The sequence below is a fragment of the Vipera ursinii genome, assembly GCF_947247035.1.
Source record: "Vipera ursinii genome assembly, chromosome: 2".
Classification (NCBI taxonomy): domain Eukaryota; kingdom Metazoa; phylum Chordata; class Lepidosauria; order Squamata; family Viperidae; genus Vipera; species Vipera ursinii.
Genome location: NC_139513.1, coordinates 3,258,567 through 3,317,404, shown reverse-complemented (window position 1 = coordinate 3,317,404; position 58,838 = coordinate 3,258,567). Strand labels below are relative to the sequence as shown.

General features: G+C 40.8%; 1 protein-coding gene and 1 pseudogene across 2 annotated transcripts in view; both read right to left on the bottom strand.

The window, feature by feature from the left end:
• The window catches only part of LOC310633238 (vomeronasal type-2 receptor 26-like), a 17,804-nt pseudogene extending 3,124 nt beyond the window's left edge, over positions 1–14,680 (bottom strand). The window contains exons 1-5 of the transcript in view: positions 14,463–14,680; positions 12,665–12,953; positions 8,316–9,110; positions 5,344–5,556; positions 4,026–4,152 (exon numbers count right to left, since the gene is read on the bottom strand). The product of the transcript in view is annotated as a vomeronasal type-2 receptor 26-like (transcript). The remainder of the gene's footprint in view (positions 1–4,025; positions 4,153–5,343; positions 5,557–8,315; positions 9,111–12,664; positions 12,954–14,462) is intronic.
• Positions 14,681–26,958: 12,278 nt separating this feature from the next.
• LOC310633237 (vomeronasal type-2 receptor 26-like) lies at positions 26,959–54,676 on the bottom strand (the record flags this gene model as incomplete). Its single annotated transcript, XM_083350926.1, has 6 exons — positions 26,959–27,860; positions 29,005–29,131; positions 45,211–45,441; positions 49,169–49,393; positions 50,374–50,613; positions 54,503–54,676. 6 exons carry the CDS (start codon positions 54,674–54,676, stop codon positions 26,959–26,961), a joined length of 1,899 nt encoding a protein of 632 aa, XP_083207052.1.
• Between the last annotated feature and the right edge of the window lie 4,162 nt (positions 54,677–58,838).

Here is a 58,838-nt window from a genome sequence, read left to right as displayed (position 1 = left end):
TCAGAAGAGAAAGAAAGTTTTTCAATATTTAAAACAATTTAAGACTGATGTTATATGCTTGCAAGAAACGCATATTAGGGCTATGGACCAAAAGTTTTTACTGAATTCAAGGTTGGGTACGCAATTTGTTGCCTCTGCAATGAATAAGAAAAATGGAGTGGTTGTTTATGTTAAAAGTGCTATAACAGCGGACTTAATTGAAGCAGATAAGCATGGAAGATACGTAATGATAGATTTGTTGCTAGAAGGCAAAAAAACGCTTTCAGTTGGACTGTATGCTCCTAATCAACAACAACAACAAGCTGATTTTTTTAGCTTACTTCATACAAAGCTTACTCAGTTGGATTACAAATCGTTTATTTTTATGGGGGATTGGAATGGCGTTTTGGACGTACAGATGGATAAGGCTGGTTTTTTTAAGCGTGTTCCATGTCATGCCAGACTGCCTAAGTCTTTTTTTGAAATGAAGGATGATTTGGAATTGTGAGACATTTGGCGTGACACACACCCGCATGAAAAGGATTATACTTTTTTTTCTGATAGACACCAATCTTTTTCTAGGATTGACTTTATTTTGCTGACTAATGATTTTTTTTCTAGGACTAAGAAGGTAAAGATTTGTGCAAGAGCTATTTCTGACCATAGCCCAGTATGGTTAGAGATCAATAAGGACAACAGAGATAGGCGCTCGTGGCGCGTAAATGAGAACTTGTTTAGAAACCAGAAAAATGTGGAAGAGTGTAAACAGCGAATGAAGGATTTTTTTGAAATTAATATGAATAAGGATACTTCTATGGATATGGTTTGGGATGCTAGCAAGGCCTATATGAGAGGAGTGTTGATATATATGAATAACAAACATAGACGTACTTTGGAAGCTAGAAGGAAAGAATTGGAGAATGAAATTAAGGAAAAAGAGAATGCTTTGATTTTGAATCCATTGGATGTGAAGACCAAGGAGGCTATCAAGCTATTAAGGGGACAATTTGATAAATTAATGGCTGATCAAGTGGCAACCAACTTGAGGTTTGCCAGGCATAATACTTTTTGCAATGCTAATAAGCCAGATAGATGGCTAGCTTATAGACTAAGGAAAAAGCAGAGGGCTTCTAACATAGACAAAATTGAACATAAGGGGAAGGTAGTGTTTCAACAGGATTTTATTAAGGAAGCCTTTGTGGGTTTTTATTCTAAACTATATGCTAAGGAGAAGATTAACGAAAAAGACATTGATGAATATTTGGAGAGTGCTAGCATCCCGGTTCTTACGCAAGTACAAAAAGAGGAGATTAATCAATTTATTACAGAAGAAGAAATACTTACAGCAATTAAGGAGTTGAAGGTCGATAAAGCGCCAGGTACAGATGGTCTGACTGCGGCCTACTACAAAAATTTACAATTAGAGATGGTTAAACCGTTAAAGGAATTGTTCCAGACAATCCAGAGAGGGGGAAAGGTGCCTCCATCTTGGAGAACTGCCTTTATCTCTCTGATTCCGAAGGAAGACCAAGATGCTACTCAAGTAAAAAACTACAGACCGATATCACTATTAAATACAGACTACAAGATATTTGCTAAGGTGTTGGCTAATAGATTGATGAGGGTTCCGCAATGGGTGATTCATGGGGATCAAACTGGGTTTATTAGTGGTAGGCAAATGAAAAATAACGTGAGGCATATAGTTGATGTGTTGGAATTTTTGGAAAGGAACAACCAGATCCCTGCAGCGCTAATTTTTTTAGATGCTGAAAAAGCTTTTGATCAATTGAATTGGCAATTTTTGATGAAAGTTTTAGATAAAATGAATTTTGGGGATAAATTTTTGCAACCAATTAGGGCATTATATCAAAAACAAACAGCTCAAATAATAGTTAACAATAGTTTGTCAGAAGTATGTAATATTGAGAAGGGTACAAGGCAAGGGTGCCCGTTATCGCCTTTGTTATTTGTGTTAACATTGGAGATATTATTGGTAAAAATACGAAATTCGGAAAGAATTAAGGGTATACAGATTAGAGATAAGGATTATAGATTGAGAGCATTCGCAGACGATCTGGTTGTTACAGTGACCCAGCCGGAGAGCTCTGTTGTGGACCTGATGGAGATAATAATGCAATATGGGAAGGTTTCTGGATTTAAAGTTAATGTACAAAAAACTAAAATCTTGGCCAAAAACATGACAGCATTGCAAAAGGCCCTTTTAGAAGGGTTAACTGGATTTGAGATTGTTAAAAGGGTCAAATATTTGGGGGTGCTTTTGTCGCCCTCTAATACAAAATTATATAAAAATAACTATGAAAAATTATGGGGAAAAATCCAAAAAGAAATGGAGAGTTGGGAAAAATTGCAATTGTCTTTGTTGGGGCGAATCGCAGCAGTAAAAATGAATGTCCTGCCTAAATTCTTATTTTTATTTCAAATGATACCGGTTCTTAAAAAAGATTCTAATTTGGAGGAATGGCAGAGAGGTATCAATAAATTTGTTTGGGCAGGGAAAAGGCCACGAGTTAAACTTAAGATTATGCAGGATATTCGTGAAAGAGGTGGTCTTAAAATGCCTAATCTTAAATTATATTATGAAGCTGCTGCGTTAGTAGGTATAAGTGATTGGATTAATTTGACACAAGAGAGATTATTAAATCTTGAGGGCCACGACTTGTTGTTTGGTTGGCATGCATATTTGTTGTATGATAAGAAGGTAGATAATGTGTTTAGAGTGCATATTTTAAGACAGGCATTGTTGAGAGTTTGGAAGAAGTATAGACATAAGTTAGACTGTAAGATACCATTGTGGGCAATTCCAAAAAACGCAATAGAAAATATAAATGTGGGTTTTAAACACGACGTGACTACGTATAAAGAGATTTTAAGCTTGGAAAGAAACGTCTGGAGTTTGAAACCATATAGCTTCTTGCGAGATGAGGAGATTGTTCAAACTTGGTTTCAATATATTCAGCTACAGGCCAGGTGGAAAGAAGATCAGAAAATTGGTTTTACAATGACTGATGAAAATCTGATAAAGCAAATTAGAAATCAGGGACCAGCACATATTAAATGGATATATCTTGCATTGATAGAGATTGACTCAGAAACAGAACTTGTTAAGGATTGTATGATAAAATGGGCCCAAAATATTCAAGAAGTTATTACAATGGACACGTGGGAAAAGATATGGGTGAGGAACGTAAAATTTACACAAGCTCAAAATCTAAGAGAGAACTTTTATAAAATGTTTTACAGATGGCATTTAGATCCTAAAAAGCTTGCAAGTATGTATCCGAATTATCAACCAAAATGTTGGAGGTGTGGTGATGAAGATGCAACATATTTTCATGTATGGTGGACTTGTAAAAAGGTTAAGGCCTTCTGGATAAAAATTTGGTGGAATATGCAGAAGATTTTCAAGCAAAGGATAAAGTTTTGTCCGCAACTTTTCTTGTTGGGAATAATCACAGATGCTACGGTTGTGGACACTAAGTTGATGTTGAATTTAATTACGGCAGCAAGACTTTTAATTGGTCAGTATTGGAAGAAAGAGGAACTGCCGACCATAGAAGAATGGACTTTAAAGGTTTCCGACCTGGCAGAGATGGCAAAGATTTCGGCTTATTTGAAAGATCACTCGCAAGAACGTTATATTATGGAATGGAGAAAATGGATTGAGTATATCCAGAACAAATATAGGGTTAAGAAGTTTCATGTAGCATTTGAATAAGTCTTCCTTCTTTTTTTTCTTTCTTTTTTTCTTTTTTTTTTTCTTCTCTCTATATATTTAATATTATTAAGGTTTGTATTATCCTATATAAGCTAGAGAGTGATAGATTTTAGAGTTTATGGTTGTTAGTATATGATTGTTTATGATTGTTTTTTTTTCTATACCTTGTATTTAGCTCTGGGAAGTCGGGGGGGAGGGGGGAGGGGTAGGGAGGGAGGGAGAGGGGAGGGGGAGGGGGGACTGTTAAAGATTAACTGTATGTTAAAACTTTTCAATAAAAAAAAAGACTCTTTCCTTTGGAGTCACCCACCTTCTTGAGTGGAGATGGTCCCCTCTGGACAAGAAACACAGTCACAGCAGCAAACTGGCCCTCCTTCCCAAACCCGCTTGACAAATCCAGGATGACAATTTTCCACACATCTGGACTGAGGCAGAGACTAAGCAGAACAAGAAGGAATGCCAAAGAAAATGCATCAAGACACACCATCCGTGGAAAATGGAGGTTGACATGAACATTAGCCAAATATTGTTTGGACTTCAGCTAGGTTAACATAAACTCTCTAAATAGTTCTAAATAGTGGTAGGAGATACTACCATTGGTGGGTTCTTCCTTCAGTTCTTGCCTTTTGCTTCTGGTAAATCACATGGTACATTTCTATTTAATTAAATCTGGATGGAAGGAATAGACAAAAGGTGTAAACATTAATTGACAACCAGTTGATTCCTTCTCGTGGTTGTGTTAACACACATTCCTCCATTCTTCATATATCCATGAGTTTCACTTTTTGCTATCTATCATATGCAGTTTTAGAAAAAGAGGCATGAATAACTTTTTTCAAAGTCTTGGCTGTTTAACATTCACAGACCCTGGTCCTAACCTTTCAGGGGACTATATCCCTAATTTGACCACATGAATCCTGATTCCAAAACTCATTTTTCACTGGGACCCGCAGGATGTCAGTCCAGACCTGATTGAATTTTATTGGATCCATTCAAACCTGAACTTGGGCACAGGTGAACAAAACTGCCTTTTTCTTTGCTAATTGTGGACAAGTACAGGTAATCCTCGACTTACATTTCATTTGGTGACCATTCAAAGTTACAATGACACTGAAAAAGTGACCTATGACCATTTTTCACCGTTACCACCTTTCCAGCATCCTCATGGTCACATGATCAAAATTCACAGGCTTGGCAACTGGTTCATATTTATAACTCTTGCTGTGTCTCGTGGTCACGTGATCCCCTTTTGCGACCTTCTGACAAGCAAAGTCAATGGGGAAGCCAGATTCACTGAACAATCAGGTTACTAACTTGTCAACTGCAGTGATTCACTTAACAACTGAGGCAAGAAAGGTCATAAAATGAGGCAAAATTCACTTAACAAATGTCTCACTTAACAACAGAAAATTTGGGCTCAATTGTGGTCGTACGTCGAGGACTACCTGTACTAGGTGAAGGTGAAGACCTTGGTCAATATTATTGAAGGCTTTCAAGTTGTCTACAAATACCATCAGGGTTGGGTTCCACATGTTCAAGTCTCAGTGATGGTCATGCACCATGCTGAATAGGTTGAGCTAATTTGAATTGGGTCCTAAGGTTCTGGGGGGAAAAAGAAAATAAGCTACCTTGTTGAGCAACTTCAGCTTTGATGGGGCATCTTGACTGATATCAAGTGTCTGTCTTTCAAAAGTCCCCAGTTGTTCTTTGAGGGGATCCTCATTGGGGAGAATCACTAAGCTCATGATTTTGAAATCTGCTGCTATTTCCCCATTTTGGTCCAAGTACAGTTTCCGCTGGGAAAGATTGCAAAACTCATTCTTCTCCAGGAAGGGGTGGAACTAGAATGAAAACATCGAGAAATTTTAAAACTAAAAACCTAAAAGATCCATATGATCTTTTCACACTTGAATCACTCTTCTAAAATAGTCTAACTTGCAAATATGCTTAGTTGGGAGAACAAGTGTCACCCATAACATTGTAATTGGGGGGGGGGAACAGTTCAGCAAAATTTGTCAGTCATATATTGACAAAATATCTATTGACAAAATAAATAATTGGAAAATTTGTCAGTTATAGGGAACATTGTAGAGCAGCTCAGAAATAAATTGAACAAAGAAACAAGAGAGTGTAAGAGCCATGGTGGCGCAGTGGTTTCAATGCAGTATTGCAGGCTAATTCTGCTGACTGCCTATTGCCAGCAGTTCGAGCCTGACCAGCTCAAGTTTAACTCAGCCTTCCATCATTCTGAGGTCAGTAAAATGAGGACCCAGATTGTTTGGGGCAATATGCTGACTCTGTAAACTGCTTAGAGAGGGCTGTAAAGCACTGTGAAGCGGTAAATAAGTCTAGGTCCTATTGCTATACAAAACCCTTTTTTGAAAAGCAGGCTGATTGTAAAAAGAATGGATTTGTCAGGAAGAAGTTTGGCAAATTAAAGTTCTCCCAAGTAGACTTTGATCTAATTCTACTTTATTGTAAAATTATATTAACAGAATCTTGCAAGTCTGAAAATATGAAGCCCTCGCCAGCTATTTTTACAGCCTGAAAATTTAACGCAGGTCGTCTCTGAGTTTCTCTCTCTCTCCTGTTATAGACCTGCAGGCTCCCATCCTCTTATCTGGGAAGCATCTTCCCTCCCCTATGCCCAGAGGACATTCCCCTCACATATCATTACAAGGTATTTATTTATTGCCCACCTTTATTATTCTTACAAATAACTCAAGGCAACAAACACATTCAATACACATTCATCCTCCTATTTTCCCCCATCAACAACCCTGTGAACTGGGTTGGAACTCAGAGAGGGTAACTGGCCCAAGGTCACTCAGCTGGCTTTCATGACTTGAAGTCATGGTCTTTCAATTTCTAGCCTGGTGCCTTAATCACTAAACCAAACTGGCTCTCATTGTGGGAATTTTGGAAATATAACTTGAGCTCAGCAAAGCATTAACAAACTGCATCCTGCTATGATGATTAGGAACTTAATAAAGTGAGAGATGGATATCATGATAATTACGTGGATAAATACTATCTTAAAAATTATATTCAAATAATGTTCAATGTTTCTCATAAAAGTAGACAGCTATGAATAACCAATTAGTCCTTGGTCATTATTCTTCTATATTTTGATTAATGCAGACAATTGATAAATCAAGATTTTGTGATGCAAAGGTCATATCAACTTGTAGACAAAGCTATGTTGAACTCTTTTAAAAACTACCAAACTGCCAAAAGTATTTATAATTTCCTGGCAGAGAGAAATATAAGTGAAATCCAGTAAAAAAAAATCTTATTTTTAGCAACTAGGACTTGACTCACTGGAGAAGACCCTAATGCTGGGAAAGATTGAGGGCAAGAGAAGAAGGGGACGACAGAGAATGAGGTGGCTGGATGGAGTCACTGAAGCAGTAGGTGTGAGCTTAGATGGACTCCAGAAGATGGTAGAGGACAGGAAGGCCTGGAGGAACATTGTCCATAGGGTCGCGATGGGTCAGACACGACTTCGTAGCTAACAACAACAACAAGGACTTGACAAACTATGGTATCTGTAGATACCATTTATGCATTTTTCTCTGCCAGGAAATCATAAATATTTTTCTGGAAGTTTGGTTGAACGTAGAGTTGAACGGAGCTTTATCGACAAATTGGTATAAATTTTGCATCACCAAATCATGATTTAGATAGGGAGCTTTAATGTAGATCCTTCATTAAGATTTCATTTCTACTTTTTCCTATGTACACTAGTCATTGAGTATAATGAATTAGTAGTAATTGTAATATTTTAGTGATTTGATGCTTATCATATTATTAACTTGATGAAAACGTTATTAATAATGCACTGGAAGAAGGATGAGGAATAAGCTTCATAAGAATATTTGTGAAAATGATCTCAAAATAGTAGTTGGTTGCAAACCAGATCATGGAAACCATGTCAATGCATCCATAAGAATCTCAGAAAGAGAATGTTCAGCTTTGGAGATATTCTAACTCAAGTACCAGTTCCCCTTGTAGACATCACACTTGGAGAAGACATTGTAGAAAATCTGGATCAGCTTTAGGGGAGGGCAATGAAGCCAAGGAAGAGATCAAAGGAGCTGCTCTTAGTCTTGAGGAAAGACAACCAGAAGAACCATCATTGTCTATGGAAGATAAAAATCAGAAAGTCTGGGAGCACCTTTTCCAATTAACAAAATCTTTTTTCGTTGGAGAAGGGAAGATACAACACTTTTCCAATAACTGAAAGAGGTTATACAGAAACTTAAGATGTTTCCTCTGTTATTCCATAGTATCAGATATGGGAAAATGATCTTAGTCACAAGAGAAAAGATCCTGGCTGAACAAGAAGAAAAACATCCTAAAAGGAGGAGCATTTTTAGAAGTTCTGTCTCCTCTTCACTTCTTGCCTTAATGCAAAGAACAAGCAACCATTAGTCAAAGTTTTAACTAAGATTCGTGCAAAGCGGAGGAGTTGGGTGATTAGATTGGCCAAACCTACTGGCCTTTTGTAGCACAAGGAAGTTGAGATGGTTTCCCCCCCTCCTTTGCAATTCTTCTCCAAAAGAACTAAGTTTGATGGATCCTTGTTAGGACTCCATACCTCCCATGGCTGCAGTCCTAGAGACCCCAAATGCTTTTCACTCTCCTTACTTCTCCTCCTGGATCTGGAGGAATATGCAGCATTCAAAGCATGGGCCAAAGTCTTAATAACACTGTGAATATAGTGGTGATTTTTAATCTGGATCCTGTTCCTTTTCTTCTGGATTTCCAGTGGTGCTTTCTGGGTGCATCTTCTCCGGCCTTTGACACAAAAGGTGTTCTTTGAAAAAGAACAGTGAAAAGACCGATCTTCAAACTCAGGGTCTACAAACAACATAGGTACAAACGTACTATCATTGAGCCATTGTTTCAGCAGAAAAGCGAACGTCCAAATACTATGGACATATTTGTAAAGTATGTGCTTTTTCCTGTTATATGTTCCCAAGCCTGTCATGATCCAGACTTTCCCTTCAACGGGTGTTGGCAAACCTTCAAATGTTAAATGGAAAGGAAAAATTCTTTCCCAAATGGAATCATATTCCAAAAAGTGAACCAGAACATTGACTTGTCTCCATTTAGAGAAGGCATTCCTGAAGTAAGCTGCATTGATGGTCATTGAGAATTGTTGTGATATAACAACACAAATTCCATTCCTAACAAGCAAAGGTGTAAAAGTCCTCATGAAAGTCTCTCCATTCTCTGTGTTTGAAGCAAACAGACCAATCAAGGTCCATCTGAAATGGAGGAGCAATTGCACAATTCCTGGATACTGGATCCCTTCTTTTGTGGACATCCGGTAGAAAAAGGGGAACTGACTTTTGTCACTCAGAGCCTCTGCAACAACTCCCCAACTGATCTGAAAAAGCAATCAAGAACACTGTGTTATTCTTGGGATTAAATCAAGTCCAAAATACAAGATTTTAATAAATCCAACATATTACAATTTCATTGTTGATTAGTCATTTAACTACATTAAGATTGTTGTTGTTGTTGTTAGTTGCGAAGTCGTGTCCGACCCATCGCGACCCTATGGACAACGTTCCTCCAGGCCTTCCTGTCCTCCACCATCTTCTGGAGTCCATCTAAGCTCACGCCTACTGCTTCAATGACTCCATCCAGCCACCTCATTCTCTGTCGTCCCCTTCTTCTATTGCCCTCAATCTTTCCCAGCATTAGGCTCTTCTCCAGTGAGTCCTTCCTTCTCATTAGGTGGCCAAAGTATTTGAGTTTTAGCTTCAGGATCTGGCCTTCTAAAGAGCAGTCAGGGTTGATCTCCTCTAGGACTGACCGGTTTGATCGCCTTGCAGTCCAAGGAACTCGCAGGAGTCTTCTCCAGCACCATAGTTCAAAGGCTTCAATTCTTTGGCGCTCAGCCTTTCTTATGGTCCAGCTTTCACTGCCATACATTGCAACTGGGAAGACCATAGCCTTGACTATACGCACTTTTGTTGACAGGGTGATGTCTCTGCTTTTTAGTGTGCTGTCTAGATTTGCCATGGCTTTCCTCCCAAGGAGCAAGCGTCTTTCAATTTCTTGGCTACAGTCCCCATCTGCAGTGATCTTCGAGCCCAGGAAAATAAAATCTGTCACTACCTCCATTTCTTCCCCATCTATTTGCCAGGAATTGAGAGGGCCAGATGCCATGATCTTGGTTTTCTTAATGTTTAGTTTCAACCCAAGTTTTGCACTCTCCTTCTTCACCCGCAACACGAGGCTCTTTAGTTCTTCTTCACTTTCTGCCATTAGAGTGGTATCATCTGCATATCTTAGGTTGTTGATGTTTCTTCCGGCAATCTTAATTCCAACTTTTGATTCATCTAACCCTGCCTTTCTCATGATGTGCTCTGCATATAAGTTAAATAGGCAAGGCGACAGTATACAGCCTTGCCGGACTCCTTTCCCAATTTTGAACCAATCAGTGGTTCCGTGTCCAGTTCTCACTGTTGCTTCTTGGCCCACATATAGGTTTCTCAAGAGACAAATAAGATGGTCTGGTACACCCATCTCTTTAAGAACTTGCCACAGTTTTTTATGATCCACACAATCAAAGGCATTAGCATAGTCAATGAAGCAGAAGTAGATGTTTTTCTGGAACTCTCTAGCTTTCTCCATGATCCAGCGTATGTTAGCAATTTGATCTCTAGTTCCTCTGCCTCTTCGAAATCCTGCCTGTACTTCTGGTAGTTCTCGATCCACATACTGCTGGAGTCTAGCTTGTAGGATTTTAAGCATAACTTTACTAGCGTGAGAAATGAGTGCAATGGTGCGATAGTTTGAACATTCTTTGGCACTGCCTTTCTTTGGAATTGGAATGTAAACTGATCTTTTCCAATCCTGTGGCCACTGTTGAGTTTTCCAAATTTGCTGGCAAATTGAGTGTAGCACTTTTACTGCATCGTCTTTTAAGATTTTGAATAGCTCATCTGGAATACTGTCACCTCCACTAGCTTTGTTGTTGCTCAGCTTTTCTAAGGCCCACTTCACTTCACATTCTAGGATGTCTGGCTCAAGGTCAGTGACCACCTCATTGTGATTATCAGGGACGTTAAGCTCATTCTTGTATAGTTCTTCTGTGTAATTTTGCCACCTCTTCTTAATCTCTTCTGCCTCTGTTAGGTCCCTGCCATTTTGGTCCTTTATCATGCCCATTTTTGCATGAAACGTTCCCTTCATCTCTCCAATTTTCTTGAAAAGATCTCTGGTCCTCCCTATTCTATTGTTTTCTTCTATTTCTTTGCATTGTTCATTTAAGAAGGCATTCTTATCTCTTCTAGCTATTCTCTGGAATTCTGCATTCAATTGGGCATATCTTTCTTTTTCTCCCTTGCCTTTCGCTTCCCTCCTTTCCTCAGCTATTTGCAAAGCTTCCTCAGACAGCCATTTTGCTTTCTTGCATTTCTTTTTCTTTGGGATGGTTTTTGTTGCTACCTGTTGTACAATGTTGCGAACCTCTGTCCATAGTTCTTCAGGTACTCTGTCTATCAGATCTAATTCCTTAAATCTATTTGTCACCTCTACTGTATATTCAACAGGGATATGATTTAATTCATACCTGACTGGCCTAGCGCTTTTCCCTACTTTCTTTAATTTAAGCCTAAACTTTGCAACAAGAAGCTCATGGTCTGAGCCACAGTCAGCTCCTGGTCTTGTTTCTACTGACTGTATAGAGCTTCTCCATCTTTGGCTGCAGAGCATATAATCAATCTGATTTCTGTGTTGACCGTCTGGTGATGTCCATGTGTAAAGCCGTCTCTTGGGTTGTTGGAAAAGAGTGTTTGCTATGACCATCGTATTCTCTTGACAAAATTCTATCAGCCTGTGCCCTGCTTCATTTTGTACTCCAAGGCCAAACTTGCCTGTTATTCCGGTTATCATTTGGCTTCCTACTTTAGCATTCCAATCCCCCATGATGATAAGGACATCATTTCTGGGTGTTAGTTCTATAAGGTGCTGTAGGGCTTCATAGAACCGGTCAATTTCATCCTCTTCAGCACCGGTGGTTGGGGCATAGACTTGGACTACTATGATATTGAATGGTTTGCCTTGGATTCGAACTGAGATCATTCTGTCATTTTGAGGATTGTATCCCAGTATTGCTTTTCCTACTCTTTTATTGACTATGAAGGCTACTCCATTTCTTCTGAGGGATTCTTGCCCCCAGTAGTATACCTGATGGTCATCTGAATTAAATTCACCCATTCCTGTCCATTTTAGTTCGCTGATACCTAAGATGTCAATGTTTAGTCTTGTCATCTCTTGTTTGACCACGTCCAGCTTTCCTTGATTCATGGATCTTACATTCCAGGTTCCTATGGAGAAAAAATCTTTACAGCATCGGACTTTCCTTTCACCACCAGACATATCCACAGCTGAGCGTCCTTTCGGCTTTGGCCCAGTCGCTTCATTCTTTCTGGCGCTACTAGTACTAGCCCTCTGTTCTTCCCCAGTAGCATATTGGACACCTTCCGACCTGAGGGGCTCATCTTCCAGCGTCATATCGTTTTGCCTTTTGGTACTGTCCATAGGGTTTTCATGGCAAAGATACTGGAGTGGGTTGCCATTTCCTTCTCCAGTGGATCACGTTTTGTCAGAACTCTCTGCTATGACCTGTCCGTCTTGGGTGGCCCTGCACGGCATAGCTCATAGCTTCATTGAATTACGCAAGCCCCTTCGCCACGACAAGGCAGTAATCCATGAAGGGGTACATTAAGATAGAGAATATAAAAAAGAAAAAAATAAGTGTTATATAAAAACAGAATAAAATGAACACATTAAAAGTGAAACAGAATAAGAGTAAAAAATGCACATAGTTTTTCTGTACCACCCTACAATTTACCAGAATCATATCCGTAGATGCAGAACTCACCACCATCCCTCTCATTTTACAAATTAGAAATCACACACACAAACCTGTGGGATTTTGTAGGGGCCTACTAATGTTGACATCTGGATTGAGATGTCCCAATCAGCTCCATCAATAAGGGCCAAAATATTGTCCTTTTTTCCACAGCTGTAGTTGGGAACGTTGGCTTCTCCAGTTGAGAGTACATTCAGCAAGGCATCTGAAGTGCCAACTGTGTTCAAATAGTTGTCATGGATGTTGTAGCCAAGTGTCAGATTGTGCAGGAACTGGGGATTCTTGTTGACCACTTGAATGGCGAAAATGAAGCGTAGGATTTTTGAATGATCAATAAAATGCCTACATTTAAAAAATGTCCATTTTGTTATCATGGAGATATTTAATTCTTTTTTAATTTTTGTAACTTTGTATTTTTATTCTTGCCCTGTTCACTGCCCTGAGTCCTTCGGGAGAAGGGCGGTATATAAATATTATTAAATAAATAAATAAATAAATCATTGGTATCATCATCATCATTGAAATAACAAAATACTTTTTTTCAATTTCATCCTCTTTGTCTCCATAAGCCTACAGAGTCTTATGCAACAATGATCCAAAACCAGAGGTGAATGAGTCACCCATCACCATATAATTTTCATGAGTGTTGAAAAGATGGAATGTAAGTAGTTTTTACCAGTGATGAACCAGAAATAAACCATTCTTTGTAACAGTCTTAATTTTCACCTGCCCAATTTACAACCATTCAATGGAATGGAATGGAATGGAATGGAATGGAGTGGAGTGGAGTGGAGTGGAGTGGAGTGGAGTGGAGTGGAGTGGAGTGGAGTGGAGTGGAGTAGAGTGGAGTAGAGTAGAGTAGAATAGAATAGAATAGAATAGAATAGAATAGAATAGAATAGAATAGAATAGAATAGAATAGAATAGAATAGAATAGAATAGAATAGAATAGAATAGAATAGAATAGAATACGGAAAGAACAGAACAGAACAGAACAGAACAGAACAGAATAGAATAGAATAACAGAGTTGGAAGGGACCCTGGAGGTCTTCGTCCAATCTCCTACTTAGGCAGGAAACCCTATACCATTTTGGACAAATGGTTGTCCAATCTCTTTTTTAAAACTTCCATTGTGGGAGCATTCACAACTTCTGGAGGCAAGTTGTTCCACTGATTAATGGTTCTAACTGTCAGGAAATTTTTCCCTAGTTCCAGGTTGCTTCTCTCCTTGGTTAGTTTCCATCCGTTGTTTCTTGGATAGAAGCATAAAAAGAAGAGCAAAAGTGAGCCAGAAAAGCAATTCAAAATTTTTTTTATCTCCTATAAATATTAAGAATTGAATATCAATGAGCACTAATAAATATATGGAAATGGGCTGAACACCTGCAACTCTAATGTGGCAATTTATTTTAAGTCTCTTAGAGGTTGACTGGGACACCAGCAACATCAAAAGCAGAAGCAGAAGATCCATTATTCATAGGGCTGAATCAATTTTAAAAATGCAGCTCAGAAAGAGATTCTAGTGGATAAATCTACTTGTCAAGGCACCTGCTTAGAAAGTGGGAGACCATGACTTTAAGTCTTGCTTTAGCCATGAAAGTCGTCTGGGTGTTTCGGGGCCAGTCACTCTCTCTCAGCCCAACCTATATCCCAGGATTGTTGTTGTAAGGAAAACAGGAGGAGGAAGGTATGTTATACAATATATGTCTGTTGCCTTGAGTTATTTGTAAAAATAGTAAAAGCGGAATATAAATAAATAAATGTATGAACGAATGAACCGAAAATATAGGAGTAAGTGAAATAAGGAGAAAAGAAGGCCGGTGTTAGACTGCAACAGGCTGAATGACTTACGACTCAGATTGAGTAGAAGGAGCCATGCTGAAAAGCCACATTGTATCCTTGATTTTTGTGGCAGTGGCAACCATGCTAATCAGATGGTCTCCTGGCCTATAAAAGCTCCATGGGATTTTTTCATCTTGATGCTCCAAACTCAGCAGGCAGTTCCTTCTAAGCTTCCCAGAAACTCCTTGGGATACCAGCAGCATCAGAAGTAGAAGCAGGAGCTCCATAATTCATAAAGAGGAATCAACCCATTGCTAAGCAAGAAAAGTAGAAAGAGTTAGGAGAATTTAAAGCATTCTCAAAAAAACGAGAATTCCAGCAGCTTTCATGATTCAGAAAGAGACAAACCGAGGTTCACCCAGAAATGAGAGAAAGATATATTCAAAGAGCACAGTCCCTGCCTGTCTCTAAGCTCATGATGTACAGAGCATGATGTGAGCCATTTATCTTTTTCTGATGCAAGATCCCTTCCACATTGCATCTGTCTGGTGTTTATATCAAAAGCAGTCACTGGAGACATAGCAGAAGAGGTCTCAAAGATCAAGATGGTGATTATTAGAGTGAGAACAACTTCTCTGGAGATCCTGAAGTTCTTCCATGGTTCCATGCACAGAATTTCAGCAGGAGAAAAACATATTGGTGAAAAATCACAGGTACACCTGGGGAGGGGGGGAATGTTTTGTAGTGTTGAGGTCCTTCTTGTTAGGACAAGTCCAGAAAGTGATGTTGGAGGAAGGAACTTCAACACCCAGGGAACTGACTTTTACTGTCCTTCAGGATGGCCTGTTGTCTCCAGGACTGCTAGAGAAGGTCACCCAGAGCTATGTAGTTCAGTGCTATTCTAGGTTGAGGTCATTTGACTCTAGTGCTGCCTGTCTTCTAACCAATGAAGCAACCAGAACTTTTGATTCCTGGCTAATGTTCAGAATAGGGCCTGTTTGTGATTTTTTTTTTCTGTTAGAGCTCCAAATATGAATTGCAAATTGGAGCTGGTTTTAAAATTGCTCGTGCCTCAGGTGAAATTTCATTTTCCCCTCTGTTCTAGCCACATCATTTTTTTGATGAGAATGAAGTGCATGGGGGTTGTCACACATCTTTATGTGCCAGGTTCAATTGAAATTTCACCTAACTGCTACCCAACTTCAGGGAGATGGAATTTTATTTCTCTATTTTGCACTGATGGTTTAGATTTTCTGCTCACTATCCTAAGAAAATAAATATTCTCTCCCTATTATATTCTGGAGAACTGACAGAAAAGAGTACAAATAAACACACACTCACACATGAATTTGCAAGAAGAAATGAGCAGGAGGCACACCACAGAACTTGTCTAGATGGCCTCTAGACCCACCTAGTCTTGCCAGGGTTCAACTGAAGCTTTTTGTTCCCCATCCAGACACTACAGCCTTCAGACACCTGGACTAGTACTTTGGTCTTTATCATATGACATATTTTGTCTTACTCACAGAGAAAGAAAAGCAAAGTTGGTGCTCCCTCATGATGGAGCAGAAACAGCTGTACCACCAGCTTTGTTAGGAGGAAAACTTTTCAAATATGAGCAGCTTCTGAAGAGAAGGCCACTGCAGGCTACTTTTCATCTACTATTTTCTGAAGGGCCACTCAGAAAACTTTCAAGTATCTCTTTGAGGCCACTCTAGGAAACATAGGAATCACAGTTCCATAGGGCTTCCCAGGCCTGTGTCAGATACATGACACTGAAAGATATTCAGATTCCTACTACTGAGTGAGAGAGTTCTGGTAGAAGGTGGAAAGTAATCAGAATTTGCCCTGATGTGCCCACAATCAGAACTTATGACATCTGTCTCTTCTCTCTCACAAAGCTTTGACTGTCATGGAGAAAATGTCTGTTCTCTTTATTGCGTGTGACTACCTTCGAATTGATGAGTTAAGGAAGGTCTTGCTGGACCTGTGCACAGAAAACATTTGTTTCTGTTCTGGGACCCTGCAACTTTTGAGAAGAGAGCACATTAATTCCTTCCTAACTAACTTTGAAGATATCTGCCAAGCTTACAGCATCACAATACCTGATATTCTCCTCTCTTGAAGAATTCCTTAAGCCAGATATTGGCAGTGTGCAGAGGAAAAGGAACTACACACAGTTTAAAAGACATACTTAAAGAGAAGGACTAGAGATGACATGATAGCAGTCTCCCAATATTTGAGAGGCTGCCACAGAGAAGAGGGGATTGACCTATTATCCAAAGCACCAGAGGGCAAGACAAGAAGTAACAGATGGAAGCTTAACAAATATTCTGAATAAACAGACAAACTTTATTCCAAATATAGCTCCAACTATGAGTAAAGGGGTAGAAGGGGGGACTTTCCATTTCTTCCTTCCTTCCTTCTCCTTGAGATTGTTTCTTGAAGGAAGAGAAGGAAGAGCAAGGAATGGACCAACAATTTTCTTTCCTTCCCTGTATGGGCTTCAACTGCCATCCTTTCCCTATCACTGGATATGGCAAAGACAGTTGATTTCTAAGCAGCTGTCAACCATCCCACTCAGTGCACACAGCAAATAAAGATTCCTGGGAAATTTTTTTGTTGCCAAGAGCACAATTTACTGAGCTGACATGGATGCAGAAGCAACGAAGCCAATTTTAACATTTTCGTGCGCAAATAGCATAGTTAAATATTCTCCTTTTCCCTGGCCCTCCCATTGTCACTTTATTCCATCCAATCAATTATGTTCAGTTTGTTTGGGGAACAGACTCTGTTGGGCTTTCCCAGTAGGTAACCTTGGAACACTGGTATGTCTCACCACCCAGTTGGTGCTCTTACATTCCCTTATCCCCTCCCTAGCATTCCAACCTATTCCCTCCCCCATTGCTTCTTGTCTGGCTGTGAGCAGGCTTTGCAAAACAAGCCATGACAACAGCTTCCAGAGAAGTTGGGCTCTTCCTGCAGCTCTTTAGATAAGCCTGGATAGTGAAACCTCAGGGTTGCCTTCCCGCCATTTTCTATCATAGATTATTTTCACATTCACATGGGACAATGCTGAAAGTTTCCTATTTGGGGACCAGAGGATCATATGGCTTTTTCAAGTAAGACATCTCAGGCTGTTTTCTTTTTCTTTTTTCTGGTTGAAATCTTCACCAGAGATGTTGAGCCATCTGAGTGCTGTTTTGCATTACTGTTGGGATATGTCCAGAAATGGTGTTGGGAGGTTCATGGAACTGTGAGGTTCCACAAGGTCTAAATATCACCTAACAGCTGCAGAAATAACTGTGGTAGGTAATCTAGAATATCCCAATTCAGTGGTCATCTGAATGCTCTTGACCAAGGTCATGGAATTTTGAGGTCCCACAAATTTTATGAACTAAAACTTGACTAGGTCATACAAAGTGTTGCAATTGGGGGTCATCTGCATGTTCTTGATACCCAGCTTTGCTGGCCTCACCAATTTTTGAAAACAGGTCATAGAGAAAAAGAGACCTTGTTCAAACAGACTTAGATTTAGAATATTTGTAGCTCAGGGTTGACATGAGAGGTCCTTGATGCTCTCTGAGTTTAGTTGTTTTCTTGCAGAGATTTCATTACCCAAACTAGGTGGAGCAGTGGGCTAATGCCTCCTTAAGTAACACCAGCTGCCTGCAATTAGTGCAGGTTCGAGTCCCACCAGGCTCAAGGTTGACTCAGCCTTCCATCCTTCCAAGGTAGGTAAAATCAGGACCCAGATTGTTAGGGGCAATAAGCTGACTTTGTAAAAATGCCGCTTGGGGGGGGAGCCCTAATAAGCAGGCATATACATAGAATGAAGGCTATTGCTAAGCACATTGGTTTGTGCTTCTTAGATTGTAAGCCGCCCTGAGTCTTCGGAGAAAGGCGGGATATAAATGGGATGGGGGGAAAAACATCATCAGTGCTAGTCAAGATTAGCACTGAAGATGTTACCTAGTTTGAATACTGAAATGTCTGCAAGGTATCTGCAAGAAAACAACCAAGTTCAAGGAGCATGAAGGACCCCTCAGATTAGATTTCCATATTTATCCCACTTTAGGAAAAGGATTGTCAGGAAAGCAAATTGGTGGAGGAGTGGGAGTGTTTTAATAAAATAGAAACATAGAAGGAATGTGTTTCTAATTGAGGCAACTTTGAAGAACTTGGCTCTGAGAATGCTTTTTAAAAAGCTATGAAAACATAACTGGTATATTTCTATTGAGGTAATAATTATTTATTGAAGACAGTAATAGTAGAAAGACAAGGTAATTTGTTAATTATGAATATCTATGCTTACATCATCTATTATCTAGGCATATGTACAATTGTCTTATTTTCTCCTCCTTTCCTGAAATGTACAAATTTGAATACATCCTTTTCTCTGTGGGAGCCCCAGTGTGCATTCAATCAATCAATCAATCAATCAATCAATCAATCAATAATAAATAAATAAATAAATAAATAATGAATGAATGAATGAATTATTTATTTATTTATTTAGCATAGCATAGCATAGCATAGCATAGCATAGCATAGCATAGCATAGCATAGCATTGCATTGCATTGCATTGCATTGCATTGCATTGCATTGCATTGCATTGCACCTTGATTATTGGTTGTTCGGTCCTGCTTTGATACCACAGGGCACCCATAATCTTTCTGGAGTCATGTCTCATCTGCATCTGTCTTATCTTAGTATAACTATCTCATTTCTTATCCTTTCCTTCCTTCGCTTCTTGACAATTCAATTAATTCATTTATTTTATTTTTGATGATTATCTTTAATTTTAATTTGATTAGTATTACACTTTTCATAGTTTTATTCCCTTCTGTTTTAAACAACTTTAATTGTCAAAAAGATGCAAAGGAAGCATGGAAACCCAATAGTATTTGCAATGAATAATTACATATTTTGAGTCTAAGAAACAATTTTACTATTATTTAACTACTTTTATCATTAGATGTTCCTTAGTGTTTAGATCTGATCTAACAATGATAATGTAACACTTGGGGATGAAGATGCAGCTTAGCAGACCAGCACTGGTGGCCAGGATGGAGAAGATCTGCACAACCACCATATATTTCCCTTTGGTACACAGGTAGGTGGGTAGGAAAGAGACCCAGACACTGCAGAAGACCAGCATTGTATTCATGGTAGTATTTCTGGCCAGGTAGGTTCCTGGCCAGAAATACTACCATGAAGCAAATGGCAGCTAGGAAACCCATGTAGCCAAGGACAATATAAAACATGGTGGCAGAGCCTTCATTTCACTGAAGGATGATCTCCAGGCTGGGAGTGCAGATCAGCATCAGGATATGGGGGAGAAACTCCCAACCACATGGCACAGATGAAAATTTGGACAGCAGAACAAGAAAGGATAATGGAGTTGGTCAGCCTCTTCCCCAAACATCTCTTCACTCAGTTTCCTGGTTTTGAGGCCAAGAAGGCTAACACCACAATGATCGTTTTGGCCAAGAGGGAAGAAATGGCAATTGAGAAGACAATACTGAAGACCATTTTTTGGAGAAGGCAGGTAGCTTTCCTTGGTTTCCCAAAGAAGAAAAAAGGTTGATAAGAAGCAAAGTAGGAGGGAGACCAGGAGGATGTAGGAGAGGTCCTGATTGTTGGCTTTGATAATATGAGTTTCCAGGTATTTAATGAATATGATTAAAACAATACCTGTGATTAGGAACAAGAGCAGGTAAAGGAGACTGTGATAATGCCCAAAGGTTCTTCATAGGACAGGAAGGTTATTATTTTGGGGATACACTGGACACGATTCTTGTTTGGAAATTTATCATCTGGGCACATGGTGCATTCTTCAGTATCTGAGAAAACAATAAGTAATATTTTATTTATAGTCTCTCCTTTCACATTTCAAGAAATACTTTCTTTGGATGATAGCTGATACTGAGAGAAAGAAAACAATGCTAAGCAGAAATAGAAATGAAGATAAAGGAGTGGACTTCATCTCTATTTCTTAGCCAGCATTGCCTGAAGACATTTCCATGACCAAATGGCTAGCATGACTATACACTGAAGCACACCAAATGCTGTTAACGTCCCACTGAAGAGGCACCTATTTATCTATTTGTATTTACATACTTTCAAACTGCTGAGGCAGGGACAGGCGCTCATCCTGTCATATGGTGCTTGGGTCTCAAACCCAGGGTGACAGCTTTCCAGCTGATAAGCTCAGCCAGCATCTTTACCACTGAGCCATCATGGCCCCCACAGAAATAGAAATAGATTAAAAAACAATTGTCTGGCTTTTCATCCTGAACCAAACATTGGGAAGTTTAAAGCATGGGGGGGGGAATATATGCCATGAATAGCATATAATATCACATCACATGGTAATAAATGACCTCAATTAGCAGTTTCATGTAAATCTTAAAGAGAAAAGGAGAGAGACTCCATCTCTGAGTCTCATTGCAGAAGTCTGGGGCCTGACCTCTGTCAGTGAAGAACAAGACCTGCAACTGCCTGTGAAGAAAGGAACACCATTGCAAAACAGTACCAATCTCCAAAGTTGGTTTAGAAGGATATTGTCAAGGATGAAACTTTGGCAGCTATGTGCCTCTGCAGTTCAACTTGCCTTTAAATTAAGGGGGGAGGTGTTACTTTCAAGTGGGTTAGATGGAGAAACAAAACTTCTACAATTCAGCTGAAGACAGTGAGAGTCTGAAACCTTTTCAAGGACACCAGAATAGGTGTGGATTTGAAGCAGATGGTTCCCATAACAAAGTGAACTTGTTTATATGGACTACATAAGAAGCTGGGGGTTTGGCTGAGAAAATTATTGTTTAAGTCTATGAATTGGTATTGGAACCTCAGAGTTAATTTTGGTTTAACAATACTATGCAGTGTATTCAATAAACAGTAAGATTTTTGGAGATGGAATGAACCTGGAATTTTATTTTGGATTCTCAAGAAGAATGTTGACAGAAAACATAGTCGATGATATCAAAAACCACAGAAAAATATAGAAGGGTCAGGATGATTGCAAAACTCCCTTTTAAAGCTCTTAAGAGGTTATCTGCAAGAGCAGCCAGTGCTGTCCTGATACTTAGCCATGAATTTGGGTATTCTACCCGAGCACGTTGTCAACAAAGTTCTCTAAAAATGTTGGACACAGGACCAAAATTGTCCAACATAGTTGGGTCCATGGATAACCTCTTGAGAAAGGGGTGCACTATTGTCTCTTTCAGGTCAGATGATAGCACCACCCATTCTTGGAAAGAGAATACTATCAATATGTAAGAAATCAGACCATTCCAAGTGCCAATCAACAAGAGAACCAATCAGCTGCTCGGAATTCAAATATAACTCCAAACAACTAACCACACTGGCACACAAGACACTTATGAGCTAAGGAGAATAGGACAAGAAAATCCTGCCAATGATGTTTGGTAATTTTTGGTAACAAAACATTCAGGAATTATATTAAAAACAAGCTTGGAGAACAAAATCTAAAAGCCAAGAACAAGCTTGGAGAACAAAATCTAAAAGCCAAGCTACCAATATTTCCTATTATTTCAGAGAATACTATCCCCAATGTGTGATTCAACCAACCTTTAGGGCCTTGTGGAAATCACCTAAAAAGGGTTCTTTCAACAGGCTTGAGGATTCCATTTCAAAGAATTCAGGCGTTCCTCAGAAAAACTGACATGGAAAATACTTCCAAACTGACAACTAGACTGGCCAAAGCAGCTTTGTCCAATCCATCAAGTCCTTCTATCTCTTCCTACTGCATCTTTCAAGATCTTTTTTTTTTATTCCTGACATTATGAAAGAAATTGGGCATGCTGAAAATAAAGACCAACACAATAAGTAATGTTAGATGTTGGCTGTGGTTTGTTCTCCAAACTTGTTTTAATATAATTCCTGAACGTTTTGCTACCAAACGTTACCAAACACCATCGGCAGGATTTTCTTCTCCTATTCTCCCTAGTTCATCAGCGTCTTATGTGCCAGTGTGGTCAGTTGTTTGGAGCTATATTTGAATTCCGAGCAGCTGATTGGTTCTCCCGTTGATTGGCACTTCAAATGGTGTTGTTTCTTACATATTGATATGTTGGATCTAAATCAATATGTCCATTAACTGCTCCTTTGGTAGAATACCTATATACGCCAATATAACTTTGAATTATATTAAAACAAGCTTAGAGAACAAACCACAGTCCAAAACTAAAACCCGAGCTACAAATATTTCCTATTACGTATTTCAATGTTAGATGTATCTATGAACATGTACAAGGATCAAAATGATCTGGATGAATCCAGCACCCTTTCCACCAATACCACCCACCTTCCTGAGTGGAGATGGTCCCCTCTGACTATCTCTGAGGATTCAATTTATTTTAGAACATGGGATAAATTTTACCAATGGTTAGGAAAATGAACTAGTGAGAAATGAATGTGATATCCTATTTTGAATATATATTAGTAAGGAGAATGATATGTATTGACCGACTGATACCGTTTATGATTATCATTTAGCATATACATTACAGTTATTTACTATTATATTAATTAGCGTTAACTGAACATATGTACCTGGACAACAGTCTGTTTGCTAAAGCTTGAAAATGTTATTGGGGGCAACCCCAAGGTTATTCCCAACCCCGCCCCTACCCCAATTCCAATCCTAACCCCACCCTGAACCTTAATCCCTACCCTGGTTCTACCATTTCCCCAAACCTATAAAATTCAATAAAAACTTTTACAAAAAAAAGAACAGAATAAACAGTTGGAAGGGACCATATGGTCATCTAGTCTAACCCCCTGCTTAAGCAGGAGACCCTACACCATATTTCTGACAGATGGCAGTCCAGTCTCTTCTTGAAAGCTTCCAGTGATTAAGCTCCCACAACTTCTGAAGGCAAACTGTTCCATTGGTTGATTGTTCTAAGTCAGAAAATTTCTCCTGAGTTCTAGGCTGAATCTCTCCTAGACCCATTTCCATCCATATTCCTCTGTCCTAGTCCTATTAGACCTCTCAGCGGCTTTCGATACCATCGACCATGGTATCCTGCTGTGGCGCCTCAGGGGATTGGGAGTGGGAGGCACGGTCCTTCAGTGGTTCTCCTCCTATCTCCTGGGACGCTCGCAGTCGGTGTTGGCAGGGGGGCAGAGGTCGACCGCAAGGCCTCTCGTTTGTGGAGTCCCTCAGGGGTCGGTCCTCTCGCCTCTCCTGTTCAACATCTACATGAAACCGCTGGGTGAGATCACTCGTGGTTTTGGAGTTGGGTATCATCAGTATGCTGATGATACCCAGCTTTTCATTTCGACCCCAAACCACCCCAGTGATGCCCTCGACGTGATGTCCCGTTGCCTGGAGGCGGTTCGGGTCTGGATGGGGAGGAACAGGCTTCGACTCAACCCTAACAAGACTGAGTGGCTGTGCATACCGGCATCTCGGGATATTCAGGATATTCCACCCCTCGCTATGGGGGGTGAGTTATTACCCCCCGTAGATAGGGTTCGCAACTTGGGAGTCCTCCTAGATTCACAGCTTTCCTTGGAAGACCATATAGTAGCTGTGACTAGGGGGGCCTTCGTCCAGGTTCGCCTGGTGCACCAGTTGCGGCCCTATCTAGACTGGGATGCCCTACATACGGTCACTCACGTGCTCGTGACCTCTCGTCTTGACTACTGCAATGCTCTCTACATGGGGCTTCCCCTGAAGACCACTCGGAGGCTCCAACTGGTACAGAATGCAGCCGCGAGAGTTGTGTTGGGAGTTTCCCGACACTCCCATGTTACACCTCTGCTCCGCGAGCTGCATTGGCTTCCAGTTGTCTTCCGGGTGAGATTCAAGGTGTTAGTAATGACCTACAAAGCCCTACATGGCATGGGTCCGGAATACCTTGGGGAGCACCTGCGGCCGGCGTCAACTTCCCTCCGCCCAGTATGCTCCCACAGAGAGGGCCTCCTCAGGGTGCCACTGGTCAAAGAATGCCGACTGGTGGCCCCCAGGGGGAGGGCGTTCTCTGTGGGCGCGCCGGATTTATGGAACCATCTTCCGGTCTAGCTCCGGATGGCGCCTGATCTCCGCTCCTTCCGGCGCGATCTTAAAACCTACCTCTTTGAACAAGCTGGCCTGGCCTGATGGGATGGGGTCGGGTTTTATAAACTGATCTTAACTTTTTAATCTGTATTAATTTATTATGGGCATTGCTGTTTAATTATTTTTTTATTTTTGTATCTTGTTTTTTATTATGTATTGCCCTGTTCACCGCCCTGAGTCCTTCGGGAGAAGGGCGGTATATAAATTAAATTAATAAATAAATAAATAAATAAATAAATAAATAAATAAATAAATAAATAAATAAATAAATAAATAAATCTGTTATTCCTTGTCTGACTTTCAGGTGCTTTGGAAAATATAGAGCTACACTGGGATATAGAGCTACACTTTTAGACACTGCTGCCTTTTGCTTTTAAACAGTCTTAATAAAAGCTTACTAGATAGACAAGAATGGTCCAACACAATGATGTGCTTGCCAGGACTTTGGGTTGGAGGTAGTTGGATGCTACAACCCAGTTAAGCATTTTGGAAAGATGGGCCAAAAAACAGGAAGATGGTGTGTCAAAATAATCAAAATGCAGAAGGGATGGTGAGGGGAGATGCTTCTTCTAGAGCTTCTGTATGATTATGCCCTATTATTGAGTGCTGTTTTGTCTCTAACCCTTAGGGCAGTGCTGGTCCTAGGGCTCCTCTGGGTCTAAGAACCCTTTCAGTTTGGGGCCAGAGTCCAGCCAAGTACTGTATTAGTGAGTTGTGTCTAATTGCAATCATTTGCCTTGGAATAATCCAAACAAGATTCCACATGCACAGAAGAAAACATCTGCCAACAAGTTAAAACTGTAGGAACAAGCCACTGTTCCATGTTAAAGGGAAGAATTTACAACAGAAGTGAAAAGATGGCTTAGCTTTTGTGGAGTGCAAAACAATTGTCAGTAGAGGGAGACCTAAGCCAGTGGGAAGGGATGTGTAGAGCTTGGGTGCTGGTGGAATCTGTTGCTGCTCTTTGGCCCACAAGTATGCGGATGAAAGGCACATGTCTTGCTCAGCCAGCATGCCCAGAAAAGGGGGGAAGGGTGCAGTCGTTCTTGGTGAAGTAGCCATTATTGCTATTATTGCTGCTGCTGCTGTTGTTATTATTATTATTATTATTATTATTGTTATGCTATGAATGGGGAGGGCAGGAAGCAATTTGAATAGCCCCCTGTATGGGGCTTCCTTCAGAAGACCTTCCACCCACATCTTGGGCTTGCTTGCCCTCTCCATATTATACAAGACCTGGTTTCTCAGGCAGGACCAAGCAGATGCTTCTATGATAAAATGCACAAAATTGATCTATATGTTATGTGTGTGTGTAAATTTGTTATTCAGCTCTTTCCTTTGCTTAGAAGTTCTCCAAGGAGATTGAACTCTTTGAATCCCCCCCCCAATTCCCTATCAAATGTTCCTAAAATCCCCCTTCAAATGGTCCTAAGACACCCCTTGTGTCATGCAGTATATAGAATATGCTGGAAAGAGAATGGAAATTTGTGTCTCAGAATCTGGTCAACTGTGGAGGCCAACCATCATTTCTTAGCCTCAATGACTTCTCAGCAACAGGGAATGTATCTGGATTTACTAACAATGTTTCCAGGCTGCCTGAATTTCAATGGACTCTAGATGGGGAAAGCACAAACAAACCAAAAAAAAGGCAAACACAATATAAGCTATATTCATTTTATTAATTTTATTTTCCTTGATTACTTTCATTTAGTTTTACTTGTCAGAAAAAGTTGTTCAGATATAATCATGCTTGTTTGTGTTTTTGTGTGATTGTATCCTGAAGCTGTAAGGTGGAAATTATTGAACTGTAAAGAAACGGCAAGGAAAACATTAAGCAAAAACAAGCTTAATTCTTGGGAATGAGAAACCAAAACCCCAAAAAAGTTTGTAATATAGAGTGATACATTTTGAGCTGTAATTTTGTAAAATAATAATAATAATAATAATTTGGAAGGGAATAGTTCAGTCTCTATTTTGTTTTTATCACCATCCCAAAAAATCTAAAGATGGCAGGTTGAGTTTTTCAAAATGGAAAACAAAAAATAAAATTGTTTTGTCGTGAGGAATCCTAAATTATTACCTTAAAATCCAAAAAAAGGCAACCAATACCTTCTTAAAGGTAAAGGTAAAGGTTCCCCCGCACATGCGTGCTAGTCGTTTCCAACTCTAGGGGCCGGTGCTCATCTCCGTTTCAAAGCCGAAGAGCCAGCGCTTGTCCGAGGACATCTCCGTGGTCATGTAGCTGGCATGACTAGACGCCAAAGGCGCATGGAACGCTGTTACCTTCCCACCGTAGTGGTCCCTATTTTTCTACTTGCATTTTTATGTGCTTTCGAACTGCTAGGTTGGCAGAAGCTGGGACAAGTAACAGGTGCTCACTCTGTTACGCAGCACTCAGGATTTGACCCACCAAACTGCCGACCTTCTGATCAACAAGCTCAGCGTCCTAACCCACTGAGCCACCACGTCCCTTCTTACTTTGCTTTTAATATAAGCTGCTCCTTTGTGTTGAGATCTGGCCTCAGGATAATAATGTAGCACTTGGGGAAGAAGATGCAGCCCAGCAGACTAGCACTGGAGGCCAGGATGGAGAAGATCTGCACAGCCACCATGAATTTCCCCTTAGTGCTCAGGTAGGTGGGCACAAAGGAGATCCAGACACTGCAGAAGACCAGCATGCTGAAAGTGATCAACTTGGCTTCATTGAAGGCTCCAGGGAGTTTCCTGGCCAGGAAAGCCACCATGAAACTAATGACAGCCAGGAAGCCCATGTAGCCCAGGGCTCCATAAAACATGGCAATACAACCTTCATTGCATTGCAGAACAATCTCTCCAGGCTGGGAATGGAAGTCAGAGTCAGGAAAGGGGGGAGAGCTTCCTAACCAGATGGAGCAAATGAGAATTTGAATCCCAGAGCAAGAAAGAATGAGGGAGTTGGCCAGAGACTTCCCCAGCCATCTCCTCATGGTGTTGCCTGGCTTGGTGGCCAGGAAGGCCAACACTACTGTGATTGTCTTGGCTAAGACTGAGGAAACGGCAGTTGAGAAGACAATGCTGAAAAACGTTTGACGGAGAAGACAAGTGACTTTCCTTGGCTGGCCAATGTAGAGGAAGGAGGTCAGAAAGGAGAACAATAGAGAGATGAGGAGGATGAAAGAGAGGTCCCGGTTGTTGGCCTTGACTAGTGGAGTTTCCAAGTGTTTTATAAAGATTGCTAACACAAGCACTGTGGCTAAAGACAAGATCAGGGCAAAGGAAACCAGTATATTCCCCAGAAGTCCTCCGTAGGATAGGAAAATTATGATCTTGGGGATGCACTGATCTCTTTTCTCATTTGGATGCTGATCCTCTGGACATCTGGTGCATCTTTTTGCATCTGCAAATAAGAGATATGAAAGAAACATCATCATTATCCACCTCCAGCAACCTTTTCTCCTTCTGTCTACCTTGTCCAACTTTATCATCTCTTCCCTGAATGCATCATCTGAGATTGGACAATTCCATTTATTTTGTTGTTGTTGCTGTTTTTTATTTTTGGAAGTCAGCACCCACCCACCCTCCTAGAGAAGGAAATATTCGGGGGGGGGGTATTAAAAGGGACAGAATATTACATTTCCCCAAAGGAATAATAAAAAAATCTTAGGCAAAGAGAGCCCCAAGTCTCCCTCCCCCAAGCAGAAACCAAGCAGACCAGTGTTTAGAAATGTAGATGTGGTCATCCTTTCAGAAAGACTATAGCTAGGAAGCTTGGAGCTGATGGGATTAGAAAGACAAAGATCCCTAGAACCAACAACCCCTCACCCAAAAAATCCAACACAGGATATAGTCATCAGCCAGAGCCCCAGGGAAACAGGATATGACCTTTAGGACATAATAGGATTAACCCACCACTATCAGAATACCAAAAAGGACACACTCAAAAGCTCAGATCAAAGTTCATGCCATAACAGGAAACAACTCCAAACACGAAAGCCTAAGAAGGTATAAAAACCCACCACTCCCAGCTACATGTGCTCAGCTTTCCCAGAGTCCTATGTCTAGCTCTGCTCTTCAATAAACTACAACCTTCTTTCTAAAGCAGTCTCCATTTTGTTTATTCCCGCCTTGGACTGGACCCTGATGAAGATATTTTCCCAGCAATCAATTTCACTCACATCTGCCTTTACCGGAGAGTCTTACATATTTTAAAATATTCTTTTTCTTGTGACTGTGCAGGACATTTCTCTTAATATGTCCTTTCTAACTTGTAAACAAGTGGCAAAAACAAAGTCAGGAATGGAATTTTGAAAAATAAATCCTCTTTCATATAAAGGTCTTCATTTCTCATCAGAAAAAAACTTTGCAGAGATGGTCAAAGAAAAAAGGGCCTGTCTGAATTGCATCATCTTTCTCGCAAATGATTTCTTACAACTCACTTCATGAAACTCATTTTCAAGGCAAGGAAACTAAAAAAAGAAGGACCCCAATTGAGAAATAAGGATCTCTAAATATTCCCACTGGTGAATTTTAGAACCACCAACCTTCTTGAGTGGAGATAGTCCCTTCTGCACAAGACACACAGTCATAGCAGCAAGGGGGCTTCCCTTCCTGAGGCACCTTGACAAATCCTGGACAGCAGCTCTCCACACACTTGGATTCAGGGAGGGACTAAACAAAAATAGAAGGAACATCAAAGATAATATATAGGAAATGTATGGAGTTTCAAAATGACAGAATGATCTCAGTTCGAATCCAAGGCAAACCATTCAATATCACAGTAGTCCAAGTCTATGCCCCAACCACCAGTGCTGAAGAGGATGAAATTGACCGGTTCTATGAAGCCCTACAGCACCTTATAGAACTAACACCAAAAAATGATGTCCTTATCATCATGGGGGATTGGAATGCTAAAGTAGGAAGCCAAAAGATAACGGGAATAACAGGCAAGTTTGGCCTTGGAGTACAAAATGAAGCAGGGCACAGGCTGATAGAATTTTGTCAAGAGAATACGATGGTCATAGCAAACACTCTTTTCCAACAACCCAAGAGACGGCTTTACACATGGACATCACCAGACGGTCAACACAGAAATCAGATTGACTATATGCTCTGCAGCCAAAGATGGAGAAGCTCTATACAGTCAGTAAAAACAAGACCAGGAGCTGACTGTGGCTCAGACCATGAGCTTCTTGTTGCAAAGTTTAGGCTTAAATTAAAGAAAGTAGGGAAAAGCGCTAGGCCAGTCAGGTATGAATTAAATCATATCCCTGTTGAATATACAGTAGAGGTGACAAATAGATTTAAGGAATTAGATCTGATAGACAGAGTGCCTGAAGAACTATGGACAGAGGTTCGCAACATTGTACAACAGGTAGCAACCAAAACCATCCCAAAGAAAAAGAAATGCAAGAAAGCAAAATGGCTGTCTGAGGAAGCTTTGCAAATAGCTGAGGAAAGGAGGGAAGCGAAAGGCAAGGGAGAAAAAGAAAGATACGCCCAATTAAATGCAGAATTCCAAAGAATAGCTAGAAGAGATAAGAATGCCTTCTTAAATGAACAATGCAAAGAAATAGAAGAAAACAATAGAATAGGGAGGACCAGAGATCTTTTCAAGAAAATTGGAGAGATGAAAGGAACGTTTCATGCAAAAATGGGCATGATAAAGGACCAAAATGGCCGGGACCTAACAGAGGCAGAAGAGATTAAGAAGAGGTGGCAAAATTACACAGAAGAACTATACAAGAATGAGCTTAACGTCCCTGATAATCACAATGAGGTGGTCACTGACCTCGAGCCAGACATCCTAGAATGTGAAGTGAAGTGGGCCTTAGAAAAGCTGAGCAACAACAAAGCTAGTGGAGGTGACAGTATTCCAGCTGAGCTATTCAAAATCTTAAAAGACGATGCAGTAAAAGTGCTACACTCAATTTGCCAGCAAATTTGGAAAACTCAACAGTGGCCACAGGATTGGAAAAGATCAGTTTACATTCCAATTCCAAAGAAAGGCAGTGCCAAAGAATGTTCAAACTATCGCACCATTGCACTCATTTCTCATGCTAGTAAAGTTATGCTTAAAATTCTACAAGCTAGACTCCAGCAGTATGTGGATCGAGAACTACCAGAAGTACAGGCAGGATTTCAAAGAGGCAGAGGAACTAGAGATCAAATTGCCAACATATGCTGGATCATGGAGAAAGCTAGAGAGTTCCAGAAAAACATCTACTTCTGCTTCATTGACTATGCTAAAGCCTTTGATTGTGTGGATCATAACAAACTCTGGCAAGTCCTTAAAGAGATGGGCATACCAGACCATCTTATTTGTCTCTTGAGAAATCTATATGCGGGCCAAGAAGCAACAGTGAGAACTGGACACGGAACCACTGATTGGTTCAAAATTGGGAAAGGAGTCCGGCAAGGCTGTATACTGTCGCCTTGCCTATTTAACTTATATGCAGAGCACATCATGAGAAAGGCAGGGCTAGATGAATCAAAAGTTGGAATTAAGATTGCCGGAAGAAACATCAACAACCTAAGATATGCAGATGATACCACTCTAATGGCAGAAAGTGAAGAAGAACTAAAGAGCCTCTTGTTGCAGGTGAAGAAGGAGAGTGCAAAACTTGGGTTGAAACTAAACATTAAGAAAACCAAGATCATGGCATCCGGCCCTCTCAACTCCTGGCAAATAGATGGGGAAGAAATGGAGGTAGTGACAGATTTTACTTTCCTGGGCTCCAAGATCACTGCAGATGGGGACTGTAGCCAAGAAATTAAAAGACGCTTGCTCCTCGGGAGGAAAGCCATGGCAAATCTAGACAGCACACTAAAAAGCAGAGACATCACCCTGCCAACAAAAGTGCGTATAGTCAAGGCTATGGTCTTCCCAGTTGCAATGTATGGCAGTGAAAGTTGGACCATAAGAAAGGCTGAGCGCCAAAGAATTGAGGCCTTTGAACTATGGTGCTGGAGAAGACTCCTGCGAGTCCCTTGGACTGCAAGGCGATCAAACCGGTCAGTCCTAGAGGAGATCAACCCTGACTGCTCTTTAGAAGGCCAGATCCTGAAGCTAAAACTCAAATACTTTGGCCACCTAATGAGAAGGAAGGACTCACTGGAGAAGAGCCTAATGCTGGGAAAGATTGAGGGCAATAGAAGAAGGGGACGACAGAGAATGAGGTGGCTGGATGGAGTCACTGAAGCAGTAGGTGTGAGCCTAGATGGACTCCAGAAGATGGTAGAGGACAGGAAGGCCTGGAGGAACATTGTCCATAGGGTCGCGATGGGTCGGACACGACTTCGCAACTAACAACAACAACATGGAGTTTGTCCTTATTGCTTCTCCTTGATAGCCACTTGGTGGCTCTGTCTAAGATGACCTGGTCTTTGTTCAACACAGATGGGTTTCGGCACCATCTACAGGGCCCCTGGAAAAATTGTAGAGTTGAAAATATGGATCCCAGGGCAAAAAGGTCTGAAACATTTGTAAATCCACAGCAAGAGTTGTTGTTGTTAGCTGCGAAGTCATGTCCGACCCATCGTGGCCCTATGGACAATGTTCCTCCAGGCCTTCCTGTCCTCTACCATCTTCTGGAGTCCATTTAAGCTCATGCCTACTGCTTCAGTGACTCCATCCAGCCACCTCATTCTCTGTCGTCCCCTTCTTCTATTGCCCTCAATCTTTCCCAGCATTAGGCTCTTCTCCAGTGAGTCCTTCCTTCTCATTAGGTGGCCAAAGTATTTGAGTTTTAGCTTCAGGATCTGGCCTTCTAAAGAGCAGTCAGGGTTGATCTCCTCTAGGACTGACCGGTTTGAACACCTTGCAGTCCAAGGGGCGCACAGGAGTCTTCTCCAGCACCACAGTTCAAAGGCCACAATTCTTTGGTGCTTAGCCTTTTTATGGTCCAACTTTTACTGCCATACATTGCAACTGGGAAGACCATAGCCTCGACTATACGCACTTTTGTTGACAGGGTGATGTTTCTGCTTTTTAGTCTGCTGTCTAGATTTGCCATGGCTTTCCTCCCGAGGAACAAGCATCTTTTAATTTCTTGGCTACAGTCCCCATCTGCAGTGATCTTGGAGCACAGGAAAATAAAATCTGTCACTACCTCCATTTCTTCCCCATCTATTTGCCAGGAATTGAGAGGGCCGGATGCCATGATCTTGGTTTTCTTAATGTTAAGTTTCAACCTAGGTTTTGCACTCTCCTTCACCCGCAACAAGAGGCTCTTTAGTTCTTCTTCACTTTCTGCCATTAGAGTGGTATCATCTGCATATCTTAGGTTGTTGATATTTCTTCTGGCAATCTTAATTCCAACTTTTGATTCATCTAGCCCTGCCTTTATCATGATGTGCTCTGCATATAAGTTAAATAGGCAGGGTGACAGTATACAGCCTTGCCGGACTCCTTTCTCAATTTTGAACCAATCGGTGGTTCTGTGTCCAGTTCACACTGTTGCTTCTTGGCCCACATATAGGTTTCTCAAGAGACAAATAAGATGGTCTGGTACGCCCATCTCTTTAAGAACTTGTCACAGTTTGTTATGATCCACACAATCAAAGGCTTTAGCATAGTCAATGAAGCAGAAGTAGATGTTTTTCTGGAACTCTCTAGCTTTCTCCATGATCCAGCATATGTTGGCAATTTGATCTCTAGTTCCTCTGCCTCTTTGAAATCCTGTGTGTACTTCTGGTAGTTCTCGATCCACATACTGCTGGAGTCTAACTTGTAGGATTTTAAGCATAACTTTACTAGCATGAGAAATGAGTGCAATGGTGCGATAGTTTGAACATTCTTTGGCACTGCCTTTCTTTGGAATTGGAATGTAAACTGATCTTTTCCAATCCTGTGGCCACTGTTGAGTTTTCCAAATTTGCTGGCAAATTGAGTGTAGCACTTTTACTGCATCGTCTTTTAAGATTTTGAATAGCTCATCTGGAATACTGTCACCTCCACTAGCTTTGTTGTTGCTCAGCTTTTCTAAGGCCCACTTCACTTCACATTCTAGGATGTCTGGTTCGAGGTCAGTGACCATCTCATTGTGATTATCAGGGACGTTAAGCTCATTCTTGTATAGTTCTTCTGTGTAATTTTGCCACCTCTTCTTAATCTCTTCTGCCTCTGTTAGGTCCCTGCCATTTTGGTCCTTTATCATACCCATTTTTGCATTAAATGTTCCCTTCATCTCTCCAATTTTCTTGAAAAGATCTCTGGTCCTCCCTATTCTATTGTTTTCTTCTATTTCTTTCCATTGTTCATTTAAGAAGGCATTCTTATCTCTTCTAGCTATTCTCTGGAATTCTGCATTCAATTGGGCGTATCTTTCTTTTTCTCCCTTGCCTTTCGCTTCCCTCCTTTCCTCAGCTATTTGCAAAGCTTCCTCAGACAGCCATTTTGCTTTCTTGCATTTCTTTTTCTTTGGGATGGTTTTGGTTGCTACCTGTTGTACAATGTTGCAAACCTCTGTCCATAGTTCTTCAGGCACTCTGTCTATCAGATCTAATTCCTTAAATCTATTTGTCACCTCTACTGTACAGTATATTCAACAGGGATATGATTTAATTCATACCTGAGTGGCCTAGTGCTTTTTCCTACTTTCTTCAGTTTAAGCCTAAACTTTGCAATGAGAAGCTCATGGTCTGAACCACAGTCAGCTCCTGGTCTTGTTTTTACGGACTGTATAGAGCTTCTCCATCTTTGGCTGCAGAGCATATAGTCAATCTGATTTCTGTGTTGACTGTCTGGTGATGTCCATGTGTAGAGCTGTCTCTTGGGTTGTTGGAAAAGAGTGTTTGCTATGACCATCGTATTCTCTTGACAAAATTCTATCAGCCTGTACCCTGCTTCATTTTGTACTCCAAGGCCAAACTTGTCTGTTATTCTGGTTATCTTTTGGCTTCCTACTTTAGCATTCCAATCCCCCATGATGATATGGACATCATTTTTTGGTGTTAGTTCTATAAGGTGCTGTAGGGCTTCACAGAACTGGTAAAAAATCTTTACAGCATCAGACTTTCCTTTCACCACCAGACACATCCACAGCTGAGCGTCCTTTAGGCTTTGGCCCAGTTGCTTCATTCTTTCTGGCGCTACTAGTACTAGCCCTCTGCTCTTCCCCAGTAGCATATTGGATGCCTTCTGACCTGAGGGCCTCACCTTCCAGTGTCATATCGTTTTGCCTTTTGGTACTGTCCATAGGGTTTTCATAGGGTTTTAGAATACCTTGCTAGGCCCCAAACACAGGACAAATCTTATTTCCTGTTTCAGCCTAACCCTAACCCTACTACAGGCAGTAGTCACAGCAGTGACAGCTCATATTTGTGTAAAATTTTTGAGATTGCTAATAAAGAATTAAAGGGAGACAGATATGATCATTTCAAACTTATTTGTTCTCATCAGTCAGCCATACCCTTCTGAGATTCGAACCTGGGCCGATTGCACATTAGGCAATTGTTCTAACCTTTAGGCCGCTGGCTCTTTCTCGCTTTGTTAGCTGAGAAGCAAGGGAGATAGGTGTTAAGTGTTTGTTAAGTATTTAAGATTTGTTAAAATTTAAGATTTGTCCCATGTTTGGGGCCTAGCAAGGTATTCTAAATACTAATAATATATATAATATATATATATATTATTATTAATTTTCTATTTTTACAAACAAGTGCTTAATAGACAATGTGTTGAATGGGTCTATTAGTTATGCCGTGGTACAAACTAAATCCAATATTACACCATCCAATACCCCCGCTCTTCTTCTGGTAATAAACATTTTTCCACATTAAACAAATACAATTCTTATTGTTATTAATAGATATATAGTTGAATATCAGCATTTATTACAGTTTTGTAATAGTATCAATGATATCAGTTTAAAATATCTTTTCTAACCAAAACATATCTTAATTGCATTTGCACTCAATATCCATTTAGTCAGTCAGTATCCTATTTTCACGTTTTTTTCAGTTTAAATTCCCATCCATAATCAAAATATCCCAATCACTTATAGTTTCAAAACAAGTTATATTTGGGTAACCAAAAGCTTTCCTTATTCAAACTTCTTAGCATTTTCTTATTTCCCTTTTCATTCCAAAATATGATATTCTTATCTACCTAGTTATAATAATATTTCTAGCAATCTATTCTTAACTATATTCAAACATCTAATTGATAATGTAATATCCTCTCTAAGAGGTCAAAGCTTCTGTTTTCTTTAGTCATAACAACTACTACTACTAATACTAATACTACTACAACGACGATGATGATGATGTTGGAAGGGACCTTGGAGGACATCTAGTCCAACCTCCTGCTCAGGCAGAAAACTCTATTCTATTTCAGACAAATGGCTGTCCAGTCTCTTCTTAAAAACTTCCAACATTGGAGCATTCACTGCTTCTGGAGGCAGGTTGTTCCACTGGTTAATTGTTCTAACTGGCAGGAAGTTTCTCCTTAGTTCTAGGTTGCTTCTCTCCTTGATTAGTTTCCATCTGTTGCTTCTTGTCCTGCCTTCAGATGCTTTGGAGAACAGCTTGACTCCCTCTTCTTTGTGGCAGCCCCTGAGATATTGAAACACTGCTATCGTGTCACCCCTCGTCCTTCTCTTCATTAAACTACACATACCCAATTCCAGCAACCATTCCCTATATGTTTTAGCCTCCAGTCCCCTAATCATCTTTGTTGCTCTTCTCTGTACTCTTTCTAGAGTCTCAGCATCTTTTTTACATCATGGTGACCAAAACTGGATGCAGTATTCCAGGTGTGGCCTTACCAAAGCATTGTAAAGTGGTATTAATACCTCACGTGATCTTGATTCTATCCCTCTGTTAATGCAGCCTAGCATTATGTTGGCTTTTTTGGCAGCTGCAGCACAGTGCTGGCTCATATTTAAGTGATTATCCACTAGGACTCCAAGATCCCTCTCACAGTTACTACTATTGAGCAAGGTACCCCTATCTGTACATTTGGTTTTTCTTGCCTAAATGTAGAACCTTACTTTTTTCACCACTGAATTTCTTTTTATTATATAGCCAACTAACTTTCCAAGTCAGTGTATTTGGATCATCAAATAATTCTTCCTCTATTCTTGTGCATATTATTTGGAGCAAAAGAAACAATTTAGTTAAAAGTATTTTTGAAAGAGTTAGCCCATTGATATTCATTAAACAGTCTCCCTCCTTCTCCAATTCCCCACAGTTCTGATAACAGCTCTATCTTCCATTCCATTGGTTTTCCTTCCTTATCCTCCAGTATGCTCTGAAATCTTGGTTGATAAAATGTCTTTTTCATTTCCAATATTATCGTTATGGCTTCTAATTCTTAATTTGTCTGAGTCTGGCCGTTAGTTTTTTTTTTTTTGTCTTTGAGTCTTCCATCTTTGAGTCAGCTTTCTCTAGTTTTCCTTCTATTTTCTGAGTTGCTAGTTCCTTCTCTGTGGTTATTTTCTGAGTTTGTAGGTTTAAATTAGAAAATTGTTCTTTTATCTACTTTGTATTTTTTCTAATCTCATCGCGAGCTAAGGCAATTGTTTCTTGTATTAATTTCAACATGGAGATAATTTCTTTCTCTGATTCATCATTATTTATCATTATCCACCAAGCAGATATAAGTAAAATTCAATTTTTTTCTGTCCAATGAGAAATATATTCTTTCTGTCCAGGGAGAAAAAAGAACCATTGAAAGTTGTTTATCAGTCAAAATTTATAATCCAAAATGTTCCATCATATCAAGCAATAGTATATATTTCTATTTGTCCCGTGTCTGGGACCAAGCAAGTGTATTCTGAATGCTTAACAAACATTTAACACATATCTCCCTTGCTTCTCAGCTAACAAAGAGCGAGAGAGAGCCTGTGGCCTAGAGGTTAAAACAACTGCTTAAGACGCAGTCGGCCCAGGTTCGAATCTCAGAAGGGTATGGCTGACTGATGAGAACAAATAAGTTTGAAATGATCATATTGATCTCCCTTTATTCTTTGTTAATAAGCCAAAAAAAAATTTACACAAATATGAGCTGCCACTGCCGTGGCTACTGCCTGTAGATGGCCTTGGGCTAGGCTGAAACAGGAAATAAGATTTGTCCCGTGTCTGGGACCAAGCAAGTGTATTCTGAATGCTTAACAAACATTATATATATATATATATATATATATATATATATATATATATATATATATATATGTATATGTATATGTATATGTATATGTATATGTATATGTATATGTATATGTATATGTATATGTATATGTATATGTATATGTATATGTATATGTATATGTATATGTATATGTATATGTATATGTATGTATATGTATATGTGTGTGTGTATATATATATATATATGAAGTATGTGTTAGATAGGCAGTGGTTGGTCAGATCTAGGATGTGTTTTGGGGGGTTGTATTTATTTAGGATAGCTGTCAAGGCTTCTTTGATTGGCACTTGGGTGAAGAGGGATACAACATCGAAGCTCACAAGTAGGTCACAGGGCTGTAAGTTTAGTTTACTTATGATCTCATTCCAATTCATATTCATATTGTTGGGGGCAATAAGCTGACTTTGTAATAATGCCGCTTGGGGTGTGTGTGAAAGCCCTAACAAGCAGGCATATACATAGAATGAAGGCTACTGCTAAGCTTGTAAGCCGCCCTGAGTCTTCGGAGAAGGGCGGGATATAAATGTTATAAAAATAAAATAAATAAAAATACTTCATCTACAATGGACAAAGATACAAACAAATGGAAGGAGCACCCATGGGATCACCCCTCTCACCTGTCATCGCAAACCTCTACATGGAACACTTTGAAACCCTCGCTCTAGAAAAATCCAATCACAAACCCAAACTCTGGCTCAGATACGTAGATGACACCTTCGTAATCTGGCCACACGGCAAAGAAAAACTGGATGACTTCCTCATACACCTCAATAGCCTACACCCCAAAATACAATTCACCATGGAAACAGAAGCTAACAATCAACTTCCCTTCCTTGATGTCTTAGTCTACAAGAAATCCAATGGCTCCCTAGGACACACTATCTACCATAAAAAAACACACACAAACCGCTATCTGAACGCACTCTCACACCACCACCCAGCACAGATCAACTCCGTAGCCAAGACACTCATCTCCAGAACAAAACACCTAGCTGACGAACAACACCTAAAAACCGAACTACACACTCTCACTAATGTACTAACAGCCAATGGATTCCAAAGAAACATGATTACCAACTTAATCCGAAGAGAGACACCCACAAAAACCCAAGACAGAGAACAAGAAAATGGCAAAGCCCTCCTCCCATACTTAAAAGGGACCACAGACAGAATCAGCAAGGTCCTCCAAAAACACAACATCAAAACAGCATTCTACACAGACAGAAAAATATCCACCATCCTAAGAAACCCCAAGGACATAATTGGCTTAGAAAACCAAGGAGTATATGAAATCCCATGCACCACCTGCCCCACCACATACATCGGACAGACCAACAGAAGAATAAGTGCACGCATTGAAGAGCACAAAAACTCACTCAGAAAGGGAGAACAAACTTCATCCCTGGTCCAACACTTTGAAGCCACGGGACATGAAATTGATTTTAAAAAAACCAAAACTATCGCCAAAATTGAACATTTTAACAACAGAATAATCAGAGAAGCCATTGAGATAGAAAAACGCCCCCACAGCATGAATAAACGAGATGATACCTCTCGTCTACCAGCCATTTGGAAACCCGCCTTGATTGACAGACGAGGCCCAACCACCAAGAATGATACCAGACCCAAACTCATGATAACATCACATGACATCACCACCACACAACCATTCAAAAAGCAAATCCGAACCCACAACGATAAAGACACACAACCACAAAACAGAAACCTAACTACAGCTGCAACATCAGCCACTTTAAACCCCTCCAAACCACACAATAAGCAAACTGACACCCACTATAAAAACATGGCACCACCACAAACACGAAGCCGAACAAAAGCAGCACAACTCACCAGCTCAGGTCTGGAGCTGGCAGCTGAGACCAGCCCATCCACTTAAAACACACCCCCACCCAATCAGAACACACCCACCATTCAAAACACACTCCCACCCAATCAGAACACACTTACTCCCCCATCCAATCAGAGCACACCACCCACAGAACACACCCCCTCTGGCAGTTTAAAAAAGAGGAACAAACAGCCACATGCTTCTCCCAGAAGAAGGAAGCAGAAGCCACCAGCCTGATGATGACGGATGGGATTCCGTCGAAACGTCGCCCCTACACCTTTAGTTCTACGCGGGGAAAAACCCAAATAACCAAAGATGCACATACGAACACCCACGAAAACCTCAGAAAACAAATATCTTACCTCTACGGGGAGGAAATCCACCAGCTAACTAGGACCTATGAAAAACTCAAAGTACGAAGAGCTTCCATTCTGTGTGACCTCACGTTCCTACGCAACTGCTGAGATCAAAATTTAATCCCCACATCCTTCCAATTGAAATTCCACTCCAACTCTGCAGCCATCAAACGCATCCTGATAAGAACTGAACTGGCCCTAATCAGAAATGAACTCCACACAAAAAGATTCCTCCTGGACCGAATCAACAGAGACCTCCTCACACTTCACCTCAAACTCAGCAACAAGATCCACCCCACACTTTGGGACAAATTCAAACAAATCGCTGTCTGGAGAGCTGAAACAGAGACTGCCTACAAAACAGACACACACACCAATAAACTCCGAAGACTAAAGGAAAGCCAGAAACAAACCCCTCCTCTCTCACAGCAACACATGAAACAAACTGTGCACAACATCTCAGATAGGATTCTCACCAAAGCCGAAACCAACGTCCTGTCTAAAGGATTTAATTTTGCAGTCGCTCCCAAACACATTCCCACGGAAACCATTATATGCGGAGTCGAATCCAGCCTGACCAAAATTAACCCTGATGACGCCAACAAAATCAGACTCGAAGTGACCAACATCCTCTGCACCAGCAAACCACCCAAAAGCAACTTACCCAAAGAGGAACAGACAGCACTACTTAACCTAAAAAATGACACCAGCATAATCATTCTACCAGCAGACAAAGGCAACATCACGGTGGTAATGAACTCATCTGACTACCATACCAAATTATCCAACCTACTCCAAGACTCCACATACAAACTCAAGACAGATCCCACCACCTACCTGGAAAAAAACCACAAAATCCAAAATAAAAGCCACCCCCATCAGTGAAGAGATCCAGAAAACAATCATTCCCAGAGAAAAATCATCCAGATGTCCCAAGCTCTATGGTCTGCCCAAGATACACAAAGAAGGAACCCCACTCAGACCCATAGTCAGCTCCATAGGCTCACCTCTACAAAATCTAGCCAAATTTCTTGCCAAACAACTACAGCCTTACGCAAATTCCATCACCTCACACGTACAAGATTCATTCCAATTCATAGAGATCATAAGTAAACTAAACTTACAGCCCTGTGACCTACTTGTGAGCTTCGATGTCGTATCCCTCTTCACCCAAGTGCCAATCAAAGAAGCCTTGACAGCTATCCTAAATAAATACAACCCCCCAAAACACATCCTAGATCTGACCAACCACTGCCTATCTAACACATACTTCATCTACCATGGACAAAGATACAAACAAATGGAAGGAGCACCCATGGGATCACCCCTTTCACCTGTCATCGCAAACCTCTACATGGAACACTTTGAAACCCTCGCTCTAGAAAAATCCAACCACAAACCCAAACTCTGGCTCAGATACGTAGATGACACCTTCGTAATCTGGCCACACAGCAAACTGGATGACTTCCTCACACACCTCAATAGCCTACACCCCAAAATACAATTCACTATGGAAACAGAAGCTAACAATCAACTCCCCTTCCTTGATGTCTTAGTCTACAAGAAATCCAACGGCTCCCTAGGACACACTATCTACCATAAAAAAACACACACAAACCGCTATCTGAACGCACTCTCACACCACCACCCAGCACAGATCAACTCCGTAGCCAAGACACTCATCTCCAGAACAAAACACCTAGCTGACAAACAACACCAAAAAACCGAACTACACACTCTCACTAATGTACTAACAGCCAATGGATTCCAAAGAAACACGATTACCAACTTAATCTGAAGAGAGACACCCACAAAAACCCAAGACAGAGAACAAGAAAATGGCAAAGCCCTCCTCCCATACTTAAAAGGGACCACAGACAGAATCAGTAAGGTCCTCCAAAAACACAACATCAAAACAGCATTCTACACAGACAGAAAAATATCCACCATCCTAAGAAACCCCAAGGACATAATTGGCTTAGAAAACCAAGGAGTATACAAAATCCCATGCACCACCTGCCCCACCACATACATCGGACAGACCAACAGAAGAATAAGTGCACGCATTGAAGAGCACAAAAACTCACTCAGAAAAGGAGAACAAACTTCATCCCTGGTCCAACACTTTGAAGCCACGGGACATGAAATTGATTTAAAAAAAACCAAAACTATTGCCAAAATTGAACATTTTAACAACAGAATAATCAGAGAAGCCATTGAGATAGAAAAATGCCCCCACAGCATAAACAAACGAGATGATACCTCTCGCCTACCAACCATTTGGAAACCCGCCTTGATTGACAGACGAGGCCCAACTACCAAGAATGATAGACCCAAACTCATGATAACACCACATGACATCACCACCACACAACCATTCAAAAAGCAAATCCGAACCCACAATGATAACGAGGCACAACCACAAAACAGAAACCTAACTACAGCTGCAACATCAGCCACTTTAAACCCCTCCAAACCACACAATAAGCAAACTGACACCCACTATAAAAACATGGCACCACCACAAACACGAAGCCGAACAAAAGCAGCACAACTCACCAGCTCAGGTCTAAGGCTGGCAGCTGAGACCAGCCCATCCACTCAAAACACACCCCCACCCAATCAGAACACACCCACCATTCAAAACACACTCCCACCCAATCAGAACACACTTACTCCCCCATCCAATCAGAGCACACCACCCACAGAACACACCCCCTCTGGCAGTTTAAAAAAGAGGAACAAACAGCCACATGCTTCTCCCAGAAGAAGGAAGCAGAAGCCACCAGCCTGATGATGACGGATGGGATTCCGTCGAAACGTCGCCCCTACACCTTTAGTTCTACGCGGGGAAAAACCCGAATAACCAAAGATGCATATATATATATATATATATATATATATATATATATATATATATATATATATATATATATATATATATATATATATATATATATATATATATATATATATATATATATATATGTTTTTTCCCACGTAAAATTGGAGGTATCAGGGCAACGTTTCGATGAAATCTCATCCGTCATCCTCAGGCTGGTGACTTCAGCTTCGTTCTTCTGGGAGAAGTGTGCGATAGTGGCTGTTTTTTCTTTTTTAAACTGCCAGAGGGGGTGTGTTCTGTATATTATTATACAGATTATCTAAGGGAACACCTGCTGGCAGCATCAATTTCCCATCGTCCTTTGCGCTCCCACAGGGAGGGCCTCCTCAGGGTACCGCCGGTCAAGGATTGCCGACGGGCGATCCACAGGGGGAGGGCGTTCTCTGTGGGCGCGCCTGCCCTATGGAATCAACTGCCAACGGAACTCCGGACTGCCCCCGACCTTCGTTCTTTTCGCCGGGACCTAAAAACCTGGCTCTTTGAGCTATCTGGTATGGACTGAGGGGTTTAATGTTTTTAAATTGTGATTTAATTTTTGCGGCTAGACTTACTTTAATTTAATTTTAATTTAATTTTATATTGGATTGTTTTTAAATTTTGCCTTGTAAACCGCCCTGAGTCCTTTGGGAATAGGGCGGTATATAAACCGAATAAATAAATAAATAAATAAATAAATAAATAAATAAATAAATAAATAAATAAATAAGTAAATAAGTAAATAAGTAAATAAATAAATAAATAAATAAATAAATAAATAAATATGTTAGTTCCAACTTAGTCTTGTAGTTTTCTCCATTTCCCCCAAATAGTTAAATCAACGCTTTTCTTTTCCTGAGGGAATGGGGCAAAAATTCCGCTTCCCTCTCTCATCGGGTAGAGTGCTTTGGGCAGTTTTTCAGGAAGAGGTCTTAAAATCATAAAGAGAGGATCAGGTTTCTCCCAATTTCATCCACGTTGCTGTAGTGTTGCTTGTTGTCCTCCATTGTCAGCAGCTTAGGACTGGCTATGCAAATGTAACTAATCTTTCCCCTGCTGGTTTGGAGGGCTTCCTCAGATAAAACGGGAGGGCTGCTACACACACACACACACCACAATCATTGCTTGTCACCTCTACAGGCTGACTTTTGACCCTTTCCAGGATCTCTCTGTGGGATGAAATTGAATACGAAAGACGGAGCCCCATCTTCCTGTGTCCATTTCTCCGTGACATCAAAACCAGAAGCCCAGAGCAAGAATAGTTTGAAGTGGCTCAGGCATACACCTATCTAACTCACTGAAATGTCAGAAGGTGCAGTGGTGAGGCATAATCAGTACTGCAAGATTCTGTCATTAGAGCCAATCTCAAGACATCAGTTCTGGCCTTCCTGTGCAGTTGGAAACAACTGAAGAAGAATATGTCAATAAAAACCCTCTGATTCAGGTAAAATTGTCTGAAGGTTGAGTCATGGCAATTGGACTTATTTTTGTTGTTAGTTTAAGACATTTTGTTGCTCATCCAAACAGCTTCATCAGTCAGAGCAAGTTCTTAAGCAGAGAGTCATTGGATTGTGCCAACTCCTCCCGTACCCACCTCAGAGGTTGAAAGAAAAATAAGTCCAGTTGCTGTGATTTAATCTTCAGATAACTTTACCTAGATGACTTCACTGACATTTTGCAATGCACTTTGGCTGCATTAACAGAGGGATAGAATCAAGATCACGTGAAGTATTAATACCACTTTACAATGCCTTGGTAAGGCCACAAAACTGCATCCAGTTTTGGTCACAATGATGTAAAAAAGATGTTTAGACTCTAGAAAGAGTACAGAGAAGAGCAACAAAGATGATTAGAGGACGGAAGGCTAAAAATATAAGGAATGGTTGCTGGAAATGGGTATGTCTAGTTTAATGAAGAGAAGGACGAGGGGAGACATGATAGCAGTGTTCCAATATGTCAGGGGCTGCCACAAAACACCTGAAGGCAGGACAAGAAGCAATGGATGAAAACTAATCAAGGAGAGAAGCAACCTAGAACTAAGGAGAAACTTCCTGACAGTTAGAACAATTAACCAGTGGAACAACCTGCCTCCAGAAGTGGCGAATGCTCCAACACTGGAAGTTTTTAACAAGAGACTGGACAGCCATTTGTCTCAAAATTTTCTGCCTGAGCAGGGGATTGGACTAGATGTCCTCCAAGGTGCCTTCCAACATCATCATCATCATCATCATCATCATCATCATCATTATTAAACTTTTATTCATAAAACATGAAATTCAGTCAACTGAACATTCAAATTGACTGGCACTAATGGTTGACATTATTATTATTATTATTATTATTATTATTATTATTATTATTATTATTATTATTATTATTATTCTCTCTGCCTAATTAACTTCCTCTGGCTGATGAAGCTGCTTGGAAGAGCAGCGAAATGTCTCAACTAACAAGAAAAATAAGTCCAGTTGCCATGGTTCAACTTTCAAACAACTGAGAAAGAAAGATTTTCTTCACCTGATTGAGCCATTTGGGGGACACCATTGCACCCTGGTCAATAGTAAACATGGCTTCTCCTGATTGCTGTTTTGCTAAGCTCCCAAATTTTGACCGGACAACTGACATATTGGGAAACTGGAACCAGCTCATGATGTCAAGATCAGCAGCTAGCTCTCCATTTTCATCCAGATATAATCCATCCAAAGAGTTATTGTGAAACTGGAAAACATTTTGCAGGAAATGATGAAACTAAAATAAGATACAAAAGGGAAGGGAAAAAAGGACAGGAATTATTATTATTATTATTATTATTATTATTATTATTATTATTATTATTATTATTATTATTATTATTATTTGGAAGGGACCTTGGAGGTCATCTAGTCCAACCCGCTGCTCAGGCAGGAAACCTTATACCATTGCAGGCAAATGGCTGTCCAGTCTCTTCTTAAAAACTTCCAGTGTTGGAGCATTCACCACCTCTGGAGGCAGGTTGTTCCACTGGTTAATTGCTCTAACTGTCAGGAAGATAGTACAACCAAGCTGGCAGGAATAGCCAATACTCCAGAAGATAGGCTTAAGATAGAGAAGGATCTGGACAGACTCGAACACTGGGCACTATCTAACAAAATGAAATTCAATGGTGAAAAAAGTAAGGTTCTACATTTAGGCAGGAAAAATCAAATGCATAGGCATAGTATAGGTGATACCTTGCTCAATAGTAGTAACTGTGAGAGGGATCTCGGAGTCTTAGTAGACAATCACTTCAATATGAGCCAGAAGTGTGCTGCAGCTGCCAAAAAAGCCAACACAGTGCTAGGCTGCATTAACAGAGGGATAGAATCAAGATCAAGTGAAGTACTAATACCACTTTACAATGCTTTGGTAAGGCCACACCTGGAATACTGCATCCAGTTTTGGTCACCACGATGTAAAAAAGATGTCGAGACTCTAGAAAGAGTACAGAGAAGAGCAACCAAGATGATTAGGGGGCTGGAGGCTAAAACATATAGGGAACGGTTGCTGGAATTGGGCATGTGTAGTTTAATGAAGAGAAGGGTGAGGGGTGACATGATAGCAGTGTTCCAATATCTCAGGGGCTACCACAAAGAAGAGGGAGTCAAGCTATTCTCCAAAGCACCTGAAAGCAGGACAAGAAGCAACGGATGGAAACTAGTCAAGGAGTGAAGCAACCTAGAACTAAGGAGAAACTTCCTGACAGTTAGAACAATTAACCAGTGCAACAACCTGCCTCCAGAGGTGGTGAATGCTCCAACACTGGAGGTTTTTAAGAAGAGACTGGACAGCCATTTGCCTGAAATGTTATAGGGTTTCCTGCCTGAGCAGGGGGTTGGACTAGATGACCTCCAAGGTCCCTTCCAACATTATTATTATTATTATTATTATTATTATTATTATTATTATTATTATTATTATTATTATTATTATTATTATTATTATTATTACTATTATTACTATTACTATTATTATACAGTTCTGCACTTCCAGAGTTCCACATCTGTGTTTACTTATAGAGCTTACCATTAGCAGGAATTTTTCTCTCTGTCATGGGTGCAATGAACCTAGTCTATGCCTTCTCTAGATTATTTAAAATTGTTATTTGAAATCTCAGCTGACCACAGCCAAGATAAGCAGTGGTCAGGATTTGTATGACCATCTGGTTTTCATCATGGCATGCCAAAAATTCGTGGGGGATTTTCATTACCTGGACATCTATTTGGGAGGGGGGGGGAATGGTCAAGCATGGCTTTTCCAGGAATTGCTCCATTAGCTTCTTGATCACTTTCTCCTTCAGAAAAAGGAACATTTTTTTATTACATTTATATCCCGCCCTTCTCTGAAGACTCAGGGCAGCTTACAAGCTTAGCAGAAGCCTTCATTCTATGTATATGCCTGCTTATTAGGGCTTTCACACACACACCCAAGCGGCATTATTACAAAGTCAGCTTAATTGCCCCTAACAATCTGGGTCCTCATTTTACCTACCTCGGAAGGATGGAAGGCTGAGTCAACCTTGAGCCTGGTGGGACTCGAACCTGCACTAATTGCAGGCAGCTGGTGTTACTTAAGGAGGCATCAGCCCACTGCTCCACCAAGGCTGCTCCACTGCTCCACATGACGTTTGTTTAGTCTGACTTGATAATAATCCATAGAGAAGTTGAAAAAGGAGAGTCACAGAAACATTGGGGGAAATGATCTTCTTATTTTAGAGTTCTTAATTTTAGGTACTAACAGAAAACATAGTAAACACTTACCTTGGAGTTCAATAATAAACTCCATGGCTCTGGCAAGAAAAGCTTATAAGAAGAAAAAAACCTTTATATTATTAAAGCACAAGTCTGCATTAATAAAGTGAAAGACCTTTAGATTTAGAATGTTCATTGAATTTTTTCTAAACATGAATGAATAGAATAGAACAACAGAGTTGGAAGGGACACTGGAGATCCTCTAGTCCAACCCCCTGCTCAGGCAGGAAATCCTATACCATTTCAGATAAATGGTTGTCCAAACCCTGTAAAAAAATTTCCAGTGTTGGAGCATTCACAACTTCTGGAGGCAAGTTGTGCCACTGATTAATGGTTCTCATTGTCAGGAAATTCCTCCTTAGTTCCTTCCAGGTTGGTTCTCTCCTTGATTGGTTTTCATCCATTGTTTGGTGAATGCAATGTAATATCGGTGAATGTAATGTAATAATAATAATGATAATAATAATGACGATGACAACAACAAGAACAAGAATAAGAACAAAAACAACAACAACAACAATAATAATAAAGTTGGAAGAGGCCTTGGAGGTCATCTAGTCCAACCCCTTGCTTGGGCAGGAAACCCTATACAAGGGGTAGGCAACCTTGGCTCTTTTATGACTCATGGACTTCAACTCAGAGAAGTTTATATTTAAATTTAAATATAAATAAATAAATAAATAAACTCCCAGAATTCCTGAGCCAGCCATGCTGAGGAGAAATGGAGAGGTTTCCATGCTGAGCCATGCTGGCTCAGGAATTCTGGGAGTTGAAGTCCATGAGTCATAAAAGAGCCAAGGTTGCCTACCCCTGCCCTATATCATTTAAAGACAAATGGCTGTCCAGTCTCTTCTTAAAAACTTCCAGTGTTGGAGCATTCACATCTTCTAGCGGCAGGTTGTTCTACTGATTAATTGTTCTAACTTTCAGGAAGTTTCTCCTTAGTTCTAGGTTGCTTCTCTCCTTGATGTGTTTCCATCCATTGCTTCTTGTCCTGCCTTCAGGTGCTTTGGACAATAGCTTGACTCCCTCTTCTTTGTGGCAACCCCTGAGATATTGGAAGACTGCTGTTGTGTCACCCCTAGTCTTTCTCTTCATTAAACTAGACATACCCAATTCCAGCAACCGTTCTGTATATGTTTTAGGCCTCCAATCCTGTAGCCATTCTCTGTTCTCTAATAGCTCTATTCTGTTCTGTTCTGTTCTGTTCTATTCCATTCATCTTCTTTGCTCTTTTCTGCACTCTTTCTAGAGTCTCAATATCTTTGTTTGAATGAATTCAATGTGAATGAATTCAAATTGATATCTTGGAATACAGAGTAAAGGAGTTCAGCTTAGAGCAAAGCTCCATAAAGCTAAATTACTGGGAGGGGAGCTGAAGATAGATGGTGTGATCATGTTAAAATCATAACATTAAAAGACCTTATTAAAAGGAAATCACAAATAACTCCAATAAGGCAAAAAATGGAGGAGGACAGAAGAAACTACCTTTCTATATTAAAACTTTAATGAAGATCTGAAAAATAAAAGGAGATGGAAAATAAATAGTAGATGCAATGAGAGATACATTAATATGAATAAAGGGATACAGTTAGCCTTTATAGTCAGGAAAATTAAATCGCTGAATAAAATAATGAACTTCATAGATAAATCTACAGTTAAAGAAAACAGAAAAAAATGGCAAAAATGGGGTTATGCCAAGGGAATACCTGCCATGACTGTAACTGCTGAGAAGGCAATTGATCTTTTTCATCCTTGACTTTCCTCTTGGATCTGGATGAATACATGGCATTTAAGGCCCTGGCCACAATCCAGATAGAGCGATGAATGGTGTAGCTGTCCAGAGACAGGATTTCTTCAATCTTCTCTTGGGACACTGCTTCTACAAACTTATTCTCTGGGCATCTTGTCCAGCCTTTCATGGACAAGCCATGCTTAGAATATGAACAACAAAACACTTTGTTTATAAAGTCTAGAGTAAAATAGTACATAGACTCAAAATCATCACATTTGGCATTTCTGCCAGTCTGGATCAAAAAGGAAATGTAGCCATAGATGGCTGGAATACTCTCTGCATTATACTGCAAATCCAAAGTAAAATCCCACAAAGCTGTAGTGACCCAGACCTTTCCAATTCTGGCTTTTATGTTGCTTTCAATAATCTTTTGCGTAATGATTATTCCCATTATAAAGGAATCAAATTCAGCAGAGTAAATAAAGACATTGACTTGTGTCCACTTGGAGAATTGAAAAGCATTTATCATTACATGATAGGTAGTCACAGGGATGATTTGGGATAAAACAATGCAAATGCCACTCCTGACAAGCAGAGGAGTCAAAGTTCTCATGAACCTCTCTCCACCATCTGTGTCTGGTGCAACCAGACCGACCAATGTCCACCTGAAATGCTGGAGCAGTTTAATAATTGTGGGGTACTGAATGCCTTCTTTGGGGACCACTTGATAGAAAAAAGGGGAGTTGGACTTCTCATTCAGAGCCTGTGAAACAGAAATATAACTGATCTGGGGAAAAAGAAGGGTAGGTTACATGTTGTGTCAAATCCAACTCAAGATATTAGCAACTGAAATCTATGTTAGAAATCCTGGTCCTTATATGGTAGAAGAAGACGCATCAACATTTTGTCAAGGACTCTGTTCATTTGACAGTTTTTATGATTGGTATGTTCATAGGTTTTACCCTGTTCTTCTTAGCCTTGAGTATAAGATATTTGTTTTATAAATAAATTCAGATTTACCAGATATTAGAGATCTGAATGTTTTGAGTATTTGGTCTCTTTGTGAATTTAAACCAGCTCCAATTGCTTTAGGCCAACAGTTACAATGATAAAAAGCTGCCCTTTGTTTACATGGAAAAATCAAACTAGAAGCCGTGTCCCCCCAACACATATACATACCTGTGGAATCTTATAAATGCCCAACACATTTGAAATCTGCATGGAGCTATCATCATTGGACCCATCCAAAACTACCAAGGGCCCATTATGGCTTCCACATCTGTAGTTTGGAATATTTACCACTCCGGCGGAAAGCATATCCAGCAAAGCATCCAAAGTCATTATTGTGTTGAAATGGTTGTCATGGAGACTGTAACCCATAGAGATGTTGTGTAGGAGATGGAGATCTTGGTTGATCCCCTGGATTGCAAAAGGAAAGGAGAGAATTTTCCAAGTAAACGGATTTCCCTTCCTGAAAATATATAAATTTCAAACCATCATTAATGAAAATAATGTCATTTTTATATAACTCCACAATGGTTTCTGTTTAAATCTAAAATGAATTACCAGCCAGTGAATAAAAAGATGTCTGCATGTAGTAAATAAAGTAGATCACAACCTAATACTTGATAAGATAGAAAAATGTGGGTTAAATAGCATCACCACCAGATGGATTCATAGCTGGCTGACAGGCCGTACTCAACATGTGGTCCTCAATGGAACTGCATCTACATGGAAGGAAGTGTGTAGTGGGGTGCCGCAGGGCTCTGTTCTGGGCCCAGTGCTCTTCAACATCTTCATCAATGATTTGGATGAGGGGATAAGATGGGGAACTCATCAAATTTGCAGACGACACCAAGCTGGCAGGAATAGCCAATACTCCAGAAGATAGGCTTAAGATACAGGAGGATCTGGACAGACTCAAACACTGGGCACTATCTAACAAAATGAAATTCAATTGTGAAAAAAGTAAGGTTCTACATTTAGGCAGGAAAAAACAAATGCACAGGTATAGTATAGGTGGTACCTTGCTCAATAGTAGCAACTGTGAGAGAGATCTCAGAGTCCGAGTGGACAATCACTTAAATATGAGCCAGCAGTGTGCTGCAGCTGCCAAAAAAGCCAACACAGTGCTAGGCTGCATTAACAGAGGGATAGAAGCAAGATCGTGTGAAGTACTAATACCACTTTACAATGCCTTGGTAAGGCCACACTTGAAATACTGTATCCAGTTTTGGTCACCACGATGTAAAAAAGATGTCAAGACTCTAGTCTAGAAAGAGTACAGAGAAGAGCAACAAAGATGATTGGGGGACTGGAGGCTAAAACATATAAGGAACGGCTGCTGGAATTGGGTATGTCTAGTTTAATGAAGAGAAAGACTAGGGGTGACATGATAGCAGTGTTTCAATATCTCAGGGGCTGCCACAAAGAAGAGGGAGTCAAGCTATTCTCCAAAGCACCTGAAAGCAGGACAAGAAGCAACGGATGGAAACTAGTCAAGGAGAGAAGCAACCTAGAACTAAGGAAAAACGTCTTGACAGTTAGAACAATTAACTTCGGGTGAGATTCAAGGTGCTGGTGATGACCTATGAAGCCCTAAATGGCGAGGGTCCGGGATATTTGAGGGAACACCTGCTGCCAGCATCAAGCTCCCTTTGTCCAGTGCGCTCCCACAGGGAGGGTCTTTTCAGGGTGCCGCCGGTTAAAGATTGCCAGCGGGTAACACCCAGAGGTAGGGCCTTCTCAGTGGGCGCGCCTGCCCTTTGGAACCAGCTGCCCGCGGAGCTTAGGACTGTCCCCGACCTCCGTTCATTCCACCGGGACCTGAAGACCTGGCTCTTCGAGCTGTCTGGCCCAGGCTGAGAATTTTTTAATTTTTAATTTTAACTGGGTTTTTATTTTTCTCAGGGTCTCATTTAATCTTTTTAAATTTGTTTTTAACTTTTGTATTGATTTTCTTTTAAATATCCTGTAAACCGCCCTGAGTCCTTCGGGAAAGGGCGGTATAGAAATCTAAATAATAATAATAATAACCAGTGGAACAACCTGCCTCCAGAAGTGGTGAATGCTCCGACACTGGAAGTTTTTAAGAAGAGACTGGCCAGCCACTTGTCTGAAATGGTATAGGGTTTCCGGCCTGAGCAGGGGGTTGGACTAGATGACCTCCAAGGTCCCTTCCAACTTCTTATTATTATTATTATTATTATTATTATTATTATTATTATTATTATTATTATTATCATCATCATCATCATCATCATCATCATCATCATCATCATTAAATATTTGAAATAGCTTTATGGATAGGAAATTTGAAGTTAAGTAAAATAATGGAAACAAGAGCAAAAATCTAGATGCATCAGTGTGCATTACAAAATGGGGAAAAGCCTCCTTCAAATTTCACTGTAAAAGCATTCTTTAAAATCAGCGAAGGTGTGATGGTTTATCTAAAATTAATGGTTTGAATGCCATTTTGTCACAGAGATTTTTATTAGGACTTCTAATCCCACCAGGACCCTTCTTGAATGTTGTGTTTTAAGCAGGGAAGACCCCTTTTTTGTTCAGCCCTGGAAATCTCCTTCAATTATCCTTGTAATTGGCTCAGAAATTCTAAGACCAAATTCAGATAAAACTCATTGGTGTTGTCTACATGTTGTTCAAGCAGGAAGTTTAATATTTAAGCTTTACCATGTTTAATACTTCAAGACTTCCAAGGCAAGGTGAAAAAACCAACATTCTGTAGCCAAGAAGGCTCCACAACCATATGTCCCACTCAGGTGACCCTGAGGACACAGGTAAATCTCCAAATGGCCTCAGTGACTCTCTAAAAGGATGCAAATGACCAGCTGACTGCAAGAAATGTAAATCCTTCCATTCCCCATCACTCAGTCAGAGCTGAAGAAGCTTCTTGGATGAAAAGCAAAACGTCTTCAAAGAAAAACAAGGAAGTCCAGTTGCCTCCTGAAAAAGCACCTTTGGGACTCTTACCAGTGTCCATCCATACTTTGCTGGTATGCTTCCAGAGAGAGAAATCACCACCTCCTGTACTGTGAAATAGCTCCTGTGTTTCCAAAGCTATCCCAGCAGCTACACTCCTGCTCCCTTGAAATGTCCCTCCTTTGCTCCTAGTCTTGAAAACATGGCTCTGAGATATTGAGAAGCAACTATCCAATGTCTCCACCATCTTCTTTTTTTCCAGCACAAAGGGAATGCTTTCAAGCATTTTATTTTCATGTTAACACTTAACGTTAAATAACTAACCATAAAGAGTGGCGGGGCAGGGAGGGAAGACTTGCTACCTCAGTTAAGATCCCTGTGTCCAGATGTTTGAAAAGAGTGAGAGTCCTCCACTTTACTGAAGGGAGATGACTTTACGTTGGAGAAGATGCACTCCTGATGCAGAAAGTTGCGTTGGGGCTGATGTTGTTGCACTTGTGCACCCTGAATGGGAAAACCTGATCTAAAGAGTAGTCCTGACATTGGACACAGGAGATATTGCTTTTACAGCTTTGCCCCCTAAACTGTTTCATTGTATATGCATTAACAGTAACAAGAATTGTGTTTGCCCAGTGTGGAAAAATGCATGCCACCTGAAGAAGAGAGGATTAAGGAAGCACTGGAGGGTGTAGCAATGGAACGAGAATGAGAAAGTTAACATATACCACTGAATTACTAATGGACCCAGACAACACGTTGTTTATTAAGGGACGCGGTGGCTCAGTGCTTTAGGATGCTGAGCTTATCGATCAGAAGGTCGGCAGTTTGGCGGGTTGAATCCTGAGTGCCACGTAACAGAGTGAGCATCTGTTACTTGTCCCAGCTTCTGCCGACCTAGCAGTTCGAAAGCACGCAAAAATGCAAGTAGAAAAATAGGGACCACTCCGGTGGGAAGGTAACAGCGCTCCGTGAGCCTTTGACGTGTAGTCATGCCGGCCACATGACCACGGAGACGTCCTCGGACAAGCGCTGGCTCTTCGGCTTTGAAACGGAGATGAGCACCGGCCCCTAGAGTCGGAAATGACTAGCACGCATTTGCTGGGGAACATTTACCTTTACCTTTAATAAAATATTTGTAAAAAAAAAACCCACAACCTGTTGCCAAGTGGAACTACCACTGTTCTGTCTGAAGGAGCATTGCAACCCTGCCGTGAGTTCTACCCCACACCTCCCCCCCCCACATCTTTCTCCAACAGAAGAAGACAACAATGGATGAAAGATGACAGGGAAATAGTGCAGTCACAAAGTCTGGAAATTAGCAATGACCAGCAGAGAAGCAGCTTCATTGTACCTACCCAAACACCTTTACAGAGGGGCTTCTGCTGAAATCATAAGGGAGGAAGGATGTTCTGGTTGCACCAATGACCCCACCCAGAAGGAAGTCTCCTGGCTTGTGATAATTTCGTGGGTTGGCTTCATTCCTCTTCAGGTTCAGAGGGCAGTTCAAGCCGAGCTTCCCATCAGCTCCATGACGAAGCAGCATGGGGATGAAAAGAAGGAAAATCATTTATCTGCCTGAGCCAGTCTCCTGTCTTGTAGCTTCTCTTTCTTCTCAGATAAAGTCTGAGAAGGATAAAGATAAAGGAGGAGGAAACAAAGCTTCCTTGAAATGCATTACATTAAAAGGAAATTGTAGATGTTGAGCTCTTCAGCAGGCAAGATGACATTTTATGGTGCTGCTTTTTTTTTCTGGAGACTGATGTTTATGTTCAGAATTCTCTTCGGAGACCATCCCTAGAAATGTGACATGAGGGAGTCAGCAAATAGCTGGTTTTTCTTGATGTGAAGGATAAAGAACATCACTCTGAACTCTGTAAGACCCCATCTGGCTTTGGAAGTTCCAGACAGGGTTTCAAAGTTTAATTGAATGAGATAGGAGAGAGTGGCCAATCCAATAGGATCACAGAGTAGATTAATCAGAAGGAATCTTGCAGGGCATCCACTCTGGCTGTTCAGGCCTCATTGGAAAACCTCCCCTTCCCAGTGATGGCGAACCTTTTAGAGACAGAGTGCCCAATATGCAACCCAAAACCCACTTATTTATCGCCCGGTGCCAGGTGGGACATGGCCCACTGGGTAGGCATGGCTGTGGTGGTCATGGCAGACTGGGTGGGTGTGGCCAAAGTGGGCATGGTCACCTCAATGTTGCTCCTGGGAAGGGATGCCTGTGGGGGCTGTCTTGACTGTGTGCTTAGAACTGTTGTCATGTTGGAAAGTGAACCTTCAACCCAGTCTGAGATGTTGAACACTGTGGAACAGGTTTTCACTGAGGATATCCCTGTATCTTGCTCCATTCAGCTTTCCTCAACCCTGACCAGTCTCCCAGTCCCTGCTGCTAAAAAACACCCCCACAGCATGATGCTGCCACCTCCATGCTTCACTTTTGGGATGATATTGGTGATGAACAGTGCCTGGTTTCCTCCAGACATAACATTTAGAATTGAGGCTAAATTGGTTTCATCAGACCAAAGAATCTTGTTCCTAACAGTCTGAGATGCCTTTAGGTGCTTTTTTGCAAACTCCAAGTGGACTTTCATGTGTTTTGCACTGAGGAGAGGCTTCCATTTAGCTACTCTGCCATAAAGCCCAGATCTGTGGAGGGCTGCAGTCATGGTTGTCCTTCTGGAACTCTGTCCCATCTTCACACTGGATCTCTGGAGCTCAGTCAGAGTGACCCTGAGATATTGGAACACTGCTATCATGTCACCCCTCACCCTTCTCTTCATTAAACTACACATACCCAATTCCAGCAACTGTTCCCTATATGTTTTAGCCTCCAGTCCCCCAGTCATCTTTGTTGCTCTTCTCTGTACTCTTTCTAGAGTCTCAACATCTTTTTTACATCGTGGTGACCAAAACTGGATGCAGTATTCCAGGTGTGGCCTTACCAAGGCATTGTAAAGCGGTACTAGTACTTCACGCGATCTTGATTCTATCCCTCTGTTAATGCAGCCTAGCACTGTGTTGGCTTTTTTTGGCAGCTGCAGCACACTGCTGGCTCATATTGAAGTCATTGTCTACTAAGACTCCGAGATCCCTCTCACAGTTGCTACTATTGAGTAAGGTACCACCTATACTATACCTGTGCATTTGATTTTTCCTGCCTAAATGTAGAACCTTACATTTTTCACAACTGAATTTCATTTTGTTAGATAGTGCCCAGTGTTCGAGACTCTCCATATCCTCCTGTATCTTAAGCCTATCTTCTGGAGTATTGGCTATTCCTGCCAGCTTGGTGTCGTCTACAAATTTGATGAGTTCCCCATCTATCCCCTCATCCAAATTGTTGATGAAAATGTTGAAGAGCACTGGGCCCAGAACAGAGCCCTGGGGCACCCCACTACACACTTCCTTCCATGTAGATGCAGTTCCATTGAGGACCACACGCTGAGTATGGCCTGTCAGCCAGCTACGAATCCATCTGGTGGTGATGCTATCTACCCCCATATTTTTCTATCTTATCAAGTAGTAGGTTGTGATCTACTTTATCAAATGCCTTACTGAAGTCCAAGTAAATTATATCTACAGCATTCCTCTGGTCCACTACTTTTGTCACTTGGTCAAAGAATGCAATAAGATTTGTCTGGCATGATCTGTTTTTGACAAACCCATGTTGGCTTTTAGTGATAACTTTGTTCGCATCAAGGTGTTCGCTGATTTGTTGTTTGATTATCTTTTCCAGAATCTTCCCAGGTATTGAGGTCTGGCTGATAGGTTTATTGTTTCCTGGATCTATTTTTTTTCCCTTTTTTGAAGATGGGAACTACATCAGCTCTCTTCCAGTCCTCTGGTAGTTCCCCAGTGCTCCAGGATCTTTGAAAAATATAGTTCAGTGGTTCTGAAATCACATCTGCCAGTTCCTTGAGAACCTTGGGGTGTAATCCGTCTGGTCCTGGTGATTTGAACTCATCTAGGCTGGACAGGTGCTCACTTACCATTTTGTTGCCTATCTTAACTTGCGTTTCTATTCTGGCTGGCAGGGTTGAGGGAGATCCAGGAGGTCTCTGGCAGGTGGGGCAGTGGGCAGAAGACTCGTCCTGCAGAGTGAAGCGAGGCGAGCCAGGGTGGGGATGTCATTGCTGTGGGGCAAGGCGAGGCAGCGGCTGGGGCACCATTGGCCCCTGTACACAGAGGCCAGCAAGCGCATGGGAGCCAATGGTGTCCATCAGCAGCCACAGCCTGCTAGCTCCTCGACTGGCACACTCTGGGTCTCCACAGCCTGCTGCCAGCAGTTCAGAGAAGCCGCCTCTGAGCTGGACAGCTGGCTGACAGCTGAGGAGGCAATGCAGTGGGTCATGCCCGGAAAAAGGAGAACATGCGAGGCCAGGAGGGATGGGACAGGAGGGAGGAAACCAGCCATGCCGGGATGCATCCAGCCATGTGGGACCTTGGGCAGCTGGTTGAAGAGGGACGGTTGCCATCTCCAGGACATGGCACGCGTGCCCACAAAGAGGGCTCTGAGTGCCACAAAGAGGATTCTGAGTGCCGCCTCTGGCACATGTGCTGCCACCACTGTCCTAGGCAGAGACTTCCACAGTTAATAAATCTTTCACTCAGGAAATACCTTCTAATATTCAGCATGAATCTCCTTGATTTTAATTTTATCCTCTTGCTCCTTGTTTTCCTCCAAGAGCCCTCAATGTTTCCCTCTTTGTTTAGTGTGAACATGAGAAAAAAAATATTTGTATTGCTTGAGAGATTGTTCTACAACCCAGTTCTGTGGGTTGTAGCCCACAGCTATGAAGAGTGGCTCCATTTCCCATGAAAGGATCCTTATGGAAGAGAAAGCAGATCAACGTGTGGAGTGTGGGGAGAACTTCAGTAGAAGCTTTCCCTAAAAAGGTCCATCCAGAGAAGAACCATTGTTGGCTGATAAGAGAACTTTCCTTACTTTCTTTTAAAGGATCCATTCAGGAACAAATGTCTAATGATAATAACATTTACAATTACAATAATAAAACTAATAATAATTAATTTGCATCCGTGGCTTCTTGTCCTGCCTTCAGGTGCTTTGGACAATAGTTAGACTTCCTATTCTTTGTGGCAACTCCTGAGATATTGGAACACTGCTATCATTTAGATTTAGATTTAGATTTAGATTTTATTAAATTTATATACCGCCCTTTCCCGAAGGACTCAGGGCGGTTTACAGGGCAGTTTATCATGTCACCCTTAGTCGTTCTTTTCATTAAACAAGACATACCCAAGTTACAGAGGGGTCTGCAAACAGATCAGTAGAAAACCTACCAATTGTAAATGTTATCTTATTTATTTTTTTTACTTTTGATTCAGCTAATCAGGGGCAAATCTCATCCCCTTATATTTTCATCGAGTGTCTGACACAAGTGTGCCCCTTCTGGCTTTTCTAGCATGGTGCTCTGACAATAGTCAGATCCACAACTTCTGTGTCTCCCCATAAGAATGGAGGAAAACGATTTCAGTGAAGAGATACTTATGAGATAGCCCTGTGTTGCCTTAATATTGTCCAGCTTTAAGGCACAAGAGAAAGAGGGACAGAAAGAATTCTAAAGCATATCTAGTACATTTATTAAGGATTAATAAATTTGGTAGCTTCTGGATACCTGAAAACCTCTTAATACTTTAAATCAAAAGGTGACTTGCATAATTCATTCATTCTGCCTGTT